The 56,970-nt window shown below is 54.9% G+C and overlaps 2 protein-coding genes and 2 long non-coding RNA genes across 5 annotated transcripts; 1 reads left to right on the plus strand and 3 right to left on the minus strand.

The window, feature by feature from the left end:
• Positions 1 to 21,398: 21,398 nt before the first annotated feature.
• On the minus strand, positions 21,399 to 30,520 carry LOC135976429 (leukocyte immunoglobulin-like receptor subfamily B member 2). The gene is made up of 7 exons (XM_065571893.1): positions 30,490 to 30,520; positions 28,153 to 28,443; positions 27,115 to 27,399; positions 24,032 to 24,322; positions 23,203 to 23,322; positions 21,775 to 21,812; positions 21,399 to 21,542 (listed from the first exon to the last, which is right to left on the minus strand). Exons 1-7 carry the CDS (start codon positions 30,518 to 30,520, stop codon positions 21,399 to 21,401), a joined length of 1,200 nt encoding a protein of 399 aa, XP_065427965.1.
• Positions 30,521 to 42,304: 11,784 nt separating this feature from the next.
• LOC122173291 (uncharacterized) lies at positions 42,305 to 49,060 on the plus strand. Of its 2 annotated transcripts, none has more exons than XR_010593398.1 (3): positions 42,305 to 42,436; positions 46,267 to 46,446; positions 48,934 to 49,060. It is a non-coding gene; the product is annotated as an uncharacterized LOC122173291 (long non-coding RNA). The 2 variants fall into 2 exon arrangements; XR_010593399.1 differs by having other exon boundaries at positions 48,937 to 49,055.
• LOC135976200 (uncharacterized) lies at positions 46,440 to 48,051 on the minus strand. The gene is made up of 3 exons (XR_010593401.1): positions 48,005 to 48,051; positions 47,449 to 47,486; positions 46,440 to 47,133 (listed from the first exon to the last, which is right to left on the minus strand). It is a non-coding gene; the product is annotated as an uncharacterized LOC135976200 (long non-coding RNA).
• On the minus strand, positions 48,048 to 51,354 carry LOC101946742 (leukocyte immunoglobulin-like receptor subfamily B member 3). The gene is made up of 4 exons (XM_065570913.1): positions 51,207 to 51,354; positions 51,027 to 51,062; positions 50,066 to 50,356; positions 48,048 to 49,036 (listed from the first exon to the last, which is right to left on the minus strand). Exons 1-4 carry the CDS (start codon positions 51,235 to 51,237, stop codon positions 48,882 to 48,884), a joined length of 513 nt encoding a protein of 170 aa, XP_065426985.1. The 5' UTR covers positions 51,238 to 51,354; the 3' UTR covers positions 48,048 to 48,881.
• Positions 51,355 to 56,970: the final 5,616 nt, after the last annotated feature.

Consider the following 56,970-nt stretch of genomic DNA (forward strand, 5'->3'; position numbering starts at 1 on the left):
GTCTGCCCTCTCTGATATTGTAGTTCTGACCACACCTAACACATAAGAATGGCCAGCCTGGGTCAGACCAAAGGTCCATCTAGCCCAGTCAGGTGCACCAGAGGGAATGAACAGAACAGGGAATCAGCGAGTGATCCATCCCCTGTCGTCCTCCCAGCAAACAGAGGCTGGGGACACCATCCCTGCCCATCCTGGCTAATAGCCATTGGTGGACCTATCCTCCATTAATTTATCTAGTTATTTTTTGAACCCTGGTATAATCTTGGCTTTCACAACATCCTCTGGCAAGGAGTTCCACAGGCTGATTGTGCGTTGGGTGAAGAAATACTTCCTGTTGTTTGTTTTAAACCTGCTGACTATTAATTTAATTGGTTCTTGTGTTATGAGAAAGAGTAAACAACACTGTCTTCTTTACTTTCTCCACACCAGTCATGATTTTATAGACCTCTATCATATCCCCCTTTAGTTGTCTCATTTCCAAACTGAAAATCCCAATCTTATTAATCTCTTCTCATATGGCAGCTGTTCCATACCCCTAATAATTTTTTTTTGCCCTTTTCTGAACCTTTTCCAATTCCAATATATCTTTTTTGAGATGGGGTGACCACATATGAACACAGTATTCAAGATGTGGGTGTACCATGGGTTTATACAGAGGCAATATGATATTTTGTTTTGTTATCCAATCCTTTCTTAATGATTCCCAAACTTCTGTTTGCTTTTTAGGCTGCCGCTGCACATTGAGTGGATGTTTTCAGAGAACTCTCCACAATGACTCCAAGATCTCTTCCTTTCGTAGTAACAGCCAATTGAGACCCCATCATTTTACAGGTCTGGTTGGGATGATGTTTTCCAATGTGCATTGTTTTGCATTGATCAACACTGAATTTCATCTGCCTTTGTGTTGCCCAGTCCCCCAGTTTGTTGAGATCCCTTTGTAACTCTTCGCAGTCTGCCTGGAACTGAACTATCTCGAGTAGTTTTGTATTATCTGCAAATTTTGCCACCTCACCGTTTATGCATGAAGGTGTGTCACGCACTCACAGGCTCCCCCATGCTCTCTCGGGTCCATAGGGTCCCCAGGAGGAACTCCCTTCATTCTGACAGCCCTTCTCAGGGTCCTGGCTCTCTTGGGGGCTAAGCCTGGGGTCCCACCATCTCCTGGAACTGCACCTCTGAGTCTCCAGCCCACCTGGCTCCCTCTGGGAGCCCCCTCAGGGCGTTCCCTTGCTCTGGCCCCATGGGGCCGCCACCCCCAGAGGGAGTGATGCACTCCCAATCTCCAGCCTGCAGGGACTCTCAGCCTGCATAAAACATGAAGGTTTATTGTACCGCCAAACCCAGCCCAGGCAGTGCTCAGAGGCTCGGGTCTGGCCAGTCTCAGCACCGTCCAGATGGATCTGCCCCAGTCCTGGTGGGGCCAGACCCCTCTTTGTCCCCAGTCCAGAAGCGACTTCCTTCCAGCTGACCCCCCATATCACCTTCCCCACACCTCCTGCTCTGCCCTTTGTTTTTCTTCCGGGCAACCAGATCACCGGGGCCTTCTCTCTTCCATCCTTTGTCCTCCCACTGGTCAGAACTGGCCAGCTCCCAAGATGGGCTGGGCCTCTGGTCACTGGTTTGCTAAGTTCTACCATATCCAGGCCATTGTCCAGCATCCAGGCTGCTGGGCGAGGTCAGACCTGGTCCTCTCTCCAGTCCCGAGATCCCCTGCTTCACATCTGGGCAACTGATATCACCTCCCCCAAGTCCTGCCTCTGACCCTTGTCTTCTCTTCAGGTAAACAGGGTGTCACGGAGTGTGGGGGGCTCAGGGCCCTGCACCCCCCGGCTTCCTGCGATTCCCGATGACTCTCAGCCAGCCAGTAAAGCAGAAGGTTTATTTAGACAACAGGGACACAGTCCAAGACAGGTCTTGCAGGCACAGACAACAGGACCCCCTCAGTTAGGTCCATCTTGGGGTCCCAGGGCACCACAGTCCCCTTGGGAGGTCAGAACCATGTCTGCCTCCCAGCCATTCCACCAGCCAGCTCCTGAAACTCTCCCTTCAGTGACCCCTCCCACAGCCTTTGTTCAGTTTCCCGGGCAAAGGTGTCACCTGGCCTCTAACCCCTTTCTGGGTTCTCATGTTACATGCTCAGGTATCTTCCCTCGGCCAGTCCCCCGTCCCCCAATGCAGACCATCCTAGCCACACTCCCCTGCCTTCCCAGCCAACACTCCCCACTCAGCATTCAAAGACCACATTAAGAACAGTCCCAGTTCGTCACACAGGGTCACCTGGGACTCCTCTCCTCTCTTCTGTCCTCTGTCGCCCTCTGGCTGGAACCAGCTGGTCAGGTCACTGGGGTCCTCTCTTCACCACCCGTTGTCCTGCCACTGGCCAGAACTGGCTGTGATTCTGGAATTTGGCCTCCCGGTCACCATGTCACCAATCGCTGGGGTATCCATTTTCCAAGCCATTGGCTGGGGTCCCAAGTTCCCTCGCTGGTCTTCTGTAACAACAAATTCCCTCTCCCATCACCTCGTTAAACCAGTAACACCCAGGGAAACTGAGTCTCACCCCCACTGCATGCAAACTATTAAAAAAAAAAAAAAAAAAAAAAAAGCCTCCCCATTTCATCACATCTTTCCAAACTTCGAGTCTGAACTGAGCGGGGTCACTTAGCCAGTGACGTGGGGAAGTTCAGGGCTCCGCCCCATGATAAAGCATTGGCTCAGATGTGCTGGGCTGAGGGAGGCCAGGCCTGAGGTCTCTGAGAGTTTCTTGTGCTGGGTTCAGACACTCAATAAATCTCTCCTGTTTTGCGCTGGCTGAGAGTCGCTCCGGTCTAGAGAACAGGGTTGCATTATTCCCTCTGGGAGTGGAGGCCCCGGGGGTCCATAGCAAGTGGACTACCTGAGGGGGCCCATGGCAAGAGACAGGGATGCTAAGGCTCAGAGAGGTGCGGCTCCTGGAGGTGGAGGGGCTTAACCCCCAAAAGAGAATGGATCCCCGAGAAGGGCTGTCTAACTGAAGGGGGTTCCCCCGAGGGACCGTATGGGGCCAAGAATTGGCCCGACCTGTGAGTCTGTGACACACAGCAATTTTGGGACATGGATTTCTGCTCCCCTACTTCTTCTGTGTCCCAGGCAGGCTGCAGCCTGGCCTGTGGGTTCTTTCCAGTGGCCGCTAATTTTTGACGAATCCCGTCTTTCTGTCTCGCCAACTTTCCCCCCAACGTTCATTCGTCCAGGTTCTCGTGATGCTGCTTGAATTTCTCACTCATCTCCATCGGCTGAACCCACCACGAGGGGACATTTGGAGGCTTCGGTATCACAGCCACCCTCTAGGGTGGGCAGATTTGGGGGGCAGGTGAGAAGGAAGTTCTGGGGGGTTGTACAATAGAAATACAGGGCGGGGGAGGTCTAGGGAGAAAGGGGAGAGAGAGAAAAGGGACTGGGGGACCCCGCTGCAGAGAGAGGAGGGGAACAGACACCTGCGGGGCAGTAAGTGACATTATTACATCACCAGGGCCAGATGCAGTGTCCCACACACAGGGGCTGGGGGCTCTGTCTCAGGATGCTGGGAGGTGGGGAGCTGGGATTCTGTAGTATGGTGCGGAGCCCGGCTCGGGGCAGGGTGATGAGCCGTGGTACTACTGGGGGAAATTTAGGGCCAAATGCACCCTGCCCAGTGAGGCCCTGGATGGACGGGGGATGACGTGTATCCCCGAGGAGGAGGCTGTAACCGGGGGCGACCAGTTTAGACTTGATAGTGGGCCCCCAGGCAAGAGCTGGCTGTGAAGGGGCAGGTGGCAGGCGGGTGGGGTGACCGTGGGTGTGAAATACCGGGTGCCCGGCCCTAAGGAAAGGGAGTAGGCACAGCGGGAATCTAGCTGGGAAAAGGTTAGGTATCAAGTGCCCAGCTCCACAGTGCCGCAGGCTCCCCACAGACACAGGCGGCACCATCCCTGTGATGCAGTGTGGAATTTGGGGGACACGTTGGGATATTATGAATACCAATATTGTAAAATCGCAATGAGTTATGATATGCCATGTAAGATATCTGCAAAAATGTTATAATTTGCCAGGTATGATAATCTCGTTTGTGTGTTTGTATCACCTTTGTATTGTAAGTTATATGTATGGTATGTCTGTAGTTCCAAACTTGTGCTGTGCATCTGGATGACACCCCCAGATAGCCTGGCATCAGCACTGCCTAGCCTGGCCCATTAAGTGCCATCAGCTATAGAATTGACCCATTGAGAGAAGGCCAGGGATGCACCTTATGACTCAGGAAGGAATGCAGCAGGGATTTCCCTACATGCCCCTCCTTTGAATTTCCCCAACACCGCCCCAATTGTGAACTAGTTACATGCAGTGTTGCCAATTTAGTCATTGGTTGCAATTTGAATTGAAATGGAAACATTAACACACACTTTAGAAGCGTATACAGTGTATGATAAAATACGTGTCTCTGAAAAAGTATCATAGATTTGGGAAGTGTGACCATGGACTAGCTTCCTTATACAGCTGCTGTTTTTTACGACAATGTCAGTGCATTGATTTCAGCAATGTTGGCCAACCTAATCATTTCAAATGCTGATTTGTAAACAAAGTCTAAATGAGCTCCCCTGATAACTAGTGATGAGCTGGGGGTTGGGGGGAAAGGCTTCAGGACCAGACTGTATTTACATTCACACCTAATCTGCCTAGGTATCCAGCAAACAGAGTTGTGTTGCCCAAGTGATAGATTTTGGCTGGGGTTGGGTTACAAATCACTTGACTGCAGGGGTAATGAAATGTTGTTCTTATTGTATGAGTAAAGGGCAGTAGAACTGTACTTAGCCTGTGCTGATTGAGGGCATGGAGAGAGGGTGGGGACAGGTGCTTTGCTTGATGGTCTGCCTGAGTCACAAGTACTGTCTGACCTGCCCCTCTCCACTGTTTAAAGACAGAGCTGATTAGGCTCCATAGAGAGTCTTTTGTTCTGTTAAGTGACTACTGCAGCTGAAATCACTGATAATCAGGTCTAAGTGCTTAGACCTGCTGTGAGACAGTGTTTCTGTGGAAGAGACGGCCCAGTCTGCACTAGCAGTGAGGTTCCCCCACTGAGAGCTCAGCTGAAATCACTGAGATCTGGTGGAACCTCAAGAGACCAACTCGCAGAGGTCACAGTGGCAGGTGGCAGCAGAAGGTGACAGCTCAGGGCCATTGGCAACAGAGCAGTGGAGGGAACAGTGGCACCACGAACAACAGTGGCCAGAGCAAACAGTGAGCAGCTGGAGGAATGAGCAAGGAGCCTTCTTCCCCCCTGTGATGAAGTGGGGGATTTTCTTGTTTTTTCCTTGTTTTCCCAATGGTTTGCATGCAGAGGAGGTGGGACTTAGTGTCCCTGGGTGTTACTGGTTTAACGAGGTGATGGGAGAGGGAGTTTGTTGTTACAGAGGACCGGAGAGGGAACTTGGGACCCCAGCCAATAGCCTGGAGGATGGATACCCCAGCACCTGATGACCTGGCGACCTGGTGACCTGGAGGCCCAGCTTGGGAGTCACAGCTGTTTCTGGCCAGTGGGAGGACAATGGGCTGTGAAGAGAGGACCCTGGTGACCTAACCAGCCGGTTCCAGCCAAGGGGCCCAGGGGACAGAAGAGAGGAGAGGAGGCCCAGGAGACCCTGTTTACGACCCTGTTTCCCTGGAGAGAAGTCAATGGACAGAGGCGGGGCTTGGGGCCGGTGATATCAGATGCCCAGCTGGGAAGCAGGGCAGCTCGGGGCTGGAGAGGCGGAGCAGGCAGAGCCCACCTGGATGCAGGGGAGACTGGGATGTGCTGGGCTGAGGGAGGCCAGGCCTGAGGTCCTGAGAGTTTCCTGTGCTGTGTTCAGATGCTCAATAAACCCTCCTGTTTTACACTTACTGAGAGTCACTCCAGTCTAGAGAACAGGGTTGCATCATCCTCTTCAAGGGGTGGAGGCCCTGGGAGTCCAGAGCGAGTGGACTCCCTGAGGGGGCCCACAGCATAGACAGACATGCTAAGGCTCAGAGAGGTGCAGCTCCAGGAGGTGGAGGGGCCTAACCCTGAGAGAGAGTGGACCCCCAAGAAGGGCTGTCTCACTGAAAGGGGCACCCCCCATGGACCGCACGGGGCCAAGAGTGGGCACGGACCGCACGAGGCCGTGACACCCCCCACCTTGGAGGTGAACTCACGGGAAAGTACCTCTGAACTTTGAGTCATCATTTGGCTGCATGAATGGACTGTAAGGTGGATAGAAAGCTGGCTAGATCGTCGGGCTCAACGGGTAGTGATCAATGGCTCCATGTCTAATTGGTAGCCGGTTTCAAGCGGAGTGCCCCAAGGGTCGGTCCTGGGGCCGGTTTTGTTTAATATCTTTATTAATGATCTGGAGGATGGTGTGGACTGCACTCTCAGCAAGTTTGCAGATGACACTAAACTAGGAGGCGTGGTAGATACACTAGAGGGTAGGGATCGGATACAGAGGGACCTAGACAAATTAGAGGATTGGGCCGAAAAAAACCTGATGAGGTTCAACAAGGACAAGTGCAGAGTCCTGCACTTAGGACGGAAGAATCCCATGCACTGCTACAGACTAGGGACCGAATGGCTAGGTAGCAGTTCTGCAGAAAAGGACCTAGGGGTCACAGTGGACGAGAAGCTGGATATGAGTCAACAGTGTGCTCTTGTTGCCAAGAAGGCTAACGGCATTTTGGGCTGTATAAGTAGGGGCATTGCCAGCAGATCGAGGAACGTGATCGTTCCCCTTTATTCGACATTGGTGAGGCCTCATCTGGAATATTGTGTCCAGTTTTGGGCCCCACACTACAAGAAGGATGTGGAAAAATTGGAAAGAGTCCAGCGGAGGGCAACAAAAATGATTAGGGGTCTGGAGCACATGAGTTATGAGGAGAGGCTGAGGGAACTGGGATTGTTTAGTCTCCAGAAGAGAAGAATGAGGGGGGATTTGATAGCAGCCTTCAACTACCTGAAGTGGGATTCCAAAGAGGATGGAGCTCGGCTGTTCTCAGTGGTGGCAGATGACAGAACAAGGAGCAATGGTCTCAAGTTGCAGTGGGGGAGGTCCAGGTTGGATATTAGGAAACACTATTTCACTAGGAGGGTGGTGAAACACTGGAATGCGTTACCTAGGGAGGTGGTGGAGTCTCCTTCCTTGGAGGTTTTTAAGGCCTGGCTTGACAAAGCCCTGGCTGGGATGATTTAGCTGGGAATTAGTCCTGCTTTGAGCAGGGGGTTGGACTAGATGACCTCTTGAGGTCCCTTCCAACTCTGATATTCTATGATTCTATGATAAGGAGAACACTGGTGTGTGGGGAAGGGAAAACGGAGGAGCAGGTTATATGAACATTTGTTTGTTGGACTATATAAAGTTTATAACTTATATAAATATAAGTTTCCAGTAGGCCAAGATTTTTAAAAGGCATTGTTTTCCAAGGTTGTCTTCTCACATTGTTGCTATCTTGAGATGTCATTGTGTTGGGGAGTTTCTGTATTAAATATTTTTATTATTATAATTAATTTTTACATAAGAACAGCCACACTGGGTCATATCAAAGGTCCATCTAGCCCAGTATCCTGTCTTCTGACAGTGTCTGTGCCAGGTGCCCCAGAGGGAATGAACAGAACAGGTTATCATCAAGTGATCCATCCCCTGGTGCCCATTCCCAGCTTCTGGCAAACAGGCTAGGGACACTCTGAGCATGGTGTTGCATCCCTCCCCATCCTGGCTAATAGCCACTGATGGACCTAACCTCCATGAACTTATCTAGTTCTTTTTTAAACCCTTTTATAGTTTTGGCCTTCACAACATCCTCTGGCAAAGAGTTCCAGGGATTGACTTTATGTTGTGTGAACAAGTACTTCCTTTTGTTTTTTATAAAACCTGCTACCTATTCATTTCATTGGGTGACCACTAGTTCTTGTGTTCTGTGAAGGAGTAAATAACATTTCCTTATTCACTTTTTTCACACCAGTCAAGATTTTATAGATTTCTATCATATCCCCCCTTAGTCGTCCCAATCATTTTAATCTCTCCTCCTGTTCTATACCCCTAATCATTTTAGTTGCCCATCTCTGTACCTTTTCCAATTCCAATCTATCTTTTTTGCGATGGGGTGACCAGATCTGCATGCAGTATTCAAGATGAGGTGTACCATGGATTTATATAGCGGTTCTATGATATTTTCTGACTTATTATCTATCCCTTTCCTAATGGTCCTCAACATTCTGTTTGCTTTTCGACTGCAAATGGAGTGGATGTTTTCAGCGAGCCATCTACAATGACTCCAAAATCTCTTTCTTGAGTGGTAACAGCTAATTTAGACCCCATCATTTTGTATGCATAATTGAGATTGTTTTCCAATGTGCATTACTTTGCATTTGTCAACATTGAATTTCATCTGCCATTTTGTTGCCCAGTCACCCAGTTTGGTGAGATCCCTTTGTAGCTCTTCGCAGTCTGTCAGGAATTTAACTATCTTGAATTGTTTTGTATCATCTGCAAATTTTGCCAACTCACCGTTTACCCCTTTTTCCTGATCATTGATGAATATGTTGAACAGTAATGGTCCCAGTACCGACCTCTCAGGAATACCACTATTTATCTCTCTCCATTCTGAAAACTGATAATTTATTCCTACCCTTTGTTTCCCATCTTTTAACCAGTTACTGATCCATGAGAAGATCTTCCCTTTTATCCCATGATGGATTACTTTTCAAAAGTCAATTTAAATATATATTTTTAAATTTATATTTGTTTTAGAAATCTAGAACTGTTATGTGTTTTGGTGTAATTTGTATTATCCTTATGTTAAATTTGCATTAGTATAACAAAACATTTAATTTATTCATATCTCTTTTATATGTTGCAGATCAAAGTGAAAATGAGAAGACAAAAAACAATGCAACAATTATTCCACTCAAAGGCCTCAAAAACCAACCAAGGTGAAGAACACACCAAGAATATATCAACATGTCATCTGAAGGTTCAAGTGGTGTATCTACATCGGACCAGCCCGAAGCACAAATACAATTACCTACGGAAGAAACAGAGTCTCCAAAACCTAAAGGCAGTTCCTGATGTTTGTCAGTCAAAGTGTTCCCATTTATTGAAGTTACAAAAGATGGCAACTGGTGCACCTCTTGCAAAAAAGCTTACAAAGACGGAAAGCTTCCCAATGCTGTAATTGGTAAAAATGGAGGAGCTTTGTTTGCCAGGCCGATCAGCAAAGCCCATGCTGACCAACTACGTGAAAAGGCAGCAAAACACCAGGGCTCTAGACTGCATCAACATGCATAAAACCTTATAAGCCCACTGTCAAAGCCAATTTTAGAAGTACTTAGAATAGAATCATAGAATCATAGAATATCAGAGTTGGAAGGGACCTCAAGAGGTCATCTAGTCCAACCCCCTGCTCAAAGCAGGACCAATTCCCAGCTAAATCATCCCAGCCAGGGCTTTGTCAAGCCGGGCCTTAAAAACCTCCAAGGAAGGAGACTCCACCACCTCCCTAGGTAACGCATTCCAGTGTTTCACCACCCTCCTAGTGAAGTAGTTTTTCCTGATATCCAACCTGGACTTCCCCCACCGCAACTTGAGACCATTGCTCCTTGTTCTGTCATCTGCCACCACTGAGAACAGCCGAGCTCCATCCTCTTTGGAACCCCCCTTCAGGTAGTTGAAGGCTGCTATCAAATCCCCCCTCATTCTTCTCTTCTGGAGACTAAACAATCCCAGTTCTCTCAGCCTCTCCTCATAAGTCATATGCTCCAGACCCCTAATCATTTTTGTTGCCCTCCGCTGGACTCTTTCCAATTTTTCCACATCCTTCTTGTAGTGTGGGGCCCAAAACTGGACACAGTATTCCAGATGAGGCCTCACCAATGTCGAATAAAGGGGAACGATCACGTTCCTCGATCTGCTGGCAATGCCCCTACTTATACAGCCCAAAATGCCGTTAGCCTTCTTGGCAACAAGAGCACACTGTTGACTCATATCCAGCTTCTCGTCCACTGTGACCCCTAGGTCCTTTTCAGCAGAACTGCTACCTAGCCATTCGGTCCCTAGTCTGTAGCAGTGCATGGGATTCTTCCGTCCTAAGTGCAGGACTCTGCACTTGTCCTTGTTGAACCTCATCAGGTTTTTTTCTGCCCAATCCTCTAATTTGTCTAGGTCCCTCTGTATCCGATCCCTACCCTCTAGTGTATCTACCACGCCTCCTAGTTTAGTGTCATCTGCAAACTTACTGAGAGTGCAGTCCACACCATCCTCCAGATCATTAATAAAGATATTAAACAAAACCGGCCCCAGGACCGACCCTTGGGGCACTCCACTTGAAACCGGCTGCCAACTAGACATGGAGCCATTGATCACTACCCGTTGAGCCCGACGATCTAGCCAGCTTTCTATCCACCTTACAGTCCATTCATCCAGCCCATACTTCTTTAACTTGGTGGCAACTTCTTTAACTTGGTGGCAAGTTACTTAATGAGGCTGCTAAGAATGCTGGAGACACAACACAGTTCATGCGAACAAACATGGCTGTGGCATCATACTTTCTATTTAAGCAAGAGATACCACACCCTACAAACTGGAGGCCAATGTTAAGTACACTGTCACTTGTTCATCCTGAAGTTGAACACTGGTGGACCGGCAAATGCTCACTATCTTTCTGCAAGAAACTCAGCGACTGGTTAGAAGCATGTGGTGCAACAGTGAAAGGCTCAACAGTTGAAAAAGTGAAGAACTCTCCCACCACATTCAAAAAATTTGCATACATGGCTGATGAATGCACCGATGCAAATGGGCGTCAAGTATTAAGTCATTGTGTACGTTATCTTGATGTCAGTGGTAGGCCAGTAGATGCATTTCTAGATGTTCAAGTTATAGAAGCTACATCGGTTGCATCTGTGACAACCCACTTCTTAGAAGGGTTAAATGCTTGTCAATTGGACCCCAAACAGATATCTGCTTGTGCATTTGAAACTTCTCTGGAAAACATGGTGGAGTACAAGCTTTGCTCAGAGAAAAGTGTTATAAAACCCATAATGTTACCCAAAATTGGGCCAGCTAATAAGCTTAGGGAGGACTAATGACCCACCAGAGTTTGGCAGAAAGCAGCAGGTTTATTATACTGAGAGCTAAGCTCAAAAGAAGAGGGGGGCACACTCACACTTGCATACTCACGCTCCCGGGACAGGCACGGCACTGGAGATGTCAGGCTCCTTCCAGGTAAGTGTCCCCCAGCGCAGTGATGGACGGTGCAATGAAGGTAAGTCTTCCCGAGGCACGATGGAATGCAACGCGGCGAACCACTGGCCAGGCGGTCCGGGCGAAGGGCCTTCACAGGAGGTACTAACTTGTGAGTGCACTGCCGAGCACATGGCTCCTTCCCCTTTTAAGGACCTGCTCCTCATGGCCTGCGACTAGAGATGACTTGGCCACGTCTGGTTGGTCAGACTCCACCTCGGACAGTGTCCATGCAGTGTCCATTGGGTGTGTGATTGCTGCCTAATCAGAGTCCCAGACACCTTGTCTACCTGGGAGCTCTTCTGATCTTCCAGCTGCTCAACCATCCCATTCATCCCACAAGCATTCCAAGGGGGAGGGAGAGGGATAAAGCCACTTCACAGGTATTCAAAGAGGGAGAGGAGACAAAACAGGGGGTGGAGGGTGGGGGTGGAAGGTGTAACAGACCTTTTGAACATACAAGTTATACAGATCATACAGATCACTTCTGGTCCTGCAACACTAACCTCTCCTATACACATTGCAGAGGCCATCTACTCCAACTAGCGCTAGTATGAGCTGCAGAATCTTCAAAAGATATTAAAAAAGCGATAAACTTAATTATCAGGGGGTAGCCGTGTTAGTCTGTATCCACAAAAACAACAAGGAGTCTGGTGGGCATAAGTTTTTGTGGGTAAGAAGAAGTGGGTTTTACCCAGGAAAGCTTATGCCCAAATAAATCTGTTAGTCTTTAAGGTGCCACCGGACTCCTTGTTGTTTTTATAAATTTAATGTCTTCATTATATTCTTTTTTTCAGCAAGAGTCCAAAAAGACTGAATATCTTGGAAAATATAGAAAATACACTGGGACTGAAGTTAATATTAGTCCAACCTGGGAAAACCCGCTGGCTTTCTCATGAGCGCTCCTTGGCAGTTGTCTTAAAATTACTCTAGCCATTATTACTGGCTTTGGAAAGTATCTACCAAGATGGGATGGATCTAAGTAGTGAGGCTGGTGGATTACCTTTGCTACTACGTTCAGAGAAGACTATCGCCGTTCTCTCTCTCGTAAGTCTACTGTTGAAACCACTTGGGTTATTAAACAATGTCATCCAGGCATCTACTGCAAGAATAGTAGATCTTTGTCCAGCAATAGAAGCTACCCTTGGATCAATCAGAGAGCTATCCATTGAAAATGTACTGGAAGAAGCAAAGACTTCAGTCCAGAAGTTGACTAATGAAGGCATTTATATTGATTCCTTAAGTGAAGAGGACAAGAAGTGTTTGTTAAGCCAGCTGAAAAAGTACACAGACCTGATTCTTACAAATCCACAACAGCAACATCTAGATTCTACTCAACCTCTACGTAACTTTTACAGATCCCTGTCCTATAAAACACCAGCAGTTAAGTGGAGAGCGGCACTACCAGCAATGGCGGTGACACGTGATCAGGACAGAACAGAGAATTTGAACACAGAGGGGAATATCATACGATGAATGAATGAAGATTTGACTTCAACTTCTTTTTTACCATCACTAGTGGCTCAACCCGGTCTTGTGCTACGTTTCCTAGGATGAAAGAAGTAGGAATTCATCTCTTTCTACTCCCAGTTACAATAGCTACAGCTGAGTGCTTTTCCCCCTCATTGAATAGGATTTTATGTTCTGAGAGAAGTCGCCTTCTGCCTGATCATGTGAATGAACTATTGAGCATATCAACTGAAGGAATGGAAGTACTGGACACACGAGAAGCCACCGAAGATGAACACACTGCATTCAAGAAGTTCATTAACAGAGTTGTGCAAAATTATAACAAGAAACCAAGAAGGATGTAGACATAGTGCTCCATGGAAGGCTGGAGTAGCCAACTTTAATTTGTGATGATTTTAAAACAAGTTCAATCTAATAAAATGGTCATGAAACATTTTTCAGTTTTACTATGGTGCCATACAGCCCCCCGTTTACCTGCACGGTCTCAAACCTCATCGGCCTTGACAATCCCACTATAAATTTGAACCCCCCCCCCATTTCAATTCCTGGGGAAAACACTGGAGGGACATGGTTTGGGAGGGGCAAAGAGATACGGGACCCCCACCCACTGGTGCAAGGATAGTTGAATCTTCTTGTGCCTCTGCCTTGTGGCTGGATCGCAGCCAGTGACCCCAAAGGGGAGAGACCCCATGTCCCATTGCCCACCCCCCTGAGCCAGCCGTTCCCCGACTCTGTTACAAGGAGATACTCTGCTCCCAGCACCGGGTGTGTGTGACATCATCTGGACTGGTGATCTGCTAGGTCACTCCAATCCTCGACTCTGGGAGCCAGCCTTACCCTGCTTTGCTGTGATAGTGTGACGGAGCAGGGAGCAGGGCAGATTTGACCTGGGAATGTTGCAGGGGGGTTGCAGTGGGGATGGGGGACTTCCCTTGAAGGAAGTTACCTGAGCTGTAACCTGAGCCAGGAGGGGGTGGGGAGAATTAACACCTTCTGCCCGGGAGACTGAACACAGGAGAGGAGGAGATGGGGGGAGGGGGAAGAGAGGAGCTGCAGGAGGAGTTTTGGTTTGGTTTCAGTTTGGGCTGGGTGGTGCAACGCAGGGAACCCCAAGCTGGGGTCTAAGCTCCCTGAACCTCCCAGAGGGACCTAATTGAGGGGGTCTGGTCGTACCTACACGCTCTGCTTGAGACTGTGTTCCTGTCCTTAAATAAACCTTCTGCTTTACTGGCTGGTTGAGAGTCACAGTGAATCTCAGGAAGAGGGGTGCAGGGCCCTGACTCCCCCACACTCCGCGACAACTGGTGGCAGCGGCGGGATCTACTGCACCCCGTGGACGGCGCTTCCTGCAGTAAGTGACTGGGGAGCAGTAAAACGAAGGGGGATTGACGGGGACCAGGCGTGCTGAAGAGTGAGAGAGAGACGGTTATTACCCCTGGGAGTGTGTGACCAGCGAGAAGGACTTTTGCAGTAACAGGGTCCCCCGGGGGGATCACAGCGAGTGGTCCCAGGGGTGGAGGAGTCTGCAGCTCGACCCTGGCAGAGAGGTGGTGACCTCGAGAAGGGCTGGCACACTAGGGGTCCCCCTGGGAACTGTGGGGAGCTGTGAGCACACAGGCCGGTGAGTGGCCAGCAGGAAGATGTATGCCAAGTGGCTTAAGAGCGACCTGGTGGAGCTGTGCAAGCAGAGGGGGCTGCGCAGTGGGAGGCTCACCAAAGAACAGCTCATTGCCCAGCTGGAGGCGGGAGATCGCACGAATGAACTGATCCCTGTGTCTCAGGGAAGCAGCCTGGCAAATGCAGCGCAGGCACCAGTGTCTGTCCCAGCTGGGAGTGGTCAGCCGGCTGCTGAGGGCTTCCCGAGACCCCTCCTTCCTATGCCTAGGGGAAGGGTGGGGAGGAGCCCAGCAAATACCGAGGGCGCCGTGACCCCCCTGGCCAGCAGGGGATCCTCCCGGCGAAGCTCGCCGGCCAGCAGAGGATCCTCCCGGCGACGTTCGGCATCCATGGAGTGGAACTGGCAGAGAAAGGGGACTACGAACTATTCAAAAAGGCCCTGCTACGTGAGTTTCGGCTGACTCCTGAGATGTACCGGGAAAGGTTCCGGAGTCAGGATAAAACCCCTGAGATCTCTTATCTGCAACTAGCCGTATGGAAGGATACGCCAGCAAGTGGGCTGATGGGGACCAGACGAAGGAGGACCTGGTTAAACTGCTGGTACTGGAGCAACTGTATGAGCGGTGCCCATCCGACCTGAGGCTGTGGTTGGTGGACAGAAAGCCAGAGAACCCGCGACACGCAGGGCGGCTGGCCGATGAGTTTGTGAAGAGCCGGTCAGGGGGTGGCAGGGAGGAGCCCCAAAGGAACAGGCCCGCCACGATGCAGAGAGAAAGCCACCCGGGTACCTCCCAAAGGGGGAATATGGGGAATCCCCTCCCAAGGGGAATGCCCAGCGTCAGGGACAACCTACCGGCTCGAGGGGACCCACGGGACATGAGCTGCTATTACTGCGGCCGAAGAGGCCACGTTCGGGCCCAGTGCCCCAAGCTCAAGGACAGACTGAGCAGACCGAACCCGCACCGGGTTAACTTGGTAGAGGCCCAGACGGACGAGGGGCAGGCTTCTCACGCAAGAGGGGCTGGCAGCTTATCAACTGCTCAAGAGAGAGAAGGGCCCCAGGCCAGCTTCTCTGGGGGGCCAGATGCTCCGGATTCAAAGTTCTCCGTTTACAGGGTGGGCGCGGGGCTGTCCCTGTGGAGCGAGTGCCTTGTTCCCCTGGAGGTGGATGGGAAGAAAGTTTATGGATACTGGGACACGGGTGCAGAGGTGACACTGGCCCTGCCTGAGGTGGTGGCCCCAGATCGGGTGGTGCCCAACACCTTCCTGACCCTGACAGGGGTGGGCGGGACCCCATTCAAGGTTCCCATAGCGAGGGTACACCTGAAATGGGGGGCCAAGGAGGGCCCCAAGGACGTGGGAGTGCACCACCATTTGCCCACTGAGGTGTTGATGGGGGGGGACCTAGAGGACTGGCCAAGCAACCCCCAGACCGCCTTAGTCGTGACCCGTAGCCAGAGCCGGCGAGGGGCACTACCCCCTGACCTTGGGAGGGATGTCACACCGGAGGCACCGAACCCTACCCGGGTGGGGAGGGAACACCCAAGGACAAGGCTCGGGGTGGCTGGGGCTTCCGACCCAGCCGACGAGAGGGAGCAGGTCCCCATCCCTTCCCCAGCCACCGAGTTCCAGGCCTAGTTGCAGAAGGACCCCTCCCTGCGGAAGCTAAGGGGCCTGGCTGACCTCAGTGTGGTATAGACCATGATGAGAGGTTGCAAGGAGAGGTTCCTGTGGGAGAAGGGGTTCCTGTACTGAGAGTGGGCTCCCCCAGGGGAAGTGGAGTCGTGAGGGATCAGGAGGCAGCTGGTGGTTCCCCAGAAGTTTCGCCACAAGCTACTGTACCTGGCCCGTGACATCCCTCTCGCCGGGCACCAGGGGATCCGGCGCACCAGGCAGAGGCTGCTACAGAACTTTTACTGGCCCGGGGTCTTCACCAATGTCCGGCAGTACTGCCGATCCTGTGACCCCTGCCAGAGGGTGGGGAAGGCCCGAGACAAGGGGAAAGCAGCGTTGAGCCCTTTGCCCATCATAGAGGAGCCTTTCCAGAAGGTGGCCATGGACATAGTGGGACCTCTCAGCAAGACGACCCGGTCTGGGAAGAAATACATCCTGGTGGTGGTAGATTTCACCACCCGCTACCCCGAGGTGGTAGATTTCGCCACCCGCTACCCCGAGGCAGTGCCCTTATCGTCCATCGAAGCAGACACTGTGGCAGATGCACTGCTGACCATTTTCAGCCGAGTGGGGTTCCCCAAGGAAGTCTTGACGGACCAAGGGTCCAACTTCATGTCGGCCCTACTCCGGTGCTTGTGGGAGAGATGTGGGGTCCGGCACAACTGGGCCTCAGCATATCACCCCCAATCCAGCGGGCTGGTGGAGAGGTTCAATGGGACGCTAAAAATGATGCTGAAAACATTTATGAATCAGCACCCGCAGGAATGGGACAAGTACTTACCTCACCTGCTGTTCGCGTACAGGGAGGTACCCCAGGAGTCTACCGGGTTTTCGCCTTTCGAACTGTTATATGGAAGGCGGGTAAGGGGGCCCCTGGACCTGATGAGAGACGAATGGAGGGGAAGGCCACTCCTGAGGGAGAGTCGGTGGTGGAGTATGTCCTGACCTTCCGGGAACGACTTGCCGAGCTCATGGGCCTGGCCAGGGAGAATCTGGCCAGAGCCCAGAGGAAGCAGAAGGTCTGGTATGACCGCACAGCACGGGCCCGCGCCTTCGCCACGGGGGATCAGGGGATGGTCCTCATCCCCGTGAGGAAAAACAAACTCCAGGCCGCCTGGGAAGGGCCCTTCAAGGTTGTCAAGCAACTAAACGAGGTAAACTATGTGGTGGAGCTGTCGAACTGGGCACACCACCACCGGGTGTACCATGTGAATATGATGAAGCCATATTATGATGGGGAATGTGGTGTTGGCCGTGTGTGGACAGTGAGAGGGGCAGGGAGATGACCCTTTAGTAGATCTATTCCCTGGGACAAGAGCTGGCTTCCCCCTGGAAGCAATTCCCCTCTCTGATCGGCTAACCCCTGCCCAGCAAGCTGAGATCGGAGGGGTGCTGCATCTGTACCAACAGCTGTTTTCCAACCAGCCTGGACGCACTAATCTGACTGTCCACCGGGTGCAGACAGGATTGCACCCGCCTATAAAATGCTCCCCCTTCCGAGTCACAGGGAAAACTGCTCAGGACCTGGAAAGAGAGGTCAATGACATGCTGGCTTTGGGGGTGATCCAGCCGTCTTCCAGCCCTTGGGCCTCGCCAGTGGTGCTGGTCCCCAAAAAGGACGGGTCGATCCGGTTCTGTGTGGACTATCGGAAGCTCAATTCCATCACTGTAGCCGATGCCTACCCCATGCCCAGGCCTGACGAGCTCCTAGACAAGCTGGGAGGTGCTCGGTACCTTACCACCATGGATCTTACAAAGGGCTATTGGCAAGTGCTGCTGGATGCAGATGCCAGGCTGAAATCGGCCTTTATCACCCCTCTGGGGCTCTATAAGTTCCTGACCCTGCCTTTCGGCGTCAAGGGAGCGCCGGCCACCTTCCAGCGCCTGGTGGATCAGCTACTGAGGGGGATGGAGAGTTTTGCCGTGGTGTATATCGATGACATCTGTGTCTTTAGCCAGACCTGGGAGGACCACATGTCCCAGGTTAGACAAGTGCTGGACCGACTCCAGGAGGCTGGGCTGACCGTAAAACCGGAGAAGTGCAAGGTGGGGATGGCTGAGGAATCCTACCTACGCCACCGGGTGGGAAGCGGCTGCCTAAAGCCGGAACCAGCCAAAGTGGAGGTGATCAGAAACTGGCCCGCTCCTCAAACCAAAAAGCAGGTCCAAGCCTTTATTGGGATGGCGGGGTACTATCGGAGGTTCGTGCCCCACTTTAGCGCCATAGCCGCCCCCATCACTGAGCTGTGCAAGAAGGGGAAGCCAGACAAGGTGGTCTGGACCGAGGAGTGCCAGGAGGCTCTCCAGGCACTGAAGGAGTCTCTGGTCAGTGGCCCAGTTCTGGCAAACCCAGACTTTGACAAGCCCTTTATGGTGTTCACCGACGCCTCAGACATGGGACTGGGGGCGGTGTTAATGCAGGAGGATGAAAAGGGGGAGAGACATCCCATCGTGTACCTGAGCAAGAAGTTGCTACCCCGGGAGCAGAACTACGCGGCCACCGAGAAGGAATGCCTGGCCATGGTGTGGGCCCTCAAGAAACTAGAGCCATATCTCTTTGGGCGTCACTTCACCGTGCACACCGACCACTCTCCCCTGACCTGGCTGCACCAGATGAAAGGAGCCAACGCCAAGCTCCTGAGGTGGAGCCTGCTCCTGCAGGATTATGACATGGACGTGGTCCATGTGAAGGGACGTGACAACCTGATAGCGGACGCGTTGTCCCAGAGAGGGGGCCCTGAACTTCCCCAGGTCACTGGTCAGAGCGACCCTGCTCAGTTCAGTCTCGAAGGGGGGAGAGATGTGACGGAGCAGGGAGCAGGGCAGATTTGACCTGGGAATGTTGCAGGGGGGTTGCAGTGGGGATGGGGGACTTCCCTTGAAGGAAGTTACCTGAGCTGTAACCTGAGCCAGGTGGGGGTGGGGAGAATTAACACCTTCTGCCCGGGAGACTGAACAAAGGAGAGGAGGAGCTGGGGGGAGGGGGAAGAGAGGAGCTGCAGGAGGAGTTTTGGTTTGGTTTCAGTTTGGGCTGGGTGGTGCAACGCAGGGAACCCCAAGCTGGGGTCTAAGCTCCCTGAACCTCCCAGAGGGACCTAATTGAGGGGGTCTGGTCGTACCTACACGCTCTGCTTGAGACTGTGTTCCTGTCTTTAAATAAACCTTCTGCTTTACTGGCTGGTTGAGAGTCACAGTGAATCTCAGGAAGAGGGGTGCAGGGCCCTGACTCCCCCACACTCCGCGACAGATAGCCCCACTCCCGGGCTGTTCAAGCACAGCCTCTGGCATGTGAGCTGCTCTCAGCTACAGGAGTGAGCACTTTTGTCTAGCCGCTGCTTGGATTGTGCAACCAAATGACACTAGCCAATATCTCTGGTCCCAGACACCCCCCTAGGAACCTCTGTCTTGCAATGTCCAGTTCTGCCCACTGGACACTGCGAGCTTATATGAGTTCATCAATTTAACAAAAAAATTGATATGTACCAGGCTTGTTATCTCAAGGGACGTCTCTAACACACTTCAAACCAAACGCGCTGTTTCAGGGAGCATAAACAAACAAATTTATTAACTACAAAGGATAGATTTTAAGTGATTATAAGTCAAAACACACAAAGTCTGATTTGGTCAAATGAAATAAAAGCAAAACACATTCTAAGCTGATCTTAACACTTTCAGTGCCCTTACACATTTAGATGCTTCTCACCACAGGCTGGCTGGTTGCCCTTCAGCCAGGCTCTCCCCTTCGATCAGCACTTCAGTCGCTTGGTGGTGTTGTCTGTAGATGGAGGTGGAAGACAGAGGAAGAGCATGGCAAACCTCTCTCCCTTTTATCATGTCCTTTCTTCCCCCTTGGCTTTGCTCCCCCCCTTCAGAGTCAGGTAAGCATTACCTCATCGTAGTCCCAAACTGGCCAAGGGCAGGGTGGTGATTCATTCGAGAGTTCAACAGATCCTAAGCCAGTGTCCTTTGTTCTTGTGAGGCTGGGCTGGGTTTTCCCACACATGCCCTGATGAGGTGTGAACTGCACCTCTGCTTCTGGAGAGTTTTGCCTGGGCCCAGTGCCAGGTGAGGGTTCCCTGTATAACCAGTGCCCCACTCCAGAGGTGGCCGCATCTCAGTGCTGGGCGAGAGGTCCCTGTATAACCAGCCCATGCACCCCACCCCATCTCCACCAGGTGTTACACACATACCTGGGATGGGCACAGGGGGGCTGTGGAGTGCCCAGGTTGGGCTGTTCTGTGGTTCTGTGTTTATTACAAATCTGGAGATTAACAGGATGCAAAATAAAATAAACAGCCACCTCAGCGATGTGACGAAGTTGGGGATTGTCTTGTTTTTTCCTTGATTTCCAATGACTTGCATTCAGAGGGGGTGGGACTCAGTTTCCCTGAGTGTTACTGGTTTAACGATGTGATGGGAGAGGGAGTTTGTCGTAACAGAGGACCAGTGAGGGAACTTGGGACCCCAGCCAATGGCCTGGAGAATGGAGACCCCAGCGACGGGTGACCTGGTGACCCAGAGGCCCAGCTCAGGAGTCGCAGCTGGTTCTGGCCAGTGGGAGGACAATGGGCTGTAAAGACAGGACCCCAGTGACCTGACCAGCCGGTTCCAGCCAGAGGGGTCCAGGGGACAGAAGAGAGGAGAAGAGGCCCAGGCTACCCTGTTTATCTGGACAGAAGACAATAGAGAGAGGCGGAGCTTGGGGCTGGTGATATCAGATGCCCAGCTGGGAAGTAGGTGGACTCTGGCCTGGAGAGAGGGGGCAGGCAGAGCCCACCTGGATGCAGGGGAGCCTGGGATGTGCTGGGCTGAGGGAGGCCAGGCCTGAGGCCCTGAGAGTTTCCTGTGCTGTGTTCAGATGCTCAATAAACCCTCCTGTTTTACGCTGGCTGAGAGTCACTATGGTCTAGAGAACAGGGTTGCATTATTCCCTCTGAGAGTGGAGGCCCCGGGGGTCCAGAGCGAGTGGACTCCCTGAGGGGGCCCACGGTGAGACACAGGTGTGCTAAGGCTCAGAGAGGTGTGGTTCCAGGAGGTGGAGGGACTTGACCCCGAGAGAGAGTGGACCCCCGAGAAGGACTGTCACACTGAAGGAGGTTACCCCCACGGACCGCACGGGGCCCAGAGTGGTAATGACCTGGGAGTCTGTGACAGGCACATCCCCTCCCCTTCCTGGTGCTGAGCCCCCCACACCAGCCCCTACCTGTGGGTCTGGGCAGGGCTGAGGGACAACAGCTTGATGGGACAGGGATGCAGTGCGGGGAGGGCAGCATTTCCCCTAAATCTTCCCTGAAAACAGAGTTCTTGGGGTGGGTGCTGCAAGGGGGTGAGGCTGTCACCCCCTGGGGGCCGGTGCCCCATGGCTGCGGGGGGCTCTCACTGTGGGGCCCCCCGTCTCACATTGATCACGGTGTACACGCTGGGCTGGGCGGGCTTAGGGACCGGGGCCGGGCACCCCCGCTTGGCCTGCAGCGCCTGGCCATCCAACTCGGCGTAGGTGAGTCTGTCAGGCTCCTGGGGCTGGGAAGGGAGAGAGTAACTGGTGTGTGTGTGTGTGAATCCACCAACACCCCAACACACACACACATAAACACATGCACACACACCCCTGCAATCCCAGCTGCGATCCCATAAGCCCCTCACAGCAACCGAACCCCCACCCCAAAAAACTGAGTGTGCCAGATAAGGTGAGTGGGGCCCATGTGAGTCAAGGTTGGGGGTCAGACCCCATGGGGGAAGAGGGGACACTTACCATGGTCTGCGGCTCTTCCCCTTCATTGATGGTGGCGTCTGCAGAACAGAGACACCCGCTGAGCTGCACCCCCGGCTGGCCCAGAGCAGAACCCCACACCCAGCTCCAACCCCTTTGTCCAGCCACGGGGGTCAGAGCCCGGCACAGCCACCACTTCCCCGCCCCAGAGTATGGGCCAGGGTCATTAGCCCCGTGCTACAGAGAGGTAAACTGAGGCACAAAGATGTCTAGGGGGTTATAGCAGGGGAGGGGGCTGGGAGTCAGAACGCCTGTGTTCTCTCCCTGGCTCGGGGGGAGAGTGGGGTCTAGACTAGTGGTTAGAGCAGGGGGCTGGGAGCCGGGAGTGGGTGGGGAACTAGAGCAGGAACGGAGGGTGGCCCCAGGGAGCTCCTGGGAGTCCAACACTCTGAGCTGACACCAGCTACCTCTGGGACTCTCTCCTTATTCCTGCCCAGCAGCAGCTGTGAATCAGGCCCTGCCTCATATGGGTGGAGCCCCCTTAAAGCCCCTCCCCGGGGTCCTGCCCCACCCTGGTACCCCCCTGGGTGTGCTACTCACAGATGGGGTCTTGCTGAGTTGGCGCCTTTAATGCCACCATAGGTCTGGTGCTAAAAGAGAAAATTCCCTTGTAAATGTCATATCCTCCCACCCATGGGGAGATTCCCCAACACACCCAGAGAGCCCCCACATCCTGCCTCACACTGAACCCAGTTCCCTAAACTCCCTTCCTGAACCACCAGGAACCACCCCACCCCGCTCTAACCACTAGACCCCACTCCGCTCCCAGACTAAGGAGAGAACCCAGGAATCCTGTGACCCCGGCAGGCCGATCGGGAGGGGGAGGAGCCGGGTTCCTACCTGCTCGGTCTCGGTGCGGCTCCTTTTCCTGCAGAGGGACACAAACCAGAATCCCCCATGAGCCAATCGGGATCCCCCGGTCCCAGCACCCCGCCACTCACCCCCACAGGGCAGCAGGGATGGGGGTGCCTGGGGGGGTCCCCTCTGCTGCTGGTGCTGAGCCTGGATCCCTGCTGGGGTGGGCTGGATCAGCCAGGGGCAGCACAACACCAGAGCATGCACCAGGGGGAGGGGCAGATTAACTCGGGGGCTTTTCCTGTCCCCAATCCTCCCTCGTTAGTAACTTGTGATAATAAACCTGATCCATAGGTCGGCTCCCCTGACAACTCTGGTACCTGAGAGGCCCGGTGCCAATGGCTTGTTATACAGGGACCCCTCTCCCAGGGCTGAGATGTGGCAATTCTGGGGCGGCACAGCTGTGTACAGGGATTACCCATGTAGCAGAACCCCCTGCTGAGCCCCCACCCCACTCCTTGGCTTTCCCGGCACAGTCCCCCATCCAGGCCGTGACCCCATCCCACCCTGCTTCATGGCAGGTTTAACCCTTCCCTCGCTGAGCGGGGCACTCACTGGCTCGGGTTTTTCTGAAACAGACGAAGGCCACAAGGAGGAGGAGAAGGAGGAGGACGGCAGCTGCTGCGCTCACCCCGGCGATGATGGGTCTGGTCAGAACCGGCGATTCTGATCCGCCTGGGAAAGAGCAGCAGCCGTGAGTGCCGGGAGCGGCTGGTCTGTTCCCCCCCCAGCCCCTCCCACCTCAGGTGGTGTCCAAGGGGCTGGGACACCGCAGGGCGCAGGGATCAGAAAATTCTATGGGGAGAATGTCGGGGGCAGCAAGTGGGGTCAGAGCCAGCAACATTTGGGGGATTTGCAGCGCTAGGGGACGCTGGGCTGCAGGACAGGGACTCAGTAGGGGGCGCTCTCCCCATCAGTCAGAGCTGGTCTCATTGTCCCAGCACGGCACTAGGGGGCGCTGCCTGATCCAGCCTGGCCGACATTTCTAAGGCATTTCACCCACTTCCTCATGGCCACACCGGCTGAGGCCAATTGGCCCATCTAGCCCGGTATCCCGCCTCCCATGCTGGCTGCTTCTGGCTGCTTTACAGGGAGCTCCAGGGCACTGCTCCACCATGGCCACTGATGGGCCCAGCTGCCCCCAGAGGAAGCCTCCAGCTGGCCTGTTAGCAGCGGGTTTGTGTCTGAGCAGGAGGCTTCGCTCCCCTCCCAACTCCATCGGCAGTGGGAGGGGGGGAGTCACTGCCCCTGAGAACAGCCTCGGTCCCTCCCCCTGGGCAACCACTTGGGGAAGATGCCCCGTTATCTGTGACTAAATAGATTTCCCCCAGCCCCAGTACCTGGCCCCACGCTGCCCGGGCGGGTGGGAGCTGGCGCCCCTCACCTGCTACCACCAGCTGCACGGGGTCGCTGGGCTCTGAGGAGATGAAGGGCTCTGATCGGTTCCGGTAGCTGCAGCTGTAGTTCCCTCCGTGCTGCCGGCCCACGGTGGGGATGCGGAACTCGGCCCCGTCCCCAGCAGGGTCCATGTGTTGCTGCGGGTTCAGGTCTCCAGTCTTGTGCAGGAAGAACCTCACGTCCTGGCGCTGCCCCTGACACCGGATGGTGATGTCTGCCCCTGGGACGGTGACCCCAGTGGGGCTCAGAGAGATGGAGGGTCTGGGTAAGCTGGGATCTGCACACAGGAGACAGGCTGTGAGAGCCAGACCCGGGAACCCACACAGCCCTGGCCTCCAACTGCAGAGGAGAAAAGTGAGGGGGGATTTGATAACAGCCTTCAACTACCTGTGGGGGGTTCCAAAGAGGATGGAGCTGGGCTGTTCTCAGTGGGTGCAGATGACAGAACAAGGAGCAATGGTCTCAAGTTGCAGTGGGGGAGGTCTCAGTTGGATATTAGGAAAAACTGTTTCACTAGGAGGGTGGTGAAGCACTGGAATGGGTTCCCTAGGGAGGTGGTGGAATCTCCATTCTTAGAGGTTTTTAAGGCCCGGCTTGACAAAGCCCTGGCTGGGATGATTTAGATGGGGTTGGTCCTGCTTTGAGCAGGGGGTTGGACTAGAACCTCCTGAGGTCCCTTCCAACACTAATGTTCTATGATTCCCCGGCCAGCCCTAGGCACGGGCAGATCCAGCGGCCCCCTGGCAGAGATTCTCTCCCAGATCACAGAGTCCCCCTGACCCAGAATCCCGACCCTACGAGCTGGGCTCCCAGCCCCACAGACAGCAAGCTGCGGCTGCCTAGTTCTTGGACTCCTCATATACCATGGGTGGGCCCTGCCTCATTCACGGCATCCAGCCCCCTCGAGCACGGAGCGACTCATGGGCTGGTCTCTGGTTCCCGGCACTGCAGGGCCTGAGCCCAACACATGAAGGGAGTCAGCCCCCCGGGAGGCAGTGAAGCATCTTTATCACCATTCTACAGGGAGGGAAACTGAGGCACAGACAGATTCATATTCCTTAGTGAGCTCCCAGGGGCAGGAACTGTCTCTTCACTCTGTGTTTATGCAGCGCCTGGCACAATGGGGGCCTGATCACACAATCATGAAGCAGGTCCTCAAGCAATCAATTCTGAAGCACTCAGAGGAGAGGAAAGTGATCAGGAACAATCAGCATGGATTCACCAAGGGCAAGTCATGCCTGACTAACCTAATTGCCTTCTATGAGGAGATAACTGGCTCTGTGGATGAGGGGAAAGCAGTGGATGTGTTATTCCTTGACTTTAGCATAGCTTTTGATACGGTCTCCCACAGTATTCTTGCCAGCAAGTTAAAGAAGTATGGGCTGGATGAATGGACTATAAGGTGGATAGAAAGCTGGCTAGATCGTCGGGCTCAACGGGTAGTGATCAATGGCTCTATGTCTAGTTGGCAGCCGGTTTCAAGCGGAGTGCCCCAAGGATCGGTCCTTGGGCCGGTTTTGTTGAATATCTTCATTAATGATCTAGAGGATGGCGTGGACTGCACTCTCAGCAAGTTTGCAGATAACACTAAACTGGGAGGAGTGGTAGATACACTGGAGGGTAGGGATAGGATACAGAGGGACGTAGACAGATTAGGGGATTGGGCCAAAAGAAACCTGATGAGGTTCAACAAGGACAAGTGTAGAGTCCTGCACTTAGGACGGAAGAATCCCATGCACTGCTACAGACTAGTGACCGAATGGCTAGGAAGCAGTTCTGCAGAAAAGGACCTAGGGGTTACAATGGACGGGAAGCTGAATATGAGTCAACAGTGTGCCCTTGTTGCCAAGAAGGCTAATGGCATTTTGGGCTGTATAAGTAGGAGCATTGCCAGCAGATCGAGGGACGTGATCGTTCCCCTCTATTCGACATTGGTGAGGCCTCATCTGGAGGACTGTGTCCAGTTTTGGGCCCCACATTACAAGAAGGATGTGGAAAAATTGGAAAGAGTCCAGCGGAGGGCAACAAAAATGATTAGGGGTCTGGAGCACATGAATTATGAGGAGAGGCTGAGGGAACTGGGATTGTTTAGTCTGCAGAAGAGAAGAACGAGGGGGGATTTGATAGCTGCTTTGAACTACTTGAAAGGGGGTTCCAAAGAGGATGGATGTAGACTGTTCTCAGTGGTAGCAGATGACAGAACAAAGAGTAAGGGTCTCAAGTTGCAGTGCGGGAGGTTTAGGTTGGATATTAGGAAAAACTTTTTCACGAGGAGGGTGGTGAAGCACTGGAATGCGTTACCTAGGGAGGTGGTGGAATCTCCTTCCTTAGAGGTTTTTAAGGTCAGGCTTGACAAAGCCCTGGCTGGGATGATTTAGTTGGGAATTGGTCCTGCTTTGATCAGGGGGTTGGACTAGATGACCTCCTGAGGTCCCTTCCAACCCTGATATTCTATGATTCATGGTGGGAGGCCTACATCCTCCCGCAACACAAGGGATCCAGCGCTATTGAGGCCAGCGTTTGCAGAGGTCTCCACTAACTGTGGGTGTCTCGGTTTGTAGGCACTCGGCCTGAGATCCCCCACAAGGATTGAAGCCACCCTCCAATGAAGGACACTTTTGGAAACTGCAACATGCTCCCATCACACAGAGTCTGTGGCCGCGCCAGGAGCTGGGCCAGATCTCCTGGGTCCCAGCCCAGCGCCGTGTCCACCAAGCCACTGCTTCTCCTGCAGCCCCTGCCTCATTCAGCCCCAACCAGGGCACTACCTGGGGCAGGGCCTGGAGAACAGAGGCGATAGGATCACGGGATTAAATAGGGACTCACGGTTCCTACGCACAAGGGGCAGCGTTAAAGTCACCTCCCTGCCCGAGTCTCCAGGGGCTGCTGCTCCCCCCTGGCTGGGGAACCCCACAGTGACTCCATCCCGGTTACACTGCCAGGCGTCCCCTCTGCGGGGTCAGGGCTCAGGGCAGAGTCTGGCTCTGAGCATCCCATTGGCACAGAGCCCCCATGAGGGTCTGGCTGGGGGTGGGGCTGGGAACGGTGACGCTGAGCCGGGCCCCTCACCTCTCACCACCAGCTCCATGGGATCGCTGGGGTACGACACGGCAAACGGCTCCGATCGGCTGTGATAGGAGCAGCTGTAGCTCCCACCGTGCTCCCGGCGCACGTTGCTGATGGGAAACACAACCTCAAACCTGTCCGAATCCACAGGTGGGAAATGGCGTCGCTCTTTATTCAGCACAAACTGTACGCCCTGGTGCTGCCCCCGACACTGGACAGTCATGGCTCCCCCCAGGGAGACCCCCCCGCTGGGTCTCAGGGTGATGTTGGGTTTGGGGTAGCTGGGCTCTGCAGGGGGAAGCAGACAGGCCGTGAGACGCAGGCCCAGTCACTCAGTCCTGGGGCCCGTCCTCACCACGCGGCCTCAGTGGCGGGTCAGACTCGGGGCCCTGGAGACGGGCTCCTGGATGCCTTTCCACAGGGGCCAGAGTTTCCTCTGAGCCCTGGGCTAACAGCATGAGACACGGAGCAACTCCAGCCCCTAGGGGCGCAGAGCTCTGCTCCCTAGCGGGTGATAGGCCAGTCCAGTCTCCAGGATCCATTCACTGCCTGGTTTCTCTGCTGGGAGGGCTTGGAGCCAGGACTCCTGGGTTCTCTCCCCAGCTCTAGGAGGGGAGTGGGGTCTAGTGAGGAGAGGAGGGAGGACGGGGGCCAGGACTCCTGGGATTTTGTGCACAGCACCAGCACTGACTTGTAGGGGACTGTGCAAGTCTCTACTGTACACTGAGGTTTATAACCTTCAGCTCCTCCCATCACCCCATAACCGATGTGTTGTCTGGGAAAGGCCCCCCTGCTCTGCAGCTCCCCCTGGGGGCAGGGATCCCCCCTTCCTCTGCCACATATTTCCAATGGCTGCTGCTCCCCCCTGGCTGGGAACCCCCCAGTGACTCCGTCCCCACTCCCCGGCCGGGCGTCCCCTCTGCTGGGCCTGGGGCTCAGGGCAGAGCCTGGCCCTGAGTGTCCCATTGGTGCAGAGACCCCCTGAGGGTCTGGCTGGGTGGGGGCTGGGAGCCGGGACACTGAGCCAGGCCCCTCCCTCACCTCCTACAATGATCTCGACGGGGTCGCTGAGATACGACGAGCGATTCTGAGCTGTTATGGGGCGATAGTCGCAGGTGTAGCTCCCTCCATCTTCCCGGCCGACACTGGGGATGGGAAATTCAGCCACGGTCCCAAAATACACACTCTGCACCTGGGGGTTCTGGTTTCCAGCTTTATGCAGAAAGAACTCCATGCCCTGGTACCGACCCTCACAGCGGATGGTGACGCTTCCCCCGAGTGCCACCACCCTGCTGGGGCTCACCCAGATGGGGGGTTTGGGGTATTCTCGCCCTGCTTTCAACAAGAGACAGGAGTTAAACAGGGGAGACACAGCCCCCTGCCCCCCCACCCCAATTCAGTCCATCCATCATTCAGCCTCTCTAGGAGTCTGTCCCCTACCAGGGTGGGCACTTGGGGGCAGGGGGTCACCCAGACATCGCTCAGGACCCGGCTGCATGACAGATCACCTGCCACCCTCCTCCTGGCCCCACCTGAGGCCAGCCAGGGAGCCTGACCAGTGGGTCCCCTGCAGCTCTGCCCCCCACCCTGGTGTTGGAAATAGAGTCTGTGACCCACGGGAGTCGCACAAGACCCACCTTTCCCCAGGCCTTGGGAATGGGAGCAGGGGCTGTGAGTGCAGGGGAGGGAGCTGTTGGGGGGTGGAACTGGGGGGTTCTCCCTATGGCTTCACTGACGGGGAACGTTTTGGTTCCCCGAGGGGCTCTAGAGCCCACGGACAGGCCCTGTTAGCGTTTGTATGAGCTGAAATAAATCCATGTGACGACCCCACACCCGACACTCGCAGCCTGGGGTGGGGGGCAGGACTTTGTACCAAGGGCCGGTTCCTATTTGCTTTGTCAGACCACAGGCACCAGATTCGGCTCCTGGTTACTCCTTGGCGGAGGGGGGGGCACAGAATAAGGGGACGGATCTGAGCTCACAGGTGTAGTTGGGTTAAGTTTTGGGGAAGGTTCAGGGCTCAGTTCCTCTTTTCCCCACTGTGACGAAGTGGGTTTTTTTCTTGTTTTCTGTGGAGTTTCAATGGTTTGCATGCGGAGGGGGTGGGACTCAGTTTCCCTGGGTGTTACTGGTTTAATGAGGTGAGGGGAGAGGGAGTGTGTTTTGCAGAGAACCGGAGAGAGGACTTGGGGACCCAGCCGATGGCCGGGAGGATGGATACCCCAGTGACCGGTGACCGGGTGACCGGGTGACCCGGAGGCCCAGCTGAGGAGACGCAGCCGGTTCTGGCTAGTGGGAGGACAATGGGCTGCAGAGAGAGGACCCAGTGACCTAACCAGCCGGTTCCAGCCAGAGGACAGAAGCGAGGAGAGGAGGCCCCGGTTTACAACCCTGTTTACCTGGAGAGAAGACAATGGACAGAGGCGGGGCCTGGGGCCGGTGATCTCAGCTGCCCAGCTGGGAGCAGAGGGGCTCTGGGCTGGAGAGGGGGAGCAGGCAGAGCCCACCTGGATGCAGAGAGACTGGGATGTGCTGGGCTGAGGGAGGCCAGGCCTGAGGCCCTGAGAGTTTCCTGTGCTGTGTTCAACTCTCAATAAACCCTCCTGTTTCATGCTGGCTGAGAGTCACTCCGGGCTAGAGACCAGGGTTGCATCAATCCCTTCGGGGGTGGAGGCCCTGGGGGGTCCAGAGGGAGTGGACTCCCCGAAGGGGCCCACGGCGAGAAACAGGTGTGCTAAGGCTCAGAGAGGTGCGGCTCCAGGAGGTGGACGGGCCTGACCCCGAGAGAGAGTGGACCCCCGAGAAGGGCTGTCTCACTAAAAGGGGCACCCCCCCCACGGACCGCACGGGGCCAAGAGTGGGCACGATCTGTGAGTCCGTGACACCCACCCCACATAGCCCCTCCCCCGTCCTTGATGTTACCATCTTCCCCACAGACGGATACTCACCTCCCCACACCCCGCTGTGCCCGGCCAGCCAGCAGCCTGGAGAGGAGACGGCTCATTAGTGACCAGATCCCAGAACAACTGGATCCTGCGCCCTGGTCTCAGATCCCCCCCATGGCGCATGCACGAGCCTCAGTTCCTGCCCCCCATGGACAGACACCCAGGTCTCAGATCCCATCCCCCCCCAAGGGACACATGCTCTGGGTTTATCCGATACTCACTGAGGACATTGAGAGCAGATGCCATGATGGGGGCAGCGAGGGACCCCTCAGGGCTGCCACCAACACCCCGGTGCCAAGCTCCACCGAGCCCCAAATGAGGAGCTCAACTGATGGCTCCAGCTACAGGAAGTCAAATCCCCCCATTGACACATGCACTAGCCTCAGATCCTGCCACCCCATGGACACATGCCCTGGCTTTATCCAATACTCACCGAGGAGGAGGATGGTGAGATCAGATGCCATGATGGGGGCAGCGAGGGGCCCTCTCAGCTCTGCTATCAACACCCTGGTGCCCAGCTCCACTGAGCCCAAGATAAGGAACTCAGCTGGTGGCTCCAGCTACAGGAAGTCGACAATGTCTCATCTCTTCCTGCGTCCATCACACATTGTCTCTAATCTCCAGGCGAAATCTAGAGCAGCTAAAGCAAGCAGAAATCCCTGCAAAACCCTGGAAACCCTGGGCCCATCAGCCTGGCCAAGCATCATGCAGCTCCCAGCTTGTCTATGTCTCTGTGGTGAGGGGGGAGAGGTCACCCTCAGTGCACCCGGCAGCATTGGGGAAGGTGCATCGGGCTGGGAGCCAGGAGACCACAGGGTCTTGTCTGCAATCTTCCACTGACCACTACAGTAGAACCTCAGAGTTACAAACTGACCAACCAACCACACCCCTCATTTGGAAATGGAAGTGAGCAATCAGACGGCAGCAGAGATAAATTAAAAACACAAGCAAATACAGAACAGTTCTGTGTTAACCATAAACTGCTAAACAAATAAAGGGAAAGTTTAAAAAGAAAGATTTGACAAGGGAAGGAAACTGTTTCTGTGATTGTTACATTTAAATTAAGATGGTTAAAAACAGCATTTTTCTTCGGCATAGTTAAGTGTCAAAGCTTTACTAAGTCCATGTTCAGTTGTAAACTTTTGAAAGTCCAGTGTAACTAAGTGGGGGATTTTCTTGTTTTTACTTAGGTTTTTCAATGGTTTGCATGCAGAGGGGGTGGGACTCAGTTTCCCTGAGTGTTACTGGTTTAACGAGGTGAGGGGAGAGGGAGTTTGTTTTTACAGAGGACTGGAGAGGGAACTTGGGACCCAGCCAATGTCCTGGAGAATGGATACCCCAGCGACTGGTGACCGGGTGACCCAGAGGCCCACCTCAGGAGTTGCAGCCGGTTCTGGCCAGCGGGCGGACAATGGATTGTAAAGAGAGGATCCCAGTGACCTGACCAGCCGGTTCCAGCCAGAGGGGGCCAGAGGACAGAAGAGAGGAGAGGAGGCCCAGGCGACCCTGTTTACCTGGAGAGAAGACAATGGACAAAGGCGGGAGTTGGGGCCGGTGATCTCAGATGCCCAGCTGGGAAGCAGGGGGGCTCTGGGGTGGAGAGGGGGAGCAGGCAGAGCTCACCTGGATGCAGGAGAGACTGGGATGTGCTGTGCTGTGCTGAGGGAGGCCAGGCCTGAGGCCCTGAGAGTTTCCTGTGCTGTGTTCAACGCTCAATAAACCCTTATGTTTTACGCTTGTTGCCGGCACAGAGTGCCCCAGGACAGCAACAGCGGGTTCGTTGCCCGGTGTGCTTTGCGCCAATAAACACACCAGGTGGAGAAGCAAACAAAGTTTATTTGAGATCTCAAAGCGGTGCAAGGAGACTGACACGTCTCAAATGAAGCACACCAACAGAAATAGCTTTTCTTCTTTTATACATTTTGCAGTTAAGCCTCATCCCCCCCCTTCCCCCTCTAGCCCTCCCTTTCTCCCCCAGATTCCTCCCTCTACCCCTCCCATCCCTGGTAATAGTTACTAAGCAAATAACGATTACATTTAAGCAGTTAAGTCATTCTTGGCAACTATAAACCTAGCTTGTTAGTAACTTCTTTAAACCGTTATCTTGTCCTTTTTCCCTTCAGACAGAAACATGCAGGCCTCATTATTACCGCTTGATACCGGTGTGAGCAGGGGGTTGCACACAGATAACTGGTTGCTTACATATTCCAATTGCACCTGGCTTTTGAGGTCGATTAGAGTTTAAACATGGAAGGAGTTTGGTTCATTTAGGCCTAGTGCAGGAAGGCTTCATTGACACTTGTGATTTTCCACCCTCCCGAGTTACCTAGGGTGATGGTGATGCCTAGTGACGTGAACACGCTGGCTGAGAGTTGCTCCGGGCTAGAGAACAGGGTTGCATTATTCCCTCTGGGAGCGGCGGCCCGGAGGGTCCACAGCGAGTGGACTCCCTGAGGGGCCCCACGGCGAGAGACAGACGTGCTATGGCTCAGAGAGGTGCAGCTCCAGGAGGTGGAGGAGCTTGAGCCCCGAGAAGGGCTGTCTCACTGAAGGTGGTTCACCCCATGGACCGCATGGGGCCAAGAGTGGGCACGACCTGGGAGTCCGTGACACCCTGGTCTCAGATCCCCCGCAGGGGCACACACCCTGGCTGTCTCCGATACCCACCGAGGAGGAGGACAGTGAGAGCCGATGCCATGAAGGGGGCAATGAGGGGCTCCTCAGCAATTGGCCATCAACCCGAGCAGCAGAGCATGTAAGCTGCCCCCATACTTCCCCCCACTTCCACCCAGGCTGGGAGGTAAACTCTGCAGAGGAACTTCTGAACTCTGGGGGCTGCTCTGAGCAAGGTCAGAAACTGTGGGAGGGGTGACTGTTGGGTTGTTGGACTTAAAACCCTGAGGGGAAAAAGACACTGCCCAACTTACTTGGGGGTGGGTCTTTTGCTCATGGTTTGTGTTATGAATCCTGTTTGTGGTGTTTCCCCAACATAATGCCGCATTGTTTCCCTCCTTTATTAAAAGGCTTTTGCTACACTCAGACTCCATGCTTGCAAGAGGGGAAGTATTGCCTCTTAGAGGCGCCTGGGGATGATATGTAATTCCCCAGGTCACTGGGTGGGGGCTTGAGCCGGTTTTGCATTGTGTTATTGAAGCGGAACCCCTAGATACAGAACCCGGCCCCTGTTGCTGCCAACTCTGAGGGGTAGAAGGGTTACACAGAGGACCAGCGATGGAACTTGGGACCCCAGCCAATGGCCTGGAGAATGGAGACCCCAGTGACTGGGGACCGGGAGACCCAACTCAGGAGTCACAGCCTGTTCTGGCCAGTGGCAGGACAATGGGCTGTGAAGAGATGACCCCGGTGACCTAACCAGCCGGTTCCAGCCAGAGGACAGAAGAGAGGAGAGGAGGCCCAGGTGACCCTATTTACCTGGAGAGAAGACAGTGGACAGAGGTGGGGCTTGGGGCCGGTGATCTCAGATGCCCAGCTGGGAAGCAGGGGAGCTCAGGACAGGAGAGAGGGAGCAGGCAGAACCCACCTGGATGCAGGGGAGACTGGGATGTGCTGTGCTGAGGGAGGCCAGGCTGGAGAGTTTCCTGTGCTGGGTTCATAAGCTCAATAAATCCTCCAGTTTTATGCAAACTAAGAGTCACTCTGGTCTAGAGATCAGGGTTGCATTATTCCTACTAGGAGTGGAGGCCCCGGGGGTCCAGAGCGAGTGGACTCCCTGAGGGGGCCCACGGTGAGAGACAGGTGTGCTAAGGCTCAGAGATGTGCGGCTGCAGGAGGTGGAGGGTCCTAACCCTGAGAGAGAGTGGACCCCTGAGAAGGGCTGTCACACTGAAGGGGGTTCCCCCCAGGGATCGTACGGGGACAAGAGTGGGCCCGATCTGTGAGTCCGTGACAGGCCCCAATACCCCACTGCTGCACTAGGGGGTGTTATGCATGGTGCCCCAGAGGGAATGAACAGAACAGGTAATCAGCGAGTGATCCATCCCCTGTCATCCTCCCAGCAAACAGAGGCTAAGGACACCATCCCTGCCCATCCTGGCTAAAAGCCATTGATGGACCTATCTTCCATTAATTTATCTAGTTCTTTTTTGAACCCTGTTATAAACTTGGTTTTCACATCATCCTCTGGCAAGGAGTTCCACAATACTTCCTGCAGTTTGTTTTAAACCTGTTGACTCTTAATTTCATTGGGTGACTCCTAGTTCTTGTGTCATGAGAAGGAGTAAACAACACTGCCTTCTTTACTTTCTCCACACCAGTCATGATTTTATAGACCTTTATCATATCCCCCCTTAGTTGTCTCTTTTCCAAGCTGAAAAGTTTTAATCTCTCCTCATATGGCAGCCATTCCATACCCCTAATCATTTTTGTTGTCCTTTTCTGAATCTTTTCTAATTCCAATATATCTTTTTTGAGATGAGGTTACCACATCTGCACACAGTCTTCAAGATGTGGACATAACATGGATTTATATAGCAGCATTGTGATATTTTCTGTCTTATTATCTACCCCTTTCTTAATGATTCCCAATCCTCTGTTCGCTTTTTTGGCTGCCGCTGCACATTGAGTGGATGTTTTCAGAGAACTCTCCACAATGACTCCAAGATCTCTTTCTTGAGTGGTAAAAGCCAATTGAGGCCCCATCATCTAATATGTCCGGTTGGAATGATGTTTTCCAATGTGCATTACCTTGCATTGATCAACATTGAATTTCATCTACCACTTTGTTGCCTGGTCACATACTTTCTCGAGATCCCTTTGTAGCTCTTTGCAGTCTGCCTGGGACATAACTATCTTGAGTAGTTTTGTATCATCTGCAAATTTTGCCACCTCACTGTTTATGCTTGAAGGTGTGTCAGGCACTCACAGCCCCCCCCCCCCCCGTGCTCTCTCAGCTCCGTAGGGTTCCCGTGCGGAACTCCCCTCAGTCTGACAGCCCTTCTCGGGGTCCACTCTCCCTTGGGGGCTAAGCCCTGGGTTCTATCGCCTCCTGGAACTGTACCTCTGAGTCTCCAGCCCGCCTGGCTCCCTCCGGGAGCCCCCTTGGAGGGTCCCCTTCCTCTGGCCCCATGGGGCCACCACCGCCAGAGGGAGTGATGCCCCCGATCCCCAGACTATTGGGACCCTCAGCTGGCATAAAACAGGAGGATTTATTGTAGAGCCGAACCCAGCCCAGGCAGTTCTCAGGGGCCTCGGGCCTGGCCAGTCTCAGCACCGTCCAGATGGGTCTGTCCCAGTCCAGGTGGGGTCAGACTCCTCTTTGTTCCCAGTCCAGAAGCAACTTCCTTCCAGCTGACCCCCCATATCACCTTCCCCACAGCCCCTCCTCCGCCCTTTGTCTTCCTTCCAGGCAAACAGATCACCGGGCTCCCCTCTCTTCCGTCATCTGTCTTCCCACTGGGCAGAACTGGCTGGCTCCCAACACAGGCTGGGCCTCCGGGTCACCGGTTGCTAAGTTCTACCATGTCTAGGCCGTTGTCTGGGATCCAGGCTGCTAGTAGAAATCACACCTGGCCCTCTGTACCAGCAAACCCCCTCTCCCACCACCTCGTTACGCACACAGCACACAGGGGAAACTGAGGCACACACAGTACTGATGCTCAACACTAAGAAAATCCCCTGCTTCGTCACAAGGTGTCAACACACTTTTCCTTAGCTGCACTTCCACACCCCATGATTATTGGTGTGCCCTGTTTTTCATAAGTTGTTTGTAGTTCGTTTTCGTCTCGCGCAGCTACACATGGCAGGTACCCTGCGGTCAGGACAGACATTTAAAGATGTTACAATCAGGCCGGGTGGCTGGTGGTTTCAGACAATACCTTGTGTCTATTGCAATCCATTTTTCCATAACCTCACCTATTGGCACGTCTTATGCAGTAACCTCTGGTCTTATCGGTATTGTTAGGTCATTCAATCATCTTAAGCCTCTGGCCTAGTCTGGCAAAGCTAAAATCTTACAGGTCTAAGCAAAGCAGCCTCCCTCTGGACTTAAGAGCGAGGGACCACTATGTCCCCCCTGGTAGGAGGAGTCAAATGTGCCCCGCCCCATCCCAGAAGTACCAGGGCGGGGCAGGAAGTATAAAGGGAGGCCCCACAGGGGAAGGAGGCAGACGTCTCCAGCCCGCTGCTGAACACCAGAGCTGAGCCTGTGCTGTGCAGTGCCCTGCCCCTGGGGGAGACCAACCCTGGAGACGAGGGGCCAGGAGTGCGGAACCCCCCCTCCCCAGACTGTGGTAGGAAGTAGCCCAGGGACACCAGACTTCCGTCCGGTTTTGTCGCCGGAGCACAGGCCAGCGTGTTTGCGTAGGATCCCCGCTGCCCCAGTTGTGGCACTTCATATTCTTCATGGAGATACACTTCTGATATGAATAGTGCATAACTAAGATGTATTTTATGTAAGATGGATCTGTCATGGACTCACAGGTCGGGCTCACTGTTGGCCCCGTACGGTCCCTAGGGGGAGCCCCCTTCAGTGTGACACCCCTTCTCAGGGGTCCACTCTCCTTCGGGTGTTAAGCCCCTCCACCTCCTGGAGCCTCACCTCTCTGAGCCTTAGCATGCCTGTCTCTCGCCATGGGCCCCATCAGGGAGTCCACTCACTCTGGACCTCTAGGGCCTCCACTCCCAGAGGGAATAATGCAACCCTGTTCTCTAGCCTGGAGTGACTCTCAGCCAGCGTAAAACAGGAGGGTATATTGAGCGTCTGAACCCAGCACAGGAAACTCTCAGCTCCCTCAGGCTTGGCCTCCCCCAGCACAGCACATCCAAGTCTCTACTGCATCCGGGTGGGCTCTGCCTGCTCCCAGTCTCTCTCTCCCAGAGCCCCCCTGCTTCCCAGCTGGGCATCTAATATCACTGGCCCCAAGCCCCACCTCTGTCCATTGTCTTCTTTCCAGGGAAACAGGGTCGCCTGGGCCTCCTCTCCTCTCTTTTGTCTTTGGGCACCCTCTGGCTGGAACTGGTTGGTCAGGTCATTGGAGTCCTCTCTTTACAGCCCATTGTCCTCCCACTGGCCAGAACCAGTTGCGACTCCCAAGCTGGGCCTCCGGGTCACCAAGTCACCAGTCGCTGGGGTCTCCATTCTCATGGCCATTGGCTGGGGCCCCAAGTTCCCTCACCGGTCCTCTGTAACAACAAACTTCCTCTCCTATCACTTCGTTAAAACAGTAACACCCAGGGAAACTGAGTCCCACCCCCTCTTCATGCAAACTATTGGAAAAACAAGGTGTCATAACTATAAAGGGAAGGGTAACAGCTGTCCTGTGTACAGTACTATAAAATCCCTTCTGGCCAGAGACTCCAAAATCCTTTTCCATGTAAAGGGTTAAGAAGCTCAGGTAACCTGGCTGGCATCTGACCTAAAGGACCAATAAGGGGACAAGATACTTTCAAATCTTGGGGGGGGGAAGGTTGTTGTTTGTGTTCTTTGTTTGAGAGTGTGTTCGTTCTCGGGACTGAGAGGGACCAGACATCAATCCAGGTTCTCCACATCTTTCTAAACAAGTCTCTCCTATTTCAAACTTGTAAGTAAATAGCCAGGCAAGGCGTGTTAGTTTTACTTTGTTTTCTCAACTTGTAAAGGTACCTTTTACTAGAGTGTTTATCTTTGTTTGCTGTACTTTGAACCTAAGACTAGAGGGGAGTCCTCTGAGCTCTTTAAGTTTGATTACCCTGTAAGGTTATTTCCATACTGATTTTACAGAGATGATTTTTACCTTTTTCTTTAATTAAAAGCTTTCTTTTTAGAACCTAATTGATTTTTCCTTGTTTTAAGATCCAAGGGGTTTGGATCTTGATTCACCAGGAGTTGGTGGGAGGAAGGAGGGGGGAGGGTTAATTTCTCCCTGTTGTACATCCCAGGGGGGTTGGAACTGTATTCACCAGGAGTTGGTGGGAGGAAGGAGGGGGAATGGTTAATTTCTCCTTGTTTTAGATCCAAGGGGTTTGGATCTGTATTCACCAGGGAATTGGTGAAGGTTTTTCAAGGCTTCCCAGAAATGGAATCCATTGAAATGGTGGCAGCGGAACCAGAGCTAAGCTGGTAGTTAAGCTTAGAAGTTTTCATGCAGGCCCCTACATTTGTACCCTAAAGTTCAAAGTGGGGATCCAGCCTTAACACAAGGTAAAACCAAGAACCCCCCCTGACTTCGTCACACAAGCAAGAGCAGTTTATCTTCAAGAAATTCTGCAACCTGCTTAAAACAACTTTTAGGGTGAGAAATTACTGCTTGTAACCAGTTTCTTTAGTGTATTCAGCTTAGTTTGCATGTTTGTTTTATTTGCTCAGTAATCTGCTTTGATCTGTTTGCTATCCCTTATAATCACTGAAAATCTGTCCTTTGTAGTTAATAAACTTGTTTTGTTTTCTCAAAACCCAGTTTGTGGAACTCATTACTAGTGGGGAGGGGGGCAAAAAGCTGTGCGTCTCTTCCTCCACATTGAGGGAGAAGGCAAATTTCAGTCAGCTTACGCAGTTCAGTTCTCTGTGCAGCGCAAGGCAATACAATTTTGGGTTTGCACCCCAGAGGGTGTGCACTTGAGTGCAGGTCAATTCCTTAGCTGAAGGTTTCCCATGCCGAGCTGGTTTCAGTGTCTGTGTCTGTCTGCAGCTGTGTGTGTCCCTACCTGTGTGTGTGCTGGAGGAGGCTGGAGGGCCTGGCTCAGCAAGACAGGGTGAGGGAGCCCAGGCTGGTGGAACAGGTGGGCTCACTGGTACCCCAGTACATCAGGTGGCATTGCTGGAGTGGGGGGCAACCATCACACCAGTGTTGGAACCATTCACCATTGTTTACTCCTGGGGGAATTCTGTGCATCTACGAATGGGCAGAATTAATTTGCCCCGTATAATCTTGATTTTTCCCGCATAAAATATATTCTGCCCAAGAAGTGCTACAGTTCTGCCTTTTGCCCACCAGAGGCCGCCATGGCACCAGAGCAGCCAGCTGCGTCCATGCCCTGCCAGCCACTAAGGGAGTGGCACTAGCTTTCACAGACCTTGGGAGGCAGGCCAGTCCTCGCCCACAGACAACCAGCCAACCTTAAGCATATTCTCACCAGCAACCACGCACCGCACCATAACAACTCTAACTCAGGAACCAACCCATGCAACAAACGATGCCAACTCTGCCCACATATCTACACCAGCGACACCATCACAGGACCTAACCAGATCAGCTACAACATCACCGGTTCATTCACCTGCACGTCCACCAATGTTATATATGCCATTATGTGCCAGCAATGCCCCTCTGCTATGTACATTGGCCAAACTGGACAGTCACTACGCAAGAGGATAAATGGACACAAGTCAGATATCAGGAATGGCAATATACAAAAACCTGTAGGAGAACACTTCAACCTCCCTGACCACACAATAGCAGATGTAAAGGTAGCCATCTTACAGCAAAAAAACTTCAGGACCAGACTCCAAAGAGAAACCGCTGAGCTTCAGTTCATTTGCAAATTCGACGCGATCAGCTCAGAATTAAACAAAGACTGTGAATGGCTAGCCAACTACAAAAGCAGTTTTTCCTCCCTTGGTGTTCACACCTCAACTTCTAGCAGAGGACCTCACCTTCCCTGATTGAACTAACCTCGTTATCTCCAGACTGATTCTTGCCTGCATATTTATACCTGCCTCTGGAAATTTCCATTACATGCGTCTGACGAAGTGGGCATTCACCCACGGAAGCTTATGCTCCAATACATCTGTTAGTCTTTAAGGTACCACAGGACTCTCTGTTGCTTTTTACAGATCCAGACTAACATGGCTACCCTCTGACACTAGCTGGGCAGTGAAGGGAAAACTGCCTGAGACCCCTGGTGTGGAGGGAGACTATGAAAGGGTGAAAACGCGTGTTGTGATCCGGCCACTGGACTGAATCACAAAGAGGCAGCAGAAGCTGCTGGAGCAAGAGAGAGAGAGAGGCGGAGAGACAGCAGGCAGCCGCGGGAAGGGGCTGCTGTCTGCTTCCAGGACGCTGTGCAGTCCACGGTGCCAGGACAAACAGGAAGCCTGCCTTGGCACCCCTGCTGCGCCGCTGACCGGGAGCCGCCCGAGCTAAGCCCGCGCCCCAATCCCCTGCCCCAGCACTGAGCCCCCCCTGTGACGAAGTGGGGGATTTTCTTGGTTTTTCCAGTGGTTTGCATGCAGAGGGGGTGGGACTCAGTTTCCCTGGGTGTTACTCGTTTAACGAGGGGAGGGCAGAGGGAGTTTGTTGTTACAGAGGACCAGCAAGGGAACTTGGGACCCCAGCCAATGGCCTGGAGAATGGATACCCCAGCGACTGGTGACAGGCTGCACCTGTTCCCAACAGGCAGCTGGGTAGTTAAATCCCACAGGACCACCAGAGCTCATCGCTCAGCCCTGAGCCGGGCCCCCCACATCCTCCAGAATCGCACATACCCCAGTGACCCGAGATAGAGACCCCAGCCCCATGTGTGGGGTGCTGCATCTGGCCCTAGTGCTGGAATAAAGGCACTTATTGCCCCCCAGTGTCTGTCCTTCTCCTCTCTGTAGCGGGGTCCCCCGGCCCCTTTTCTCTCCCCCTTTCTCCATAAACCTCCCCCGCTCTATATTTCTATTGTACAAACCCCCAGGGCTTCCTTCTCCCCTGCCCCCAAAATCTCCCCACCCCAGGGGACGGCTGTGATACCGGAGCCTCCAAATGTCCCCTCGTGGGGGGTTCAGCTGAAGAAGGTGAGTGAGAAGTTCAGGCAGCGTCACGAGAACCTGGACGAATGAACATTGGGGAGAAAGTTGGCAAGACAGAAAGACGGGATTAGTCCACCCAAGCAGCCGCTGGACAGAACCCACGGGCCGGGCTCGGGCCTGCCTGGGACACAGGAGAAGTGGGGGGAGCAGAAATCCGTAACCCACAATTGGGGTGTTGGAAACGAGGTCTCATTGGTGGATATTTCGGGGATGGGCCTTAAAGAAAGGCCTTCACAGTCGTGGCTGCCACCTCCCATCTCCTGGGCCCCCGGGCCACTCAGGACCCTGCTCCTCAGAGACGTCCTGAGCAGAGCGGCCGGAGAGAGTGACCCCGACGCCATCACCCCTCCCCTGGCTGAAACTCCAACCCTGGAGGAAACGAGGTTGGACTTTAACAGCAGCCGCGGTGACATCAGCTCCAGCCTAGCTCCACCGGCTCCTCTGCCCCCAGGACAGTTGCTAGCGTCTCCGGGGCCAGCGGGGAGACGCCCAAACCCAGGGGATTTTCCGGCTAGAGACTCGCTCCAGCGAACGGGGCCGGGGCTGGAACAAACCCCTCGTTTCACACACCGCCTGCCACGGCTCCCCTGGTTCCTGCCCTGCTGTGTCTGTAACAGCCGGTCGCAGTGGTCAATGAGGGGGGTTGCCATGGGGCTGAGCAGGCTGCAGGCTCTGGACCCTGCCTCCGGCCCGTGTTTAACCCTGTTCAGTGTGGGGCAGGGGCTGGGGCGTGTTCGCACTTTGGGCTCTTTATTGCATCTCCTTGAACACAACAGGGCGCAGAGTGATTTAGCCGCCGGCACTTCTGAGCCCCCCATGGCGGGTGTTTTGGGGGGAGCCAGATGGGGGGAGCCGGGAGTTTGAGGGAAGTAGTTTGGGGGTGTCAGGATGGGGGTTGAGGGCAGAGGGGTTGGGATGGGGACCGGAGTTTGAGGGCAGACCGAGTCCCCGCAAAGGTCAGAGCTGGGGGGCAGGATTGTTTGGGGGGGTGAGGGGGAAGAGGGCAGATGGTGCCACCCAGGAGGGAGGTGCCATTTTCACCACTCAGCAGGCTCCCCTCTCACTGCCCCCCCTGCTCCTGACCCCTCAGTCCTGGGTCCCCCACTTTCTTTCCCCTCAGTCTCCTGGCCCCACAAAACCCACATTCCCTGAGGGAAGTTGGGGGGTGTGAGGGGATAGGGGATGGCGTGAGTAGAATGGGGGAGGAGATGGGGCATGAGGAAACACAATGGTGGGTAAAGGGACATGGGAGAGGGGGCAGAATTGGGGGATGGGGACCTGACGGGGGATGTGAGGGAACTACAGAATGGGGAAGGGGACATGGGCCAGGGGGAGGAAAGGGGGAGACAGGAACATGAGGGGACACAGGATGGGGTGGGGGTGGAGGGACGTGTATGTTTGGTGTTTAGATGCTGCTGTAATGATTAGAACTGGGAGCACTGGCTGTTGGGAGTCGGAAAGGACGGGAAACAGGAAGGAGGGGGAGGAGTTGAGGAGGCGGAGTGAGGGTTACAGAGGGTGCAGCAGCAGTTTGTAAAAATAAAGTCCTGTTGCAGTGTGTTAGTACCTTGCCTGCCTGATACAACATTTTGGCAACGAGGGTGGGATCTTCTGCCTCTGAACCCACCTGCACCCTTTCTGCAAAGCCCAGGTGAGCCTCCAATTGTTTTTACGGTCTGGAGGGATAGCTCAGTGGTTTGAGTATTGACCTGCTAAACCCAGGGTTGTGAGTTCAATCCTTGAGGGAGCCACTTGGGGATCTGGGGCAAAAATCAGTACTTGATCCTGCTAGTGAAGGCAGGGGACTGGACTCAATGACCTTTCAGGGTCCCTTCCAGATCTATGAGATATAGGTATAGCTCCATATGTCTGAGACTTATCTGCTTGCTGTGATTAATGTGCACAAGCAGTGTTAGGACTAAAACTTCCGGAAGTTGTAAGCAGCGAGTACAGTTAAATCCTGCAAGCCTAAACATAATCTAGCTAGGAAACTCTGTAAAGATAGATACAGACTTGTGGTCACTATGCTCTGCAACCAAATACCTCTTTAAGCTGAGGTTAGCAAATGGACCACAATTAGCCGCATAGAGAAGAGATGAGCTGAGCACAGATTCACAGTTCATAAGATCGAGACAACCGCCAATACCACACTGACACATTTGGCCACCTTCATTGGTTGACCTGTTTTGAAACGCGGCCAGCAAACACCTTATAAAAAAGGTGCAAAAACGCAAGTGTTTTCTGTATGTGTTGACCTAAAGGAGATCCCTCTTCGTCAGGCTCACATGCACCCCCTGAACCAAAGGGACTTGCGCTTCCCCGACTATCTGTGCTTGGCCAGCGCAGGAAACGGTCGATTGAAAGGGTCTGACGAAGCAGACAGGAACCGTCCCCTGGTTCAATGGTGTAGCCAGGTGGAGGGAAAGGGGGAGCAATAAAAAAAAAGGTGCCACCCACTGCGGTGCTTTTACTCACCCAGCGGCGCTCCGGGTCTTTGGTGGCACAGAGTCGCTCCGGGCTAGAGAACAGTGTTGCATTATTCCCTCTTGGAGTGGAGGCCCCAGGGGTCCAGAGTGAGTGGACTCCCTGAGGGGGCCCACTGTGAGAGACAGGCATGCTAAGGCTCAGAGAGGTGCGGTTCCAGAAGGTGGAGGGGCTTAACCTCCTGGACAGAGTGGACCCCCGAGAAGGGCTGTCGCTCTGAACGGGGTTCCCCCCAGGGACCGCACAGGGCCAAGAGTGGGCACGATCTGTGAGTCCGTGACAACGTGGTAGCAGAGGATGGTTGGTGGCTGCACCCTGTAGATGGTTGGTTGTGAGCGCAGGCGCTTTCCAGAGAGTGGTGGTTAGCGATAAAACGAGGGAATTGAAAGAAACCAGCCTGGAAATGGCCTAGAACCAGCTCCGTAAGAGGGACCTGGCCCCTGGGAGAGAGGGCTGAGCATTGGGAGGATCACTAAGGAGTGGCTCATAGCTCAGCTTGTAGAGAATGACCAGTCTGAGGAACAGACTCCAGAGCCCAGGTGGGCTCTCGGGGTGTAGCCAGGGGGCGGTCACTGTAGCAGCCGGGAGTCTATCAGATCCAACGCCCCAGTCAGCGGGGGGCTCCCCAGTCAGGTTTCTGCCTGGAGGAGCTGCGGAGACTGGAGCTAAAAGCGGAGGAGCTGGAGCTGGAGGAGTGGAGGCTGGTGGACCGTGCAGAACAGCGGAAGCATGAGTTGGAGATGGACGAGCGGCGGGCCAAGAGGACCTGCCGGGGGGTAAGTGGGGAAGGCTCCCAGGACGCCAGTTTTGTGGGAATCTAGACACCAAACTGCTTCCCCAGTTCAAGGAGTGGGGGTGAGAAGGCTTGTGATCTGTACCAGACTGACCCCGCAGATAGACTTCACTGTCTGACCCCCCCTGCTGGGTCCCAAGGGCATAGAGGGATTCAGCCAAATGGATGGGATTGAGACGGGGGACTATGACCTGTTCAAACAGGCTTTGCTGCTGAAGTTTGAACTGACCCGAGGCGTACAGGAAACGATTCCGGGGTGTGCGCAAGTCCTCAGGTATCACTTACAAGGAGGTCGCCAACCTGCTGGGGGAATATCTCGACAAGTGGGGGAAGGGCACAGGGGCCACTACCGCAGAGGACGTGTATAACCTGGTTGGGTTGGAGCAGCTGTATGACATCTGCCCTCCGGACCTTAAGATGTGGCTGGCGGACCAGAAGCCAAGGATCTGTGCAGTGCTGGTGCACTGGTGGATGAGTTTGTTTTCAGCACATCGGGGACAGGAGGGAGACCCACATTGGGGACTCAGAAGGGGAGTCACCCAGAGACCTCTCAAAGGTGGGACTTCAGGAAGCCCAACTCAAGGGTGCCTGGGAATGCCGGGGCGGGCCGACCCCCGTCCTGGGACTTGAGGGACCTGAAATGTAATTACTGAGGCCAAAAGGGACACAAGGTGGCACAATGGCTGAAGATGAAGGAAATGGCAGCCAAGCAGAACCCGCAGGTGTCAACTGGGTGGAAGCCCCCCGAGAGGGGGCATCGCCGGTCCAGGAGGCCACAGTCGAGACGGCTGTGCCAGAGGGAGGGGACCACCAGGCCAGGCCAGCAGGGGAAGGTTGGGCCCCAGGTCCAGGGCACCCGTACTCAACCCGCTGGGTGAGCATGGGACAGGCCCAGGGGGGCAATCGCCACATCATCCCCCTTGAGGTGGGGTGAAGGAGCACCCAAGGGTTTTGGGACACGGGTGCTGAGGTGATGCTGGCACGGTCCGAGGTGGTGGGCCCAGACTAGGTAGTGCTCGATGCCTACATGAATCTGAGGGGAGTGTTCGGGCCCCCCGTCTGTCACAGACTCACAGATCATGCCCACTCTTGGCCCCGTGCAGTCTGTGGGGGGTGTCCCTTTCAGTGTGACAGCCTTTCTTGGGGGTCCACTCTCTCGGGGTTAAGCCCTCCACCTCCTGCAGCCACACCTCTCTGAGCCTTAGCAGACCTGTTTCTTGCCATGGGCCCCCTCAGGGAGTCCACTCGCTCTGGACCCCTGGGGCCTCCACTCTCAGAGGGAATAATGCAATCCTGTTCTCTAGCCTGGAGTGACTCTCAGCCAGCGTAAAACAGGAGGGTTTATTGAGCGTTGAACACAGCACAGGAAACTCTCAATGCTTTAGGCCTGGCCTCCCTCAGCCCAGCACATCCCAGTCTCCCCTGCATCCAGGTGAGCTCTGCCTGCTCTCTCTCTCTAGCCCAGAGCCCCCCTGTTTCCCAGCTGGGCATCTGATATCACCAGCCCCAAGCCCCGCCTCTGTCCTTTGTCTTCTGTCTCAGGTAAACGGTTGCCTGGGCCTCCTCTCATCTGTCCTTTGTTCCTCACGGGCTAGAACCAGCTGGTCAGGTTACCAGGGTCCTCTCTTCACAGCCCATTCTCCTGCCCCTGCCCAGAACCGGCTGCGACTCCTGAGCTGGGCCTCCCAGTCAGCCGTCGCTGGGGTATCCATTCTCCAGGCCGTTCACTGGCCCTCTGTAAAACAACTCCCCTCTTCCATCACCTCGTTAAACCAGTAACACCCAAGGAAACTGAGTCCCGCCCCCTCTGCATGCAAACCATTGGAAACAACAAGAAACCCCCTGCTTCGTCACATTGCCACCAACACCCGGTGCTGAGCTCCACCGAGCCTCAGGCCCAAGTGCGAGCAGAATGTGGAAATACATCGGGGGGCTGCAGCTCCAGGAAGCCTGTGATGCGCTTGGCCCCCTTCTTCTCATCCCTGCAATCTTGAGGGCAAATCTACTATGGTCAGAGCAAAGTCAGCTCCCTGCCATGCCCAGCAAAGCACATCCCTTCCTGCAGCTGCCTGGTCCCCTGCTCCCACGATCACCTCCCAGCCCCACATGGGAGCTGCCCACTCCGGGGACCATCTTGGAAAGGGGGAATCTCAGGATATGTCAAGAGGTGCCCAGGCTCAGACTGCCCTCACCTTTTCCAACAGGCCCGTCTAGCCTCCCTGGAGCAGCAGCTCAGAGCAGAGGAGGTCTTCATCTCCCACCTGTCCTCCGAAAGGAGCGTCCCTCTCCCATGAAGCAGGGCAGAGATTCCTTCCTGACCCAGCTGGTCCCAGCGCCCACCCTGGAGCATGTGGGTGGAGGGGCCTGGCCAACCTCCTTTTCAGGTAGCGTCGCTGCAGATGCTATTCTTAGCGCAGTGGTGTGAGATAGAGACAGGACAGAGGGGTGGAGGGGTTGTGGTTTCCGGCCCCTGTAATGGGATGGGGGAGGGATAAATTTAGATGCTAAGTTGCTAAAGCAGCAACCGAAATATCTGTGAAAAGGGGAAGTGTGTCCAGAGCCGGCGCTCGCTTGCTGGTTCTGCTACTCCCAGTGAAACTCAGCTTAAACCTGATTCCCCGTTAGCGCCCCATCTACCCCAGGTGTGCCACACTCCTCTGGCGCCGGTACAGGGGGCTGCCCGGGGGGGCTGGTTTAATGATCTGTGTTTATTACAAATCTGGAGGTTAACAGGATGCAAAATAACATCAAAGCTGCCTTGAAGCGTCTCCTACCCATCCCAGTGCTGAGCCCCCCCTTCCCCCCACATGTAGGCGGGGTAGGGGGACAGAAGCTTGATGGGACGGGGCTGCAGCGAGGGGAGGGCAGCGTCCTCCCTAAATCTTCCCTAGATGTAGAGTTCTCTGGGGCTGTCACTGTTGGGGCGTGAGGCTGTTGCCCCCTGGGGTCTGGTGCCCCATGGCTGCGGGGGGCTCTCACTGCGGGGCTCCCCGGCTCACGTTGATCACATCGTACACACTGGGCTGCAGCGTCTGGCGGTCCAGCTCGGCGTAGGTGTTGGGGTCGGGCTCCTTGGTGTGGGAGGGGAGAGAGTCACGTGTGTGTGTGTGTGTTTGTGTGTTTGTGTGCGCGCTTGCACCAACCCCCCCCCCACACACACACTCAGAGTAGGGCCCATCCCCTCCAACAGGGGGCGACAGGGAAACACACATACACACCCTGCAATCCCAGCTGGCGATCCCATAACCCCCCCTGCCTATAGCCCGACTCCCACCCCAAACCACTGAGTGTGCCAGGAGACTCTGGGAAGGGATGTGAGAGGCCTGCTGGGGCCCATGTGGGTCAGGGTTGGGGGTCAGGCCCCTGGGGGAACAGGGGACACTTACCAGGGTCTGCGGCTCTTTCCCTTCGTCCATGGAGGCATCTGCAGAACAGAGACACCGGCTGAGCTGCACCCCCGGCCGGCCCAAAGCAGAACCCCACACCCAGCTCTGACCCCTCTGTCCAGGCAGTGGGGTCAGAGCCCGGCACAACCACCCCCCCCATCGACCCTACAGCATGGGCCAGGGTCATTAGCCCCATGTTACAGAGAGGAAAACGGAGGCACAGAGACGATGGCAGAGTCTAGGGTGTTACGGTAGAGTGGGAGAGGGGCTGGGAGTCAGGATGCCTGGGTTCTCTCCCCGGCTCTGGGTGGGGAGTGGGGTCTAGAGGTTAGAGCAGGGGGCTGGGAGCCAGGAGTGGATGGGGATTCCCTGTAGGTCACTGGAGAATCCCATGGAGAAGTGAAGGGGGGGACACAAAACCCCCCAGGCCTGGGGGGAAGAATGGGGGGCAGACAGAGGGAGACCATGGACTAGAGGGGGAGGGGAGCCCCCAAAAGCCCCTCCCTTCCCCAGGGGTCCTGCCCCACTCTGGTACCCCCTTGGGTGTTTTACTCACAGATGTTGTCTTGCTGAGCCGGGGCCTTCAACACCCCCAAAGGGCTGGCATTAAAAGAGAGAAAATCCCTTTATAAATCTCATATCCCCCCACCCGTAGGGACATTCCCCAACACAGCCAGAGAGCCCCCCATCCTGCCTCACACTGAACCCTGTTCCCTAATTCAACCTTGCCCCAACCACTAGACCCCACTCTCCTCCCAGACCAGGGAGAGAAGCCAGGAGTCCCGGCTTCCAGCCACCCTGTTCTAACCACTAGACCGAAACTCCCCTCCCCGAGGTGGGACAGAACCCAGGAGCTCTGTGACCCCGGCAGGTCGTTCGGGAGGGGGAGGAGCCGGGTTCCTACCTGCTCGGTCTCGGTGCGGCTCCTTTTCCTGCAGAGGGACACAAACCAGAATCCCCCATGAGCCGATCGGGATCCCCCGGTCCCAGCGCCCAGCCACTCACCCCCACAGGGCAGCAGGGATGGGGGATCTGGGGGTCTCCCCTCTGCTGCTGGTGCTGAGGCTTGATCCCGGCTGGGCTGGGCTGGACCAGCAGGGGGCAGCACAACACCAGAGCATGCACCGGGGGAGGGGCAGATTAACTCGGGGGCTTTTCCTGTCCCCAATCCTCCCTCGTTAGCGACTTGTTAAAACGAACCTGATCCAGGCCAGTCGGCTCCTCTGTCACCCGAGGTACCTGAGAAGCTCTTTATACAGGGACCCGTGGCCCGGCACTGAGACGCAGCCACCTCTGGGGTGGGACAGGTGCGTGTGTACAGGGATTACACATGCAACAGTGTCCTCTGCTGAGCCTCCACCCCACTCCTTGACTTTCCCGGCACAGTCCCCCATCCCAGCCGTGACCCCATCCCGCCCGGCTTAGCGGCAGGTTTAACCCTTCCCTTGCTGGGCGGGGCACTCACTGGCTCGGGTTTTTCTGAAGCAGACGAAGGCCACGAGGAGGAGGAGGAGGACGGCGGCTGCTGCGCTAACCCCGGCGATGATGGGGCTGGTCTGACCCGGAGGTGCCGGCGATTCCGATCCGCCTGGGATACAGCAGAAGCCTGAGAGCCGGGAGCGGCTGGTCTGTTCTCTCCCCAGCCCCTCCCACCCCAGGTGGCGCCCAAGGGCAGCACAAAATTCTATGGGGAGGATGTTGGGGGCCCTGAGGAATCAAGTGGGGTCAGAGCCAGCAATATTTGGTATTAAGAAATGCATAGGGGAAACTGAGGCACCCACACAGTATTCAGAGGAAACATGAAGAACAGTCCCACTTCGTCACACCCTGTAACTGATGTGTTGCCTGGGAAAAGCCCCGCTACTCTGCAGCTCCCCCTGAGGACAGGGATCCCCCCTTCCTCTGCCCCAAATCTCCAATGGCTGCTTCTCCCCCCTGGCTGGGGAACCCCCCACTGACTCCGTCCCTCCTCCCTGGATGGGTGTCCACTCTGCTGGGCCAAGGGTCTGGCTGGGTATGGGGCTGGGAGCGGGGAGGCTGAGCCGGGCCCCTCACCTGCTACCACCAGCTCCATGGGGTCGCTGGGTTCCGACCAGGTGTCCAGATCCGAGTTGGAGGGATAATAGCAGGTGTTGCTGCCTCCATCTGCCCGGCTCACTTTGGGGATGGGAAATTTGACCCCAGCCGAGTCCCTGCCCAGCGCTGCTGCGTTCCTGTCCCCAGCCTTGTACAGAACAAACTCCAGACCCCGGCACTGACCCCGACACCAGACGGTCGCGGCTCCCCCAGGGCGACCTGCCCGCTGGGGCTCCGGGAGATGGAGGGTTTGGGGGAGCTGAGCTCTGCAGTGCGAGTGACATGGGGCGTGAGACAGACCCCAGCACAGCCACTGCGCACTGTCCTGGCATGGAGCATCAGCAACGGGGCAGAGACAGTCTGAGTTCTCCCCTAGGATCGAGAGCACCAAGGCACCACAGGGCCAAGATATCCCCCCTCCACCCGACCTTCAGTGGTTGGGCTGGACGTCCCATCTGCTGGGCACCAGGGCTCACGGAGACCCCCTGGGCCCTGGCTGGGTGTGGGGCTGGGAGCCGAGATTCCGGGCTGGGCCCCTCACCTGCTACAATGATCTGCACAGGGTCGCTGGGCTTCGAGTAGGTAACTGGTCCTGTTATGTTGCTATAGCGACAGGTGTAGTTGCCACCGTGTTCCCGTCTGGCGCTGGTGATTGGAAATTGAGCCTCAGAGCCAGCAGGGTCTGTGTAATTCAGATAGTTCTTAACTCCAGCCTTGTAGAGGAGGAACCTCATGCCCAGGCGCTGATGCCGACACCGGATGGTGACGTTTCCCCCCACAGGGATCACCCCACCGGGGCTGACGGAGATGGAGGGTTTTGGGAGGGACCCCTCTGGATGCACAAACAAACAGGCAGTAAGTGGGGGTGACACAAACCGCGTCCATCTGATTCAATCCTCTGCCCATGTGTCGCTCTAGCGTTTTACCCTCCGTCCGTCCCTGGGGTGCAGGCCCGGCCCCGCGGCTCACAGCCGGGGTGAGACACAGCAGGGGGAAAGGAGATTTTCCAATCTCAGATTCCTTCAGTTCTCCAGCATCAATTCAGCCCTGCCCCTATTGCACTCAGGGGTGTCTCCGGATTGACCCCAGAAGGCTGAGATCAGAACCCAGCCCTGCCCCCACTTCAGTTGGGGGTGTATTGGGATCTACCCTGGAGAGGTTTGTGGGAAAAATCTGAGTCTTTTGAGAAAGCGGCTTCCAGGACAGGCCCCGGGATTACTGCCAGCTCCCCAGGCACAGTTCGGGGGCGCTGTGGGGTGGCTGGTGCCTCACTCTGTATTTCCTGGGGGGCAGAGCTTTGAGTGCAGGTGAATTCACCCTGTGTGGTGCCCATCCCTGTAATGAGTGGGGGGAGGTCTCAGTCCCCGCCTCTGGGTGTGGGAGGAAGCACAGGTCTGACAGGATCATCCCTTTGGGGGATCTGCACCCCTCAACCTCCACCTATGTCCCTTATCCTTAATGTGGAAATTCCCCCAGCTGCCCCATTCCCCACAGATACTCACGTTCCAACATCCCGCTCCGCAAAGCCAGCCAGCAGCCTGGAAAGGAGACAGGTCATTAGGGACCAGATCCCAGAGCAACTGGATCCTACACCCTGGTATCAGATACTGCCCCCATGGTCACAAACCCTGGTCTCAGATCCACCCCTATATTCACATGCCATGGCTCTCTCAGATACTCACTGAGGAAGAGGATGGTGAGAGCAGACGCCATGACGGGGCAGTGGGGGACCCCTCAGCTCTGCCACCAACACCCCGGTGCCGAGCTCCCCCAAGCCCTGAGGCCCGAGTGTGAGCGGAATGAGGAACTGCACCGGGGGCTGCAGCCCCAGGAAGCCCATGATGTGTTTGGCCCCTTTCCTCCCCATCAGGTGGTTTCTCTGCAATCTCCAGCCCAAATCTACTGTGGTCAGAGCAAAGCCAGCTCCCTGCAACACCCAGCAAACCACATCCCTTCCTGCAGCTGCCTGGTCCCCCCACCCCCGCCCCCCATCACTCCCAGCCCCACATGGGAGCTGCCCAGTCCAGGGATCAGCTGGGAACGGGGGAATCTCAGGCATCAAGAGGTGTCCAGGCTGTCCTGACCTTTTCCAACAGGCCTATCTAGCCTCCCTGGAGCAGCAGCTCAGAGGAGGCCCCCCCACCCACACAAAGTGTCCCCCACGGAGCGGCCCTCTCCCATGGAGTGGGGCAGAGATTCCTTCCTGACCCGGCTGGGCCCAGTACCTGCCCTGGAGCATGAGGGTGGAGGCACCTGGCCAACCTCCTTCCCAGGTAGTGTCACTGTAGACACGGTTCTTATCTGAGTGATGTGGCACAGAGATAGGACGGTGGGCTTGGAGAGTGGTGGTTTCTGGCTCCCGTTAGGGGCGAGAGACTGGAAAATGTAGATCCTGAGTTGTTAAAGCAACAGCCGTTAAATCCACGAAAGGGGAAGTCTGCCCAGAGCCGGCGCAATCTTCCTGTTTCTGCTACTGCCAGTGAAACTCTGTGTAAACCTGATGCCCGGCACCTACCCTGTTATATACCCTAGTTCTGGGAGGGGAGTGGGATCTAGTGATTGCGGGGGAGGGGCTGGGAGCCAGGACTCCTGGGTTGTTTCCCTGGCTCTGGTTGGATCCCAGGGGGTGGGGTCTAGTGGTTAGAGAAAAGGACACAGATTAGAGCCAGCCCCCTAGATGTGAAAAGCCCCGTGTCCCCTACCCAGCCCATCCCCAGGGCAGCAGGTCTGCGCAGCTCAGGGCCCTGTGTAGAGCTCACCTCAGGATGCTGTGAAAAAGACATGCAGGGGGGAGCTGACCAGCCCCCCAGAAAGGGGAGGGGACAAGAACATGAGGACAGAGCTCAAGAGAAATTGGCCCCCCCATCAGATGCTCCAGCTCTGGCTCCTCAGTTTGTTTGCCCTTCACCCCCAATGTTGACACATTGGGCCCCTCAGCCCCCCATTCTGACCCCTGGATTGAATCCCCTCCCCAGTGTCCTCATGACTCCCTCCCCTCATTCAGGTCCCCATCCCCCCAGTTCTGCCCCCCATCCTGTGTCCCTTCATCCCCTGTCGTATCCCCTCATGTCCCATGTCCCCTCCCCTATTTCTGCCCTTATTCCCTATCGCCTCACATCCCCCAGACCTCCCCTTTTTGCCCCATCCTGTACCCCTATACCCCTCCTGTTCTGCCACAGCCCCTGGCCCCTTGGGTGCTCTGGGGCTGGAGCACCCACAGGGAAAAATTAGTGGGTGCTCTGCACCCACCAACAGCCAAACTCCTCTCACCCCCCTTTCTCCCCCCGCGCTGAGCGTGCCATGTCCCCGCTCCTCCGCCTACCTCCCATCGTTTCCCGCCCGGCCGCTGCCAAACAGCTGTTTGGCGGCATTAGCACAGTCTGGGAGGGACGGGGAAGAGCGGGAACGTGGTGCGCTCAGGGGAGTAGGCAGAGCTGGTGTGGGGATTTTGGGGAGGGGGTTGGAAGAGGCGGGGCAGGGGCAGGGCCTCATGGAAGGGATGGAGTGGGGGCAGGGCCGGGGGCAGGCGGGGGGTCGAGTACCCATGGGAAAGCGGGGAAGGTGGCGACTATGCTTATGGCCCCCCACTAGCCAAAGCCGCCATCTCCCATTGCTCCCCAAGGGAAGGAAGCCCCTGGCTGCCCTCAGTTAACATGGCCCTGCCCTCTCCCCCTGCAGCCCTCACAGGGCGGCCATGCTGCTCCCTGGCTAAGATGGCCGACGCCTGAGCCTGCTGGTGGGGACAAGATTCCTCCTGTACTGGTGTGGTGGGTCGATGGCTGCACGGAAATGAGCCCCACAGCTTCTCTGACTCTAGACTGAACCCAAGCCTGTGTCCCCCCAACGCCCATCCCTTGATCCTGCCCCGCGGCCATGTGTGATGAAGTGGGGTGTTTTCTTCATCTTTCCTTGTTTTTCCAATGGTTTGCATGCAGAGGGGATGGGACTCAGTTTCCCTGGGTGTTACTGGTTTAATGAGGTGATGGGAGAAGGAGTTTGTTGGTACAGAGGACCAGCGAGGGAACTTGGGACCCCAGCCGATGGCCTGGAGGACGGATACCCCAGCGACTGGTGACCTGGTGACCTGGAAGCCCAGCTCAGGAGTCACAGATGGTTCTGGCCAGTGGGAGGACAATGGGTGGCAGAGAGAGGACCCCGGTGACCTGACCAGCTGGTTCCAGCCAGAGGGGGACAGAGGCCAGCTGTGAAGAGAGGAGGCCCAGGTTACCCTGTTTACCTGGAGAGATGACAATGGACAGAGGTGTGGTTTGGGGCCAGTGATATCAGATGCCCAGCTGGGAAGCACGGAGAGCTCAGGACTGGAGAGAGGGAGCAGGCAGAGCCCACCTGAATGCAGGGGAGACTTGGATGTGCTGGGCTGAGGGCCCGGAGAGTTTCCTATGCTGGGTTCAGAAGGTCAATAAACCCTCCTGTTTTACACTGGCTGAGAGTCACTCCGGTCTAGAGAACACGGTTGCATTATTCCCTCTGAGAGTGGAGGCCCTGGGGGTCCAGAGCAAGTGGACTCCCTGAGGTGGCTCACGGCAGAGACAGGTGTGCTAAGGCTCAGAGAGGTGTGGCTGCAGGAAGCGGAGGGACTTCACCTACGAGAGAGAGTGGACCCCCGAGAAGGGCTGTCTCACTGAAGGGGGTTCCCCCCAGGGACTGTACGGGGCCAAGAGTGGGCATGGCCTGTGAGTCCAGGTCAGGCCCCACTACCCCACTGCTGCACTAGGGGGTGCTATGCTGCAGGCAGCAGGAGGAGGGGCTCAGTAGAGGGGTGCTTTCCCCAGGCAGTCAGTGCTGGCCCTGATACCCCAGTGCACTACTAGGGGGCGCTGTGCTGGAGTGAGTGGGGGCAGAGGTCACTAGGGGGCGCTCTCCCCTGGCCATCAGGGCTGGCCCCAGTGCTAAGCAAAGTTCCAGTTACTCCTGCAGAGAGAAATCCTACAAAAACCTGTGCAAGAATTACAGCCGTGGCCATCTTCACATCCCCACCGGTGTTCTCGGCTCCGATGGACCTCTCAATAGACAAGCATCGCTAGCGGGATGGTTCCTGCTGGGGTTTCCCTTGGGTCTGCCCTCTTTGATATTGTAGTTCTGACCACACCTAACACATAAGAATGGTCAGCCTGGGTCAGACCAAAGGTCCATCTAGCCCAGTATCCTGTCTTCTGACAGTGGCCAATGCCAAGTGCCCCAGAGAGAATGAACAGAACACGTAATCAGCGAGTGATCCATCCCCTGTTGTCCTCCCAACAAACAGAGGCTGGGGACACCATCCCTGCCCATCCTGGCTAATAGCCATTGATGGACCTATTCTCCATTAATTTATCTAGTTCTTTTTTGAATCCTGTTATAATCTTGGCTTTCACAACATCCTCTGGCAAGGAGTTCCACAGGCTGACTGTGCGTTGGGTGAAGAAACACTTCCTGTTGTTTGTTTTAAACCTGCTGGCTATTAATTTCATTGGTTCTTGTGTTATGAGAAGGAGTAAACAACACTGCCTTCTTTACTTTCTCCACACCAGTCATGATTTTATAGATCTCCATCATATCCCCCCTTAGTTTTTTCATTTCCAAACTGAAAAGTCCCAGTCTTATTAATCTCTCCTCATATGGCAGCCGTTCCATACCCCTAATAATTTTTTTGCCTTTTTCTGAACCTTTTCCAATTCCAATATGTCTTTTTTGAGATGGGGCGAACACATATGAACGCAGTATTCAAGATGTGGGTGTACCATGGGTTTATACAGAGGCGATATGATATTTTGTCTTATTATCCAATCCTTTCTTAATGATTCCCAACGTTCTGTTCGCTTTTTAGGCTGCCACTGCACAGAGTGGATGTTTTCAGAGAACTCTCCACAATGGCTCCAAGATCTCTTTCTTGCATAGTAACAGCCAATTGAGACCCCATCATTTTATAGGTCTGGTTGGGATGATGTTTTCCAATGTGCATTGTTTTGCATTAGTCAACACTGAATTTCATCTGCTATTGTGTTGCCCAGTCACCCAGTTTGGTGAGATCCCTTTGTAGCTCTTTGCAGTCTACCTGGAACTGAACTATCTAGAGTAGTTTTGTATTATCTGCAAATTTTACCATCTCACTGTTCATGCATGAAAGTGTGTCACGGACTCACAGGCCCCCCATGCTCTCTCGGCTCCATAGAGTCCCCAGGAAGAACTCCCTTCAGTCTGACAGGGGTCCTGTCTCTCTTGGGGGCTAAGCCCGGGGTCCCACCATCTCCTGGAACTGCACCTCTGAGTCTCCAGCCCACCTGGCTCCCTCTGGGATCCCCCTCAGGGGGATCCCTTGCTCTGGCCCCATGGGGCCACTACCACCAGAGGGAGTGATGCCGCCAATCTCCAGCCTGCAGGGACTCTCAGCCAGCGTAAAACAGGAGGGTTTATTGTATGACCAAACTCAGCCCAGGAAGTTCTCAGGGGCTCGGGTCTGGGCAGTCTCAGCACCTTGAAGCTGGGTCTGTCCAAGTCCAGGTGGGGCCAGACCCCTCTTTGTCCCCAGTCCAGAAGCGACTCCCTTCCAGCTGACCCCCCATATCACCTTCCCCAACCCTCCTGCTGCGCCCTTTGTTTTCCTTCCAGGCAAACAGATCACCGGGGGCTTCTCTCTTCCATCCTTTGTCCTCCCACTGGCCAGAACTGGCCAACTCCCAAGATGGGCTGGTCCTCCGATCACTGGTTGCTAAGTTCTACCATATTCAGGCCATTGTCCGGCGTCCAGGCTGCTAGGCAAGGTCACACCTGGTCCTCTCTCCAGTCCCGAGCCCCCGTGCTTCACATCTGGGCAACTGATATCACATTCCCCAAGTCCTGCCTCTGTCCCTTGTCTTCTCTCCAGGTAAACAGGGTCACCTGGGCCTCCTCTCCCCTCTTCTGTCCTCTGGCCCCGTCTGGCTGGAACTGGCTGGTCAGGTCACCGGGGTCCTCTCTCCGCCACCCATTGTCCTCCCATTGGCCAGAACCGGCTATGACTCCCGAGTTTGGCCTCCCCGTCACCATGTCACCAATTGCTGGGGTCTCCATTTTCCAGGCTATTGGCTGGGGTCCAAGTTCCCTCGCTGGTCCTCTGTAACAACAAACTCCCTCTCCCCTCACCTCGTTAAACCAGTAACACACAGGGAAACTGAGTCTCACCCCCACTGCATGCAAACTATTGAAAAAAACAAGAAAACTCTCCACTTCATCACATATCTCCAAACTTTGATTTTGAACTGAGCAGGGTTACTTAGCCAGTGACCCGGGGAAGTTCAGGGCTCCGCCCAATGATAAAGCATCAGCTAGATGTGCTGTGGTGAGGGAGGCCAGGCCTGAGGGCTCAGAGAGTTTCCTCTGCTGGGTTCAGATGCTCAATAAACCCTCCTGTTTTACACTGGCTGAGAGTCACTCCGGTCTAGAGAACAGGGTTGCATCAACCCCTTC

The sequence above is a fragment of the Chrysemys picta genome, chromosome 17 (assembly GCF_011386835.1).
Source record: "Chrysemys picta bellii isolate R12L10 chromosome 17, ASM1138683v2, whole genome shotgun sequence".
Lineage (NCBI taxonomy): Eukaryota > Metazoa > Chordata > Testudines > Emydidae > Chrysemys > Chrysemys picta.

Coding starts and splice junctions, on each gene's coding strand:
- LOC135976429 (XM_065571893.1), bottom strand. CDS start 30,520: ATGGCATCTGATCTCACCATCCTCCTCCTCG. Junction 24,323..27,114: donor CATGGAGCTGGTGGTGAGAG/GTGAGGGGCCCG, acceptor TCCTGTGTGCAG/ATCCCAGCTTACCCAGACCC. Junction 21,543..21,774: donor GGGAAGAGCCGCAGACCATG/GTAAGTGTCCCC, acceptor CTCCCTTCCCAG/CCCCAGGAGCCTGACAGACT.
- LOC101946742 (XM_065570913.1), bottom strand. CDS start 51,237: ATGGCGTCTGCTCTCACCATCCTCTTCCTCA. Junction 51,063..51,206: donor TCTCACCATCCTCTTCCTCA/GTGAGTATCTGA, acceptor TCTCCTTTCCAG/GCTGCTGGCTGGCTTTGCGG. Junction 50,357..51,026: donor GCGGAGCGGGATGTTGGAAC/GTGAGTATCTGT, acceptor TTGTGCATCCAG/AGGGGTCCCTCCCAAAACCC.